The 69806-nt window shown below is 38.4% G+C and overlaps 7 protein-coding genes across 8 annotated transcripts; 3 read left to right on the top strand and 4 right to left on the bottom strand.

Annotated features, from left to right (window-relative positions):
• Positions 1-2163: 2163 nt before the first annotated feature.
• Positions 2164-4804, bottom strand: LOC138888608 (uncharacterized). The gene is made up of 4 exons (XM_070170501.1): positions 4467-4804; positions 3671-4166; positions 3110-3238; positions 2164-2886 (listed from the first exon to the last, which is right to left on the bottom strand). The coding sequence occupies exons 1-4, from the start codon at positions 4802-4804 to the stop codon at positions 2164-2166; spliced, it is 1686 nt and encodes a 561-aa protein (XP_070026602.1).
• Positions 4805-33418: 28614 nt separating this feature from the next.
• LOC104243667 (probable protein phosphatase 2C 8) lies at positions 33419-38691 on the top strand. 2 transcript variants are annotated; one of them, XM_009798891.2, is made up of 10 exons: positions 33419-33851; positions 34208-34316; positions 34480-34516; positions 34616-34660; positions 35886-35950; positions 36468-36629; positions 37241-37324; positions 37980-38069; positions 38173-38220; positions 38369-38691. In XM_009798891.2, exons 1-10 carry the CDS (start codon positions 33562-33564, stop codon positions 38480-38482), a joined length of 1044 nt encoding a protein of 347 aa, XP_009797193.1. In that variant the 5' UTR covers positions 33419-33561; the 3' UTR covers positions 38483-38691. The 2 variants fall into 2 exon arrangements, with proteins under 2 accessions (XP_009797193.1, XP_009797194.1); XM_009798892.2 differs by having other exon boundaries at positions 33420-33851; positions 35898-35950.
• Positions 38692-40682: 1991 nt separating this feature from the next.
• LOC104243666 (WAT1-related protein At3g18200) lies at positions 40683-43718 on the top strand. Its single transcript, XM_009798890.2, has 7 exons — positions 40683-40904; positions 41020-41082; positions 41460-41576; positions 41670-41904; positions 42369-42527; positions 42622-42773; positions 43144-43718. The coding sequence occupies exons 1-7, from the start codon at positions 40711-40713 to the stop codon at positions 43307-43309; spliced, it is 1086 nt and encodes a 361-aa protein (XP_009797192.1). The 5' UTR covers positions 40683-40710; the 3' UTR covers positions 43310-43718.
• A 1108-nt stretch (positions 43719-44826) lies between these two features.
• Positions 44827-46892, bottom strand: LOC104243665 (T-complex protein 1 subunit delta). Its single transcript, XM_009798889.2, has one exon. The coding sequence runs from the start codon at positions 46746-46748 to the stop codon at positions 45132-45134; it is 1617 nt and encodes a 538-aa protein (XP_009797191.1). The 5' UTR covers positions 46749-46892; the 3' UTR covers positions 44827-45131.
• A 1389-nt stretch (positions 46893-48281) lies between these two features.
• LOC104243664 (DExH-box ATP-dependent RNA helicase DExH3) lies at positions 48282-60573 on the top strand. The gene is made up of 19 exons (XM_009798888.2): positions 48282-48786; positions 48868-49022; positions 49117-49204; positions 49312-49527; positions 50596-50691; positions 51233-51421; positions 51511-51670; positions 51751-51881; positions 53026-53193; positions 53266-53538; positions 54363-54557; positions 55731-55934; positions 56449-56518; positions 56625-56773; positions 57827-58132; positions 58431-58490; positions 58599-58751; positions 58935-59045; positions 59260-60573. The coding sequence occupies exons 1-19, from the start codon at positions 48439-48441 to the stop codon at positions 59728-59730; spliced, it is 3543 nt and encodes a 1180-aa protein (XP_009797190.1). The 5' UTR covers positions 48282-48438; the 3' UTR covers positions 59731-60573.
• Positions 60574-61814: 1241 nt separating this feature from the next.
• Positions 61815-63937, bottom strand: LOC104243668 (alpha-1,3-arabinosyltransferase XAT2-like). Its single transcript, XM_009798895.2, has 3 exons — positions 63777-63937; positions 63099-63179; positions 61815-62998 (listed from the first exon to the last, which is right to left on the bottom strand). Exons 1-3 carry the CDS (start codon positions 63916-63918, stop codon positions 61815-61817), a joined length of 1407 nt encoding a protein of 468 aa, XP_009797197.1. The 5' UTR covers positions 63919-63937.
• Positions 63938-66207: 2270 nt separating this feature from the next.
• LOC104243663 (alpha-1,3-arabinosyltransferase XAT3-like) lies at positions 66208-68418 on the bottom strand. The gene is made up of 3 exons (XM_009798886.2): positions 68181-68418; positions 67991-68077; positions 66208-67416 (listed from the first exon to the last, which is right to left on the bottom strand). Exons 1-3 carry the CDS (start codon positions 68317-68319, stop codon positions 66239-66241), a joined length of 1404 nt encoding a protein of 467 aa, XP_009797188.1. The 5' UTR covers positions 68320-68418; the 3' UTR covers positions 66208-66238.
• Between the last annotated feature and the right edge of the window lie 1388 nt (positions 68419-69806).

Below are 69806 nucleotides of genomic sequence, written 5' to 3'. Positions count from 1 at the left end.
GTTCCACCCAAGCGCGCGAACATATGCGCGAAGTTTAGAGCTCGCGCGGTTCTGTTGAGTTCCAGGCAGAAAGGTTCGCGAACTTGTGCGCGAAGTTTTGGAGCTCGCACGTTTTTTCGTGTGGTTCCATTGAGTTCCAGGCAGAAAGGTTCGCCCAGGCGCGCGAACATACACGCGAAGTGGGTGCGAAGTCGCGCTCCTAGGCATTTATTTTTGCATTTATTGTCACCTGTTATGCTCCTGGTTGATGGTCCTTTCACCCGCCCTTCGTCGCCTGCATTTGTTAGTAAGTTAAAGCTCAAAATTAAACACTACTACTATCGTTGTGTTGCCTCCCAACCAGCTCCTTATTTAACGTTGTGGCACGACGGTTACAATATTTCAATGGGTTGCCTCCCATCCAGTGCCTGATTTAACGTCGCGGCACGACTCAACATGTTCTCAAGCATCCTTCAAGTCCAATGAGGCCTTGTGATGTGCAAAGTCACCACCCCAGTAATGTTTTATCCGTTGACCGTTCACCAAGAAAGTGCCAGTGGAACTCATATCTCTCAACTCCATGGCTCTATGAGGCTTCACGCTTACCACAACAAAAGGGCCTGACCAACGAGATTTAAGCTTTCCAGGAAAAAACTTCAACCTCGAATTGAACAACAGAACTCTTGCCCTGGCTCGAACTCTCGATGTTGAATGTGCTTGTCATTCCACCTCTTAGTCTTTTCTTTATACAATTTGGCATTTTCATATGCATGTAATCGAAACTCCTCGAGCTCATCGAGTTGCAGCAACCTCTTCTCTCCAGCTAAGTTCCCATCCATGTTCAGCTTCTTTATTGCCCAATAGGCCTTGTGCTCAAGTTCGACGGGCAAGTGACATGCCTTCCCATACACCAATCTATAAGGAGAAGCACCTATGGGAGTTTTGTATGCTGTTCGATACGCCCACAATGCGTCGTCTAACTTTTCGGCCTAATCTTTTCTATTCGCACTCACTGTTTTCTCAAGAATTTGCTTTACCTCTCTGTTTGAAACCTCCACTTGACCACTTGTCTATGGGTTATAGGCAGTGGAGACCTTATGCTTGACCCCGTACTTTGTAAGGACATTGTTTAACAGTTTGTTGTAGAAATGCGTACCTCCATCACTAATCAACACTCTAGGAGTTCCAAAACGTGTGAAGATATGCTTCTTGACAAAGCTTACCACCACCTTTGCATCATTAGATGGAAGAGCAATGGCCTCCACCCACTTGGACACATAATCAACTGCCACCAAGATGTATCTATGGTCGTTCGAGTATGGAAAAGGTCCCATGAAGTCAATTCCCCAAACATCGAAAAGCTCCACTACCAGGATGTTTTGCAGCGGCATCTCGTGCTTCTTAGTGATCATCCCGGTTCTTTGGCACTTGTCACACATTTTAACAAAGGCGTGTGCATCCCTAATTAATTTCGGCCAATAGAAACCTGATTGTAGCACTTTTGGGCGGTCCTGTCTCCACCGTGATGACCTTCGTATGACGAGGCATGACAACTATGGAGTATGGCACTCATATCCTCCTCAGGAACACATCTTCGCACCAACTTATCTGCACATAGCCTGTATAAGAATGGCTCATCCCACATGTAGAGCCTCACATCATGCAAGAACCTTCGTCTATTGTCTGGTGTCAATTCTGGTGGTGTCACTCCACTTGCAATAAAATTCACATAATATGAATACTACGGGGCTGTGCTTGAGGTGATTGCCAATAACTGCTCATCAGGGAATGTTTCTTTGATTACACCCCCTTGAGCCACATGGTTCCGATTTTCTAAACTGGACAAGTGATCAGCCACTTGGTTCTCTGTTCCTTTGCGGTCTCGGATCTCTAAATCAAACTCTTGCAGCAGTAGGACCCACCGAATCAGTCTCGGCTTGGAATCCTTTTTCTCAAACAAGTACCTGATGGCTAAATGATCTGTGTAAACGATGACTTTGGTCCCCACAATATATGACCTGAACTTGTCAAACACCCACACCACTGCAAGCAACTCTTTTTCAGTGATGGTGTAGTTCATCTGAGCTGGATTCAGAGTTTTGCTTGCATAGTAGATGGAGTGGAATATCTTATTTCTCCTTTGCCCCAAGACAGCACCAACAACCAAGTTGCTAGCATCGCACATCAACTCGAACGGTTCTCCCAGTTCGGAGCAATTATGATTGGTGCAGTAACCAACCTTACTTTTAGCTCCTCGAATGCCTTCAGACATGCATCATCAAATTTGAAGGCGACATCTTTCTCAAGCGACCTGTACAAGGGAGAGGAAATTTTCGAGAAATCTTTAATGAAACGACGATAAAAACCTGCATGGCCCAAGAAACTACGAATGCCTTTGACAGATATCGGTGGAGACAATTTTTCAATCGCTTCCACCTTTGCCTTGTCCACCTGCAAACCATCTTTGGACACCTTGTGCCCCAGGACTATACCTTCACGTACCATGAAATGGCACTTTTCCCAGTTTAGCACCAAGTTAGTCTCTTCACACCTAGCAAGTACTTTATCAAGGTTCATCAAGAAGTTATCAAAAGAACATCCAAACATAGAAACATTTTCCATGAACTCTTCCACAAACCTCTCAACCATGTCAGTAAAAATGGACACCATACACCTTTGAAAAGTCGCAGGTACATTACAAAGACCAAAAGGCATTCGCTTGAACGCATATGTGCCATAAGGACACATAAAAGTGGTCTTCTCTTGGTCCTCTAGGGCTATAGCAATCTGATTATACCCCGAGTAACCATCTAAGAAGCAGTAGTACTCCTGGCCAGCTAATCTATCAAGCATTTGGTCAATAAAGGGAGGGGAAAGTGGTCCTTCCAGGTGGCATTGTTCAATTTTCTATAATCAATGCAAATTCTCCACCTAGTGACAGTTCTTGTAGGTATTAAATCATTATTCTCATTAACTACTACAGTCATCCCCCCTTTCTTGGGTACACATTGGACGGGGCTTACCCATTTGCTGTCTGAGATAGGGAATACAATACCTGCGTCGAGCCACTTAAGCACTTCTTTTCTTACCACCTCTTTCATAATTGGATTGAGTCGCGTTGTTACTCTACACTAGGCTTGTGTCCATCCTCCATGAGAATTTTGTGCATGAAGAAGGCTGGACTAATGCCCTTAATGTCAGACATAGTCCACCCAAGCGCTCGCTTGTGCTCACGTAGCACTCTCAAAAGCTTTTCTTCCTGCAATTTAGACAAGTCAGACGAGACAATAATAGGTAAAGTGTCAGAGTCACCCAAATAAGCATATTGTAGGTGAGGTGGAAGGGGTTTAAGTTCCAATTTTGGGACTTCCTCAATTGACGGCTTTGGAGGAGGCCCCTATGGTCTATTCAAAGGCTCGAAGGGGTGCGTCCCTTGCAGGTACGCACAAGATGTATCAAGGATGTGCATCATCTCCTCAACCTCCTCATCAGCCCCTAGGCTATCAAGTAACATAAGTGCTTTCTCTAGAGAATCGTCTAGATATACACTCGGATAATGAATCTGCTCATCGGCCTCAACAACAGGTATCATTGAGAGCTCCTCATAGTGGCGGGGAAGTTGGATTGCTCTGTAGACATTAAAAATTGCTTCCTCGTCATCTACCCTCAAAATTATCTTTCCCTATCTCACTTTGATAATTGCATCACCAGTAGCTAAGAGAGGTCGCCCCAATATGATTGGAACCAGTTCATCAGCCTCATAACTGAGTATAATGAAATCAGCAGGGAAGATGAATTTCCTAATCTGCAGCAACACATCTTCAATCACCCCTTCAGGGTGTGCTATCGATCTGTCAGCCAGCTGTAACATCATAGTAGTGGGCCTTGGAGCTCCCAGGCCCAGTTGCTTAAACAAGGACAGAGGCATTAGATTTATGCTCTCCCCCAAATCGCAAAGAGCACGACCCACATCAATATTGCCAATGCGCACAGGAATCGTGAAGCTGCCGGGATCCTTAAGCTTTTGAGGGAGCTTATTTTGGAACCTTGAAATGCACTCCTCAGTAAGTGCCACTGTCTCAAATTCAGTTAATCTTCTCTTGTGAGCCACTATATCTTTTATGTATTTAGCATACTTTGGAATTTCATGAAGCACATCAACAAGTGGGATATTCAATTGAACCTGGCTTAACATAGAGAGGAATTTTGTGAACATGCGATCATCATTCTTTTTCTGCAATATCTGGGGAAAAGGGGGTGGTGGTCTTGGGGCCTCCACGGGCTCTGAAATTTCAGCAGCATTCTTTTGCTCTTGAGTCACTTTAGGGATCAACTCTCCATCAGGTATGGGCTTGTCTTTCTTTTTCTTTGGCACTTCCTATAGCTCCCTCCCGCTTCTAAGTGTAACTGCATTCACTTGAGGGTTCTTTTCTGTATCACTGGGGAGGGCGCCTGCAGGTCTAGTGTTTTGATTTGTTGCTAACTACCTCATTTGTCTTTCAAGATTTCTGAAGTCGGTCCTGAGTTGCTGATTGTCAATCAAAAACTTCTTTAGCAGATCATTGGTACTTTCTTCCATTTGTTGTGGTGGTCTTTGAGGCTGATTGAAATTCCCTTGGGGTCTATGCTGATACTGATTCTTCTTATTTCCACCCCATGAGAAGTTGGGATGATTCCTCCAATTTGGATTGTAAGAATTCCCGTATTGTGCATGCTGATTCGGCGGACCTTTGTTCTGTTGCCCCACATAATAGATAGATTCTGGATTCGTGGGGCACATATCACTCATATGACTGTCGCCACAGAGTTCGCAGCAAATGGTCATCTGTTGTACGTGTTGCATTGTCTATGGTTGCTGCATTGTCATCCTAGTCATCTGATTGGCCAGCTTTGCAATATCGGCTCTCATGGATGACACTTCGTCTAACTCAAGTAACCTAACTGATTTTTGCTTAACTACCTTTCATGAATCACCCTCACCTTGCCAGTTATTATCATTAGCAGTGAAGTTATTCAGCAAGATTTGGATTTCACTATACGGTCTGGCCATGCAACTACCCCCACAAGCGGAATCAAGATTCATCTTTGAAGCATCATCTAACCCATCTACAAAAGTGTGACCCAATACCTCGTCCGTCTGGCAATGATGAGGACAGTCTCTGAGCATCTTCTTGTACCTTTCCCATGCTTGACGCAGTGTCTCGCCTGCTCGTTGTTCAAACCCAAGAATTTGAATCCTCAATACCTTTGTTTTCTTAGTGGGGAAAAACTTGATTAAGAATTTCCTCTCCAGATCATCCCAGGTGCGGATTGAATTTGCTGGCTCTTTATTCAACCACTCCTTAGCTTCCCCAAGCAGTGAAAAAGGGAAAAATGTCAGCCTGACATAGTCCTTAGAAACTTTCGGATAGTTGTAGGTATTCGTAATTTCCAAGAAATTTTGAATGTGCCTCTGTGGGTCTTCATGTGGTAAACCCACAAACAGCCCTGTGGATTGGATCAGCTGCACCATGTATTGTTTCAGCTCAAAGTGTCCAGTGATGTCAGGCTTCACAATAGCCTGAGTCATATTAGCCAGACAGGGCCTTGCGGCTTCAATCACCGTGCGTACCTCATTACCTGCCATCTCAATTGGCTGTGGTTGAACTTCGATGTCCAACTCTCTTTCAATTCTGGTTATCGCGTCCACCTCCCTCCTAAATCTGTGAAGTGTTCGTTCAATTTCGGGATCGAGAGGAAGGAAATTGTTTGCGCTTCTACTTCTTCGCATTCAATAGAAACTCTTGTATTAGCACAAACAAAGTGAACTAAAAGTTAAAACTCGAATAAATAAGTAATAAAAGCTCAATTCAGTCAAGTAGCTAATTTCTAAGTCCCCGGCAACGGCGCCAAAAACTTGTTGCGACCAAAACACTCACACAAGTGCACGTGATTGTCAAGTAATAGAGTAGTGAGTAGAGTATCGTTCCCACGAAGACTTTTGATTAACTGTTGACTGATTCAAACCCAATTTCTATATCTACCCAAGAGATTGTTCACTAAAGAGAGATGTAATTGTTTTACTACTTAAACTATAAAGAATTAATCTAACTAACGCAAGTACCCAAATGAATAGCAATTACGAGTAACAAACAGTAGGAGAAGATATTCCAGGGTCACGGGCATAGTCAACAATCGTGTTGTGTTCTTGGCTCAAAATGACTAATTAATTTATCTGGGTTATTGATTGATAGGGTTTATATTACTCATAAGAATCTGTCGAGTTCTTACTCGCCTATTCAAGTCAACTCAACGCCTATATGTCTATGGTATTAAAATTAACAAGAACGCATTTACAATTCCAGTATTTCAACCAAGCAAGGCAATTGGGTATATGTCTATCCCAATTGCAAATCCGTTCCCCGAGGCCCGGGTTCAAGAACTTGCTCTATTTAATTCTATATGCAATCTAAAGTTCCCACTTTCAAGTTCAACTAAAGATTCGTAGATAGTATTTCAATGTTAGCTACTCAGCAAAATAATTAAATGCAGAATTAAATAAACAGCCCAATATGATAAACCAACTTTGTAGAATTAAACTTCAAACAACAATATTCATGTTTCACCCATGACCCCAGAACAATGGGTTTTATCCACTCATACTAGTGTTCATCATAAATAAGTTCAATTTCATCACAAAATAGCAAAAACAAGAGAAGAAAAGAAGAATTTGATGGTCAAAACTCCTCCTTGCCTCTTGCCTCTCTATTTCTTCCACTAAACTATGAAAGACTTGATACTTTAACCTTAGGCGAGCTTGACTTTATATAGGTTAAGTGGGTTTCCCTCCAGATTTCCAAATTTACCCCTAAATAACATTTTTCCGGACCGGACACGTACGAGCTCGCGCATAACTTCACGCGTTTCTTCGCGCATGATTCTGCCTCGGCCTTTCTTACGTGCAAACTACTACGCGACTTCGTGCGTTTCTTCGCGCACTTGGAGCTTGATTTCATCCATTTTTTCGTCTCGTCCTTGCGCGCACTTGACTCCGAGGGGTTGTTCTTGCTCATAAATCATTCCAATATCCTCTTGAAAGCATCATATAGGCTCTTCATCCTGCAATGTATAATATCACAATTAGAGCCTATTTTTCATCAATTAACCATAATATGTCATTGGAATATAATCAAGCGGAAGCATAAACAATAGCTAAATCATCTAGATTTCGCCTATTATCAGCGATCCAGTTGCTCACCCAAATTGTTGCTACTCAGGCTCAATGGCAGAGGACAAGTGTTGTTGATGAGATGGGTAGTTCCAGGTCTAGGGAATTTCTCAACATGAAACCTCCAGTCTTCACAGGGTCCAAAAAGGATGAGGATCCACAAAACTTCATTGATGAGGTTCAGAAGATATTTCAAGTGATGCATGCTACAGACACTGAGCAACAGAGCTTGTTGCGTACCAGTTGAAGGATGTTGCCACTTGGTATGAAACATGGTAAGAGTCCCAAGGGGATGATGTGGCTCTTGCAACTTGGAAGGAGTTTGCAGATGCGTTTCATGATCATTTTCTACCCACTGATGTCTTGGAAGCTAAGGCTTTGGAGTTTGAGAGACTCAGATAGAATGATATGAGTGTGAATGAGTACTACCTCAAGTTTCTCTCTCTGGTTAAGTATGCTCCGTAAATGGTACGTGATATGAGGGCCAAAGTTAGGCGGTTTGTTTTAGGGATTTCAGATGACTTGTTTGCTGATGCTAATATAGTTGCTCAGAACAATGACATGATCATTACTAAGATGGTTGCCTTTGTTCAAGGGAACGAAGACAGGTTGAAGGAAGATGAGTGGCTACAGTGAGAGAAGGGCAGGGAATCAGCAAGAGAGCTAAATCTGCAGGAAATTTCAGCCATGGGGGATCTCAAGCAGGAGGCAATCGCCAGTTCTTCAAGAAATCAAAATCAGGACCTGCTCCATCTTCAGCTAGTGCACCAGTTTAGAGGTCCAAGTTTAACAAGAAAAACCAAAATTTCAGAGCAACAGGCTTACACTCATAGACTAGTGTGGTTACAGAGGCCTTGAGTACCCTACTTGCAACACGTATGGTAAGAAACATCCAGGGGTGTGTCGTTTGGGCACAAATTGTTGCTTTGGGTGCGGTCAGCAGGGCCACTTCTTGAGGGATTGTCCATCAGCAAAGTAGAACAATGGAGGCAATGTAGCTCAGTCCACTAATTTAGCAGCCCCTCATAACTCTCAGGCCTAACAAGGGCATGGTGCAACAAAGTCTATTAATGCAGGCGGTGGTCGAAACCGCTTGTATGCACTGGTAGGCCGTCAGGATTCGGAGGCTCATGGAGATGTTGTCACATGTATGCTAACAATATTCACTTTTGATGTCTATGCTCTTATAGATCCGAGATCCACCCTATATTATGTAACCTCATATATTACTAAGAAATTTGGGATAAAACCAAAAAAGTTGTGTGAACCTTTTGAAATGTCCACTCCAGTTGGAGAATCAGTTATAGCAAGATGTATCTATAGGGGGTGTCCATTCGAAGTGTATCATCGTCTTACTGTAGCAGACTTAGTAGAATTGGAGATGGTAGACTTCGATATGATCATGGGCATTTATTGATTAGAGTCATATTATGCCACAGTGGGTTGTAGAACCAAGATAGTAAGTTTTGAATTTCCCGGTGAACCAGTCTTAGAATGGAAGGGTGATGCAGTAACACCTAGGGGTAGGTTTATTTCCTATCTTAAAGCCAGAAAGAAGATCTCCAAAGGGTATAATTATCACTTGGTTCTAGTTAAGTATACAGATGCTCAAATTCCCACTCTCCAGTCGGTACCAATTGTAAATGAGTTCCCAAAAGTGTTTCCCGAATATCTTCCTAGAATCCCTCCCGATAGAGAGATTGAATTTGGAATTGATCTACTTTCAAGCACTAAGCCGATATCTGTCATGCCTTATAGAATGGCTCTAGCAGAGTTGAAAGAGCTAAAAGTCCATTTGAAAGATCTTCTATATAAGAGATTTATAAGGCCAAGTGTCTCACCTTGGGGCGCACAGGTCTTGTTTGTCCGAAAGAAGGATGGGTCTTTGCGCATGTGCATTGACTATCGTCAGTTGAATAAAGTCACCATCAAGAACAAGTACCCTCTTCCCAGAATAGATGATTTATTTTATCAATTTCAAGCTGTCTAGTGTTATTCCAAGATTGACCTCAGATTGGGATACCATCAATTGAAGGTTAAGGAAGTTTATATTCCAAAAATAGCTTTTAGGACTCAATATGGGCATTTTGAGTTTTTGGTAATGTCATTTGGTTTAACGAATGCACCAGCAACTTTCATGGACCTTATGAATAGGGTCTTCAAACCTTATCTTGATTTGTTCGTTATTGTGTTTATTGATGATATCTTGATTTATTCCCGTAGCGAAATTGACCATGTATAACATCTCAGAATTGTGTTGCAGACACTGCAAGATCACAAGCAATATGCAAAATTTTCTATGTGTGAATTCTGGTTGAAATCAGTAGCGTTTTTGGGACATGTCATCTCAGGGGAAGGCGTGAAGGTAGACTTTCAGAAAATAGAGGCAGTGAAGAATTGGCCTAGACCCACCTCAGTGTCCAGTATAAGAAGTTTATTGGGTTTAGTAGGCTATTCTAGGCATTTCGTAAAGGGATTTTCTTCTATCTCGTCTCCTTTAACTAGACTAACCCAAAAGAAAGTCAAGTTTCAATGGTCGGACGCTTGCGAGAAAAGTTTTGAGGAGTTAAAGAAGAGGTTGAATTCAGCTCCAGTCTTGACACTACCGGAAGGAACCGAAGGGTTCGTTGTTTATTGTGATGCTTTAGGGGTTGGTCTTGGGTGTGTATTAATTCAGCATGGTAAAGTAATAGCCTACGTATCAAGACAACTCAAGGTTCACGAGAAGAATTATTCGACTCATGATCTTGAATTAGCATCTGTGGTATTTGCGCTTAAGATCTGGCGCCATTATTTATATGGGGTGCATGTTGACATTTTTACAGATCACAAGAGTCTCCAGTAAATCTTCAAGCAAAGAGAATTGAATCTACATCAGAGAAAGTGTCTGGAATTGCTTAATGATTATGATGTTGATATCCTCTATCATCTAGAGAAATCAAATATTGTAGTCGATGCTTTCAGTCAGCATTCTATGGGAAGCTTAGCTCATGTTCAGGCTGACAAACGAACTATGATGAAGGAAGTCCACCACTTAGCAAGTCTAGGAGTTTGACTTTTGGACTCCGAAGATGGTGGCGTTGTTCTTCAGAACAGGGCTGAATCCTCCTTAGTAGCCGAAGTAAAGGAAAAGTAGTTCAGTGATCCCTACTTATTGCAGCTGAAGGAAGGACTTCACAAACACAAGACTACGGCTTTTGAACAAGGGGGAGATGATGGTACTTTTAGGTACAGAGACAGACAATGCGTTCCAGACGTAGATGGGCTCAGAGAGCGAATTATGTCAGAAGCCCACAATTTTAGGTATTCTATTCACCCAGGTTCCACAAAGATGTATCATGATCCTAAGAAGATTTATTGGTGGAACAATATGAAAAAGAACATAGCAGATTTTGTGGCTAAGTGTCCAAATTGTCAGCATGTGAAAGTCGAACACCAGAGGCCTGGTGGTTTAACTCAGGGTATAGAAATTCCCATTTGAAAATGGGAGATGATAAACATGGACTTCATAACAGGTCTATCTCGCTCATTTCGGAAGCATGATTCGATTTGGGTGATTGTAGACCGACTTACCAAGTCAGCTCACTTCTTGCAAGTGAAGACTACAGATTTGGCCGAGGATTATGCCAAGTTGTATATCCAAGAAATTGTCTGATTGCATGGGACTCCTTCGTCCATCATCTTAGATCGTGGTGCTCAGTTCACAGCGAACTTTTAGAAATCCTTTTAGAAGGGATTGGGCACAAGGGTGAACCTCAGCACCGCTTTTCATTTTCAGACAGATGGCAAGGCGAAACACACCATTCAAATTCTTGAGGATATGTTGAGGGTGTCTGTTATCGATTTTAAAGGTAATTGGGATGATCATCTACCTCTGATTGAGTTTGCTTATAATAACAGCTACCACTCTAGTATAAATATGGGACCGTATGAAGCTCTGTATGGGTGAAGGTATAGATTACCAATTGGTTGGTTCGAAGTTGGAGAAGCGGAGTTGTTAGGACCCGATTTGGTCTATCAGGCGATGGAGAAAGTTAAGCTGATTCAAGAGCATTTGAACACGGCTCAGAGTCGCCAAAAGTCCTATTTGGATGTGCAACGTAGAGACTTAGAGTTTCAAGTGGATGATTGGGTGTTTCTGAAAGTTTCGCCTATGAAAGGCGTTATGAGATTTGGGAAGAAGGGGAAGCTTAGTACCCTCTATATTGGGCCATATAGAATCCTGCGAAGGATTGAGCAGGTGGCTTATGAGTTAGAATTGCTCCAAGAATTAGTTGTTTTACACCCAGTGTTTCACGTGTCTATGTTGAAGAAATTCATGAGAGACCCTTCTCGTGTGGCTCATATAGAGATTATATGGGTTAAAGATAGCCTAAATTACAAAGAAATTCTAGTGGCTATCCTTGATCGTCAAATCCAAAAGCTCAGAACTAAGGAAATTACTTCAGTGAAAGTGCTTTGGAGGAATCAAAAGGTTGAAGAGGCTACGTGAGAAGCCGAAGAAGACATGAAGTCCAGATATCCCCATATCTTTGAAGAGCAAGCAGAGAATCTAGACGGTAACTAACCTTCTCATTCATACCTTATATTACAATCTCCATGTCTTTCAGTGTTTAGTCAGTTTAGTAGCCATTCAATCTAGTACCTATTCAGTTCAGTATCTCATCAGTTCAGTAATCGTATATTCATTCAGTTTAGTATGCAAGTGTTAATGAAAGTTCATGCTCCCACCCGACCTATTTAAGATCCGGAGTTAGCCGAAGATACAGTCAGGACAATCATTCGAGGACGAATGATCCCAAGGGGGAGATAATGTAATACCTCATAAATTTGAATCAGTTGTGGATGCATTAAATGAGTATTAATTTGATGGTTATCAATTGTATATGAAAATAAGTGTACGAGGCATGTCATAAGTGATTTAGGTTCCAAGAAGAGACCTAAGTCTAAGCCAAGTTGGAAAATTACATGATAGACTAATTCCAAATGAGTGCGTGTGAGCATGTGATTTTTGCCCTATATCAATTACTCCCATAGATTCAAGAAAAATAAATTTCTCCTATTATTTGCAATTTTGTGGATTTTTGTGGCATTTATTGTCGAATGTCTGCATTTATCTGGGCACGTTTATTTTATTTAATTCATAAAAATACAAAAAAAAAATATGTTGCATTTGTATTTAGGATTTAATTTTATAATTTTATTAATTAGTGTTTCATAAAATTGGAAAATCACCAAAAATAACCAATTTTGCACTTTATTGTTTAAATTCGAATTTTGGTAGTTTTCTTTAAATTTGATTTTTAATTAGTTATGTTAGTTATTATTTAGAATTAAGTAGTATTTTTGATAGGATAGTAGTAGAACTTATATTCTCTAGATGGCATAGTTTCATAATCATTCAATATTCTATGAGTTTCAGTTATGGCAAATCAACTTATTATGAATACATATCTCAGTTTAGTCCTATTCATTATTCTAGTATCATGTGACTCAGTATGGTCGATTGTTTCAGTATCATGTATTGCAGTATGATTCTCAGTTCCTGATTCTTAATTTTTGAATATTGAACACCTATATTTGGGCCTGAGGCCGTAGTTTATACTTTATGCATCATTGGGCTTGAGGCCGTCGTTACGTATACATATACTTGGGCCCGAGACCGTAGCTTGTGCGTACACACACATACACACACACACACACACACACACACATATATATATATATATATATATATATATAGTACTTGAGGTCGTAGTTATCAGATAAACAGGTTGTTCATCATTTGGAAGATGGAGTATTCATATCCTTACTTTCTTATTCAGTTAGCAGTTTAGTTTCAGTTTCAATATTTACAATTCTTTCCTTTAGTTATTTTACATACCAATGCAATTAAAATTTATTGACGTCCTTTTTTGCCCGGGGCCTACATCTATTGATACATGTGACGATTTATAGGTTGACGATTCTGCTTACTAGGACATCTCGTATTAGCTATTAGTAAGCCCCTATCTTTCGGGGCATTATCTCTCTCTCTTTCAGTTCCTATAGTATTTCAGTTAATAAGGTATACCGAGGACCTTGTCCCAATAGACAGTTAGAATTTTCAGTGTTTTTAGAGGCTTCGTAGGCTATAGTTCAGTCAGTCAGATGTTAGCAGGCTTTTATGTGTTAGCCTTGTCGGCTACATGTTTATATTCAGTTTTTTTCGCATCTATGATATTTCAGTCCGAATCTTTAGTAGATCATCATGTTATATATTTACATCTAGCTTACAGTTATACCACATGTTGATCTAGCCATACAGTTGGTTCGCTCAGTCACATGCAGTCAGGCACCGAGTGTCGTGTTATTCCCAGGCCATGGTTCGGGGCGTGACAAGACTCAAGGGGGGAAGGGGAGGTACGACTGGACTCGCAGGTCATCCCTAGGAGAGGAAGTTTTAAGTAACTTGAATCTATTATTCAGGAGGATGGGAGATTGATGAAGATGTCACACATCACTTTTGAGCGGGATGGATGAAATGGAGACTCGTTTCCGATGTTTTGTATGACAAGAAGGTGCCACCAAAACTTAAAGATATGTTCTACAGAGTGATAGTCAAATCAACGATATTGTATGGGGCTGAGTGTTGGCTAGTCAAGATCGTTCATGTCCAGAAGATGAAGGTAGCAGAGATGAGGATGTTAAGATGGATGTGCGATCACACCAGGTTAGATAGGATTAGAAATGAGGTTATTCACGATAAGGTGGGTGTGGCCCCTATTGAGGACATGATGCAGGAAGCACGGGTTAGGTGGTTTGTCATGTGAGGAGGAGGAGCACAGATGCCCCGGTGAGGAGGTGTGAGAGGTTGACATTGGAGGGCCTACAGAGAAGTAGAGGTAAGCCAAAGAAGAGGTGGTGAGAGGTGATTAGGCAAGACATGGCGCAACTTCAGCTGTTTCAGCTGACCGAGGACATGACCCTTAATATGAAGGTATAGGGTCGAGGATTAGGGTAGCAAAGTAAGTAGTCTAGAGTATTCATAACAGTAGTATTGACATGCAGTCTCACTTTTTGTTGGTAGTAGTTTTTTCGACTAACCATTGTTTTCTTTCATTGTTGATCACCTTACTATCTTGTTGTTTTTATTCTGCTTTTATATGGCTTTTTGGTGCTGTCCCTTCTTGTCTATATTTTCATTACAGTGGTGCTTATGATTTTCTGAGTCGAGGGTCTATTGGAAACAACCTCTCTATCCTCACAAGGTAGGAGTAAGATTTGCATACACAGTACCTTCCCTAGACCCCACGGTATGGGATAATATTGGGTATATTGTTGTTTTTATTGTATAGCTAAGAATATATCTAAACAAAATATGCATATTAGACTTACCATTTTAGCGAAGTTAATTGGGCATTAGAGAATGATCAATATCAAACTAGTGACATGTCACGACCCAACTTTCCTTCCGTTTGGGTATCGTGATGGCACCTAGTCTTAGGGACTAGGTAAGCCTAACTCATACTGAAATACAACAATGATAAATGAAATTTAATAGTCTCGAAGCAGAAATCTCTACAAAATTTATAATTCCCAAAACCCGGTAGTACAAGTCATAAGCTCTACAGAGTTCGCTACAACTTTTAAATACAACTGTTTAGAAACAAATACAATAGTGTGAGGAAGGTGACTCCGAAACTTACGAACGTAGCAACACGTTTATCTTGAGTATCCTTGGCAAGAATCCGCTCAGATACTAACGGTCAATACCTCGTTTTGTACAAAAAAATGTACAGAAGTATAGTATGAGCACACTATGGCGGTGCCTAGTAAGTATCAAGACTAACCTCGGTAGAGTAATGACGAGGAACTGTGATGAACCAAAAGGTCATCACTTGTTTTAAAGTGAAGTTCTACGTTTTGAGGCCTTAAAAACCTCTCTTAGCATCACCTCGATTTGTGTGCGCAGTCCGGACGAGTAGCCGAAAAGTTTAAATGTGAAAATCTGTGAAAAATAATAAGTTTTGACTATAAAATGAATTAATTTGACTTCGGCCAATGTTTTGGGTAAACAGACCCGGACCCGTGATTTGATGGTCCCGGAGGGTCTGTAGGAAAATATGTGACTTGGGCGTATGCCCCCAATCTAATTCCGAGGTCACAAGCTTGAGAAATGAATTTTTGAAAGAAATTATTTTCTGAAATTGTTTATAAGGTTTGGAAATGAATTTTGATTAGAACATGTTGGTATCGGGCCCGTATTTTGGCTCCGGCGTCCGGTACAAATTTTATATATGATTTAATATAATTCTGTGAAGTTTGGTAAGAAACGGAATCCATTTGACGTGATTCGGACCTTAAATACAAATTTGATATTTAAAGAAGTTTTGAGAAATTTCATTGATCTTGAGGTTTAATTCGATGTTCATGATGTTATTTTGGTGATTTGAGTACACGAATAAGTCTGTAGGATGTTTTTGAGGTTGTGTGTATATTTGGTTTGGAGCCCCGAGGACTCGGGTGAGTTTTGGATAGGCCACGGGGTAAAATTTTGGACTTAAGGAATTGCAAGCCTACAGGCTTCGCAATTCCCAAACCCATGTTCGCAATTCCCATGCTTCGCAATTCCCAAACCCATGTTCGCAATTCCTATGCTTCGCAATTCCCAATCCCATGTTCGTAATTCCCAATCCCATGTTCGCAATTCCCAAGCTTCGCATTTCCCAGCCCATGTTCGCAATTCCCAATCCAGCAAAGGTCGGGGTTCGCAATTGAACCCCTATTCGCAATTCCCATATTAGAGACCTGCAACTTTTATACTTAGACGATTTTAAACCCATTTTTCATATTCTCTCAAAACACAAACACACTTAGGCGATTTTTCAAGGATTCCTTCTTCTCCAAATCAGTTGTAAGTCATTTTTAACTAACTTCCTTCAATTCCTAGCATCTTTTAAAATGATGTCAACTTCAAATCAATGATTTTAATGGGGGAAAATTGGGTGTTTCGGGTAGAACCTAGGTTTTTCAAAAATTGGGGATTTGGACCTCGATTTGAGACCCGATTTCAAAACAAATCATATATTTAGGTTCGTGGGGGATTGATTAATCGGGTTTTGGTTTGAACCTCGAGTTTTGACCATGTGGGCCCGAGGGTGATTTTTTACTTCTTGGGTAAAACTTTAGAAAACTCATTTTCATGCATTCTAATTGATTCATTTAGTGTTTATTGATGTAATTAAGTAACTTGTGACTAGATACAAGCGAATTAGTGGTGGAATCGAGGGGTAAATCTATAATTAAATCGTGAATTGGGTTCGTGGCATCGAGGTAAGTGTTTGGTCTAACCTTAGCTTGAGGGATTAGGAGTTGTGTCCTATTTGCTTCTTGTTGAGTACGACGTATAGACATGGTGACGAGTATCTATACGTTGGTGTCAACCATGACCGTGAGTCTTAAATTGTGATTTTTATGATTTTGTTGTATTATTCATGCCTTGGTGAAGATTTCTAATTGTTGTATAAAGTTTGTGAAATGGGTTGTGAAAGTATAAGTGATAATTGAAACTCTAGAGTATTGGCTCGAATTGTGAAGTGAATTATGAAGTAAGAGTGAGAAAAAGAAGAGATTATGTTGCCCCCTTGCCGGGCTATTGTTGAATTGTGGTTCCCTTGCATTGTGTTCTTAATTGATATTACGGATGCTTAGGTTGAGGATTCTTTGTGTTGGGTAGGGATTATGGGTATTGCTGAGGTAGTTATGTGTAAGAATGAGGTTGGTTATAGTTGAGGTAGTTAGGTGTGGTGACGAGTTTGGTTATAGATGAGGTGGTTAGATGTTGTAACGAGTTTGGTTATAGCTGGGGTAGTTAGGTGTGGTATCAAGTTTGGTTATAGTTGTTTCTCCCTTGTCGGGATGTGATTGCTTATGCTGTCGAATCCCTTGTCGGGACAGTGTAGACCTTATTGATCTCTTGTCGGGACTTTCATTATAATTGTAAATATTATATGTGGATCGGGTTGCACGCCACAAAAATATTTCATATGGATCGGGTTGCACGTCACAACAATATTATATGTGGATCGGGTTGCACGCCGCAACAATATTATATGTGGACCGGGTTGCACGCCGCAACAAAGATAAAATGAAATGGGAATGGGTGGTACGCCTACCACAAGATATAATAAAATGGGAGCGGGTGGCACGCCTACCACAAGACAAGTGAAATGGGAGCGGGTGGCACGCCTGCCACGAGATGTGAAAAGAAAGTGAAATCTGCCTTTGTTCCCTTTTTCGTGTTAGTGGATAGTTTCGAATCCTTAATAATTCTCTCGATATTCTGTTTTACCTGCTATTCCCTGAAGCATGTTTCCCCCTCCCAACTTTATTTATTTATTTCTGTATTTCTTTCCCGCTGTATATAATTGAACTGCACAGGTTTATTTTGTAGTCTGGTCCTAGTCTCGTCACTACTTCACCGAGGTTAGGCTAGGCACTTACCAGCACATGGGGTCGGTTGTGCTGATACTACACTCTGCACTCTTTTGTGCAGACCCCAATGTTGTGGACTTCGGACCGCAGTGAGATTGCTGATTCTTGATCATCAAGTGACCCGAGGTAGTCCTGTAGGCGTCCGCAGGCCTTGGCGTCTCCTTCTATCTACTTTCCTGTTTCTTACATGTATTTCCAGAAATAGTGTTGTAATTAATTCTTTCAGACCTTTATTTGTAGTATTCTTAGACCGTCTGTGAAACTGTGACACCAGTTCTGGGTAGTCGATACTCAAACAGTTGTATTAGATATTCATGTTCAGATAGCTTATTGTTTCTTTCTTCCGCTTGTGTTAAATTCCGCTGTTTAAATGTTATTATTTCGAAATTGGTCATGAATATAAAATGGGTAAAAAGTCAAATTGTGCAATTAATTAGCTTGTCTAGCTCGTACTAGTAGGCGCCATCACGACTCCCGAGGGTGAGAATCCGGATCGTGACAAGAACAATCAAGACACCCACTGGTCTAATAAGCAGAACAAGTATAAGTATAGAAATAACAAAACACGATATCTATATAAAGACTACGTGATATGGCTAACAATACAGTAATTGCAACAAGGAAAGAAAACAGCAAGTAACAGCAGAACATCATAATGACACAGAAAAGTGAACGGAAACACAATTCAAATCCGAAATCACAATACAGTAAAGACAAGTCGCAATCCACCAATTACGGAAGCTTTCACATTAGGTCTTAGCCAACAAAATTCAATCATTTAGTCAAATCCTTCAAGTGGTAACAATATTTCGAAATATACTTTCTTCAAATAAATATTTTTCAAAAATAGTTCTTTCAAAATAAATACCTTTCGAATATAATCTTTCTAAGTAAATATCCTTCTAATATAAGTCACCCTGTGACATCTCATCTTATGTTCATACAATACGGGTCTCAATACCTGGACCCTAATACTTGACATCCTGTGCCCTCATCACAACTCGTAATCATACTGATAACTCACGTGCCAAATAGATCCATTCTCATATAGAAGGCAAATAAACAAGGGTGTGCATCTATACTCAGCAATATCAAGAAGCCTCTCATCTGATAAAGATGCTTAGCTACGTGTATGCGTATGCAAGTGTCCTAGTATAGTTCGTACCAGCCAGTAGGTATAAGAAAAAGAACGGACAACATGTAGAATATTTAAAAGAATGTAAGCATAAAAGATCAGCAGCTCAAAACATAGATATAACAACAGGGAATCTCCCATGATACCGTCCCGTAGTCCCAAATGTAAATGTGCAGGGGGATCTCCCGGAATACCATTTCATAGTCCCAAAGTAAATATGTGGTGCTGGGAGATCTCCCGGAATACCGTTCCATAGTCCTAAAGTAATATGCAGTGCTGGGGGATCTCCCGAAATACCGTTCCGTAGTCCCAAAGTAAATATGCAATACATGGTGATCTCTAGGAATACCGTTCCATAGTCTCAAGGTAAATATGCATTACAGGGGGAATCTCCCAGAATACAGTTCTGTAGTCCTAAAATAAATATACAGCGCAACCAACAGAGACAACAATCATATCACAGCAGAAATCTCATGCATCACTACAACGAATACAACAACAACAATGATAATAATAAAAGTACAACGAGTGAATCAACTCAAGAACTCTAAATTACAAGGAAACGGTAGAACTCATTCATAAGGAATAACCACAGTAAAGAATGCTAGGCGTAAAGAGAGCAGCTCAACAAGGCAGGAACTAATATGCCATAACGATTCCACAATATACAGTTTAGCAATAAGGAAAATCTAACACGAGTCAAATTATTTCAAATAAGGGCAAGTCAACTAAAACTGGGCTATCTAGACTTCCTTTAAGGTTGGGCAATTGTGAAAAATATTCAACAATTCAGTTAAGAATAGACAGCCAAAAGGTAATCGAAAACTCAATTAAGACAAAACAATTATAGGAAGAGATGATGATAATTTCAAATAAGATAAGCAGTTATGAAGGAATAGCATGGCAATAGAAAAGGTAAAATCTTCAGTTAAGTCAAATAAGAGTCAAATAGGCAATAAGAGTGAATCCTAAGCAATTAATTCTAATTTAACCATGTAGATGTGAAACTAGTAGATGAGAACTTAGTCATATCAAGAACAACTTCCTACACCGTGAGTATAAGGACCTAAGAACCCAAAAAGGATGATATAGTTGATCTTCATTTTATTTCTCTCTCTAGCTGCGATGAACAGTAGCGACACAACAGTTCACCGACCATAACTCCATATTCCGGCAGTGGAAATTCACCAAATTGGTATCAAAAGAAGCGTCTTCTCATTGTGCACAATCCCCAATCGCTTTTATCCTCAAATCTATAGCCATCTACTACAGATCTGAAGATAAATGTAGTAGGTACGGTAGCGCAAAAGTTTACTATTTTTATGCTTCAGTTCTCGTTTTCTCTTTACCGACAACAATGGGCAGTTAAGCAGCTATGAACGTGCATCTATCTCCCACACATTTAGTTGTGGGCGAACCACCTCCAGTAGCTGTAAAGAGTGACCAAACCAATAATATACAACATACGTATGCTGCTCAATTGTCCCAACAAAAGGCAGCTGCTACTTTGAATCAATTATTGTTGAAACCAATTGAAATTATTCATGGCGTCCCAACAATCAAGTTTTCAATGGAGGAAAGGATGGAATTCGCAAAAGAAAAAGGTTTACATCAAGCTATTGTAGTGAAGCTCTCTCCAAATGCACCAAATCTAATAGCATTAAGAAATGTACTACCAAAACTGTTCGGAATCAAAGGACCATCTTTGATTGGTCAACTCGCACCTCGATAATTGCTTATCAGGATGGATCAACATGAAGACTTTGTTAATTCACTTGCGAGGTCAGTTAACTACTTCAAATACAATGGTAAGGAGCATCAAATCCGAATATTTCCATGGTCCCTTGATTTTAAGGTAAATGAAGAAACGACGAAAGTAGTGGTCTGGATTTCATTGCCTAATCTGCCAACAAAGCTTTTTGCAATGAAGGCTTTCTTGTCAATAGCTTCAGTTGTTGGAAAGCCTATAGCCATAGACAAAGCTACCCAGACTAAGTCGTGTCCTAGTGCTGCAAGAGTTAAAGTGATTCTTGATTTAATGGACAAATTACCTGAGAAGTTGCGTTTGCAATTTGTGGATAAACAAACGGGCAAGATTGTTGAATTCTTTCAAGATTTTGTTTATGATAACTTACCATTGTATTGTAACTGTTGCAAACATCAAGGACATGATGAAAAAACATGTCGCATATTAAATAAAAATACAACAAGGAACGTGCAAGGTCATGAAGAAACTGTTGATATTGATCGTGTAATGCCTGCTGAAGTTTTGGCTTTGGCTGAGGAGATGAGTAAGGTGGAAAAATTACAAGGGGATGCCAGGGATTATTTAATTTCTAAGTCGCAGCAAAAAACTAATGCATCAATTCATGCCGATATTCCAGTTGTTCGATCTCTAGCTAGAGTTTCCAATGCAGTGAATTTGGTTAGGGAAACAGTGCTGATGAAGGAGGCTGGTCAGGTTGTTAGTGCTGGAAATGTTGATAAAGGAGCAGTATTTAATGGTGGTGTAATAGTTCCAGTTGAAGCAGCCTTATACAGGATTTCTGAGGAGTTGCAAGTAGATGCGCATGCTGTTAAAGATCCCAAGGATAATCGTGTTGCACCTAGGCAATTTCTACAGGAATTAACAAAACCTGCTGCTGCAATTTCTACAAGGGTCCCTAATACTAAAGTTGCTGCTCTTGAAGCAGCTATCCAAACACCTAGTATAGATGTTGCTGGTGTTAGAGGATCTGGTGTTAAAGAGGTTGGGAAATCTTGTAATGTCCAACGACAAGAAAAGGATCAACAAGTAACACAAGCAGAAATTAAAAAAAATGAAGCTAATAAAGGAGGAGAGACAACTGATCGTGGAGCTTTGAAACCTACTGCTGTTCTGAAACATACTGTTGATCCAACAGTAATTGATCCCAAGTTTAAAAGTGCTGGGCAGTTGGAGGTAGTTGCTGCACAAAAATCTGATGCTCAGGGTGTGCAAAATGCAAAAGCTGGAGATTGGTCTGTGGTGCATCGATCACATCCATCTCCAAACAAAGCTACAACTAATCTTGTTCAGAATAATGCGGCAGTAGCAGGGGTTGAGGTTCCTGTCATAGCTGGGGATTCTATAAGGTCTGGCTCAGAGCAACTTCATGGTAAAACTGGGCACCAAACACTGAATGCAAATGCAGGGCAGATATTTCTTTCATCAAGCACGACTGATGCACCTAATACTCAACAACAATTTTCATCAAATCAAAACAATTGGACAGTGGTGAGTAAATCACCTAGCAAGAAGCAAACTCGAGCTCTTCAAAATCAGATTATACCATCAACAGTCATTGGAGTCACGAAATCTTTTGATGCATTGGTCAATGAGGGTGATGAGACAAAATCAGTTAGTGGAAAAACAAGAGTTACATGCAATGTAATTCAGCAAAAAAATGCAAAGGACTTAGCTGCTAGACTTGGGACTGCAACAGATAAATATCACTTTGATGAGCAAAGTCAAGAACCTGATGATCCTACAACAACAATGCACATTTCCAATACAGAGCTAGATAAAATGGTAGAGAATGCCCATGCAGCTATGATGATCAACACAACTCCAAAATATGGGCAGCCACAAGCTCGAGGCAGTAACACACAACAGCAAAAGTCCAAGAACACAGGTGAACGACTCATTACTTCGAAGGACATTGTTCCTGTTGATGCGCAAAATGCAGAGGCACACAGCTCCAATGCACTTACATTGCACTTCTCCAATCCACAGGTTGAACAAATCATTAAAGATATTAAAAAATAAATGATGATGAACAATCCCATGGTCAAACAACCTTTGGTCACCTTAAACAAATCTATTTTTGAGGTTCCTTTGCAGTCAATGGAATCTTGTGGAGGGGTTAAAGGTGAAACTGGGCTACTTATTTTATCAACGGGGAATAACAATGAAGTTACACAAGGAAATTTGAGGTTGATGGCTATCAACTCCAAACTTTGGCTAGATCAACGGGGGGATGATGATGAAGAGGATTGGGGAGATGGTTTTGCTGGTTATTCAGATAAGAAGCTGATCGTGAGGCTAATCATGATAGTGCATGTGAGGATATTGATTCATTAGCGATGGTAAAATCCGAAAGAATGCCAGCAGCAAGTCCAATGAGCAATTTGAACTCCAATGCTCCTGCTTTCATTCCCAAAAATCCTTCATCTCCAGCTATTCAAAATGCAGTAGCTGGAACACCTACAACTACTGTGCAGCAGCAACAAGTTATTCCCAACACTTCAAATGTTACTAATACTGATGCTACTCATCTACGTGATCGAGAAGTCACAACAACAAATTCTGGATAGAACCAAATTGTTACAACCATCCCAGATATTTCAGAGGAGGAAAGAAGACTCTTGGATGCAATGGTGAGTTCTATTCCCTTAAATCCTGTATATCCTACTGCTTCTAGCACTGGAATGTTGAGTAAGAGCAGGAACAAATTGCAAAAAATAGAACAACATCAAAGCAAGACAATGGTGACAAATACACAAGGTCAATCTGCATTGGAGACAATTGTTATTGACCAAAATGATCCACAACCTGTGCACCTAGGGAGAGACTTGTATGAAGACGGAGAGGAAGAAGCAATGTTACAACAGTGTAGAGCAGAGGCAGCAAGAAAAGGGGATCTATCAACAATGCATAGCGGCAAAGGTAAGAGGACTCATACACGGAAAATTAGTTGGGACGACAAGGTTAGTGATTTTTTAAATGTTAGGCGACCTTCAATGTGAGTTGCCAAACAAAAGAAGGCCGCCCCAACTACATCTACAAAGTCCAATCGTTCAAAAAAGAAATCATGAATTTTGAATACATCTTGAAGAATTGGGATTGTGATGAAAAAGAGTTACAAATTGAAGAAATTACAAGTTCGAACAAGAAGGGACAACATTTTAATTCCTTCATCATTTTATTCTACCATTATATTGGTATTCTCATTTATAATATCATCACAGAGTATGTTATAAACTCGGTGATGATCATTGAATATTTGGTACTTTCCAGTTCTTATTTTTTACATGCATGTTAGTAGGTGAGGCTATTTAAAGCCTTAATAGGATTAGTAAGGTAAGGTTTAGCCCGGTTTGAGTTGCCTTGGTCCTATGCCTTTGGAAAAATATCCACACGGCTATGAGATTATATGCCCTCGTGACACTTTGCCGGCAGCTACACCATGAATCCTCTACATGAGGCTGCCATCATAGGGCAATGTGAGGCGCATAGCAGTGATTATATAGCCAAGGCATATGGTAATAATACCGGTGCTATTGTCCCCCTTATTTGTACTTTTCCTAATTGTTGTATTTTTTCTTTTTCTTTTATTAATAAAAAACTAGCCCTAGGCGCTTGCCTAGTGGATTGTCAAAAAAAAAAAGAACCCTAAAAGGCCAACTATCCACAAATAAGTCTGAGCACGCACTCGTCACCTCCCGTACATGGATTACAATCAACATAAAAGACTCAAATCCTAAGAAGAAGTCTCACACACAATGTTAGGCAAGATACTTACCTCGAAGACGACAACCGATACTCTAAAACGAACTTCTCGGGTGAAAAGACCTCAGGACGGCTCAAATCTAACCAAAGTAACTTCAAAGCACAAATAAAACTCATAAGAAACCATTCCGGATCATAAAGTATCAATCTTTAACAAAATCTAAAAATGGGTCCAAAAGTCGCCCCCCGGGTCCGCACCTCGGAACCCGACAAATTTTAAAAATCCAAATACCCATTCCAATATGAGTTCAACTATACAAATATTATCAAATTTCGATACTATTTCGTCCTTCAAATCATGATTTTTCTTTTTGAAAATTTTCTTCAAAAACCAACATTTTCCTCAACTTAAAACACAAATTAAATGATGCAAATAAAGATAAAATCACGGAATATGTTAGATTCTAGGTGAAGAACACTTACCAAATTGATTTGCTTGAAAAACTCCAAAAGAAGCTCCCAAATCCGAAGTCCAAAACTCAGAATATGAAGGAAATAGCCAAACCCTCGATATAAAGGATTCTGCCCAGCACTTCCGCATCTACAGACACTTAAGCGCATCTACGCTATCGCATTTGCGGGCAGACGTTCGCATTTGCAAACTTGACTTACCGGCCAAGGACCGCATCTTCGGACAATTAGCCACATCAGCGGTACCGCAGAAGCGATAACAGGAGCGCAGAAGCGGACTCCTTCGCAGATGCGATAGACCAACTGCAGAAGCGGTTTCGCACATGCGTTCTAGCATTCGCAGAATAGAGCTAGCTTCCAGGCCTCAAAGATCGCAAATGCGATCAAGCTCACGCAGAAGCGGAGCCTCACCTGCGACCTTAGGTCGCAGGTGCGAAAACACCAGAAATCAGACATGTTCCAAAACTATGCAAAACATCTGAAACTCGTCCGAAACACTCCCGAGGCCCCTAGGACCCCGTCTAAACATACAAACATACGGACTCGCTCGAGGTGTCAATTCACATCGAATAATGCCGGAAATGCAAGTCGTGCCATGAATCGAACTATGAACTTCCAAATCTTCCAACTTCGAAAACTCGTGCCGAAACCAATCGAACCAACCCGGAATGATGCCAAATTTTACAGACATGTCCAAAATGGCATAACAGAGCTGCTCCAACTCTCGGAATCGCATTCTGACCCTGATATCGCAAAAGTCAACTATGGGTCAAACTTCTCCAATTTCCAACTTTCGCCGAAATACCTCAAATCACTCAACGGACCTCCAAATACGAATCCGAAAGTGCGTCTAAGTCCAAAATCATCATACAAAGCTGTCGAGATCATCCAAAACCCGTTCCGGGGCCATTTACACAAAAGGCAAATTTCGGTCAAATTTTCACCGCTTAAACTTACAAAACTAGATTTCTTCTTCCAATTCGACTCTGAATCATCCGGTAACTGAATTCAACCATGCACACAAGTCGATACATATAATATGAAGATGTTCAAGACCTTACACCGTCGAACGAAACTTAAATTCTCAAAACGACCGGCCGGGTCGTTACATGACACCATATGAATAAAATTGCGATTTGCGATCTTAGCTACTAGACGGTAAAAATCCATACACTTGTAAAATAGCAGAAACCATATTATGCTTAACCCATTATGCACTTCGTTTATTCTTCCATGCTGAAGTAGTTTCATTCGTTAGCTGTTATTAATCAAGCCATAAACAAGCTACAATAAGATAAATCTTTTATATTACTCTTTATATTCTTGTATATGTTGATCTTTGTTAAGGTATTCTGTTTGGGTCTGACACTCTGGCTCTAGAATTATTTGGACCCATACTATTTACATGGAGGGGAAAGTGCACAGTCGCACTCGCACAGATAACCGATTTGGACTCCAATTTAAGGTATATAGTAGTTGTTAATAAATTATCAATTTATGACATACAAATTAGTCCTATTATTTTGCTATTGTTGTCTTCTCCTTTTGTGGCTCCGACATTATGATATTTCCTTTTTGTTAATGTCATGTATATATTTGAGTCTGCTCTATTGGAAACAATCTCTTTACCTCCGTAAGATAGGTGTAAAGTTTGTATACACACTATTCTCTTCAGACCACACTATATAAAATTATACTAGCTATATTGTTATTGTTATAACATATAAATTTAAAGTTAAAAATTTCACGTCTGAAATAATAAATTTTGTTTGAAGCTTGATTTATTACCCGTGCAAACAAACCATTTTGCATGTTTAAATGAAAATGTATAAGGTCAAAATCGGGCTTGCCTAATTTGTATGACTAACCAAAATCGGGGTGGCAGATCAAGGCTCGACCTCAGTTATATCGGACCATGGTACAGAGATGGATTGGCAAGCTCATGGATCAATGGCCGATCAAGATCGAGACCAACCGTGGTCCAGACCGAAGCGAGAAAGAGATCGAGCGAGATCGAAGGAAGCCTGCTAGGTCGAATAACAAAAAGCCGAGATATTGTGATCGGGTAAGGACCGTGGCGGAAATCTCGGCATGTATCGAGTCAGGACCGGTTATTTAGCCTATCATGGGATTTGCTTCTGTAATTAGAATTATACCTTAAATAGGATCCCTCTACTATATAAAGAGGGTCCTAATCATTTTGTAGTCGTCATATATTCATGCATAATCAATCAATATACTATATTTTTCTCTCTTAAGCTCTCTTAAGCTCTAATGTTCAGTCCATACTTTTTTAGCATACTCTGGTGTTCGAGGGCGATCTAGCTCGAATGCCATAATCGCTCATCATATTGGTTTGCTTTATTTTCGATTAATTTCTAGCATTAATTCTCATAGTTCACAGTTTGTGCCAAGTGAAATTACATATCTTTAAAACCACTTATAAGTTTAATTGTTATCCAATTTTAAGGGTAAATAGTTTGGCGCCCACCATGGGGCTAAGGATAATAGTGAAGTGTTTTTGATTACAGATTGAAAGATATCAAAGTCTCAGTCATCACCTCAACACATTGACAATGATCTCAACCAACACGTCGAGAATGAGAACATTGCACCCCCTGCTGGCCTCGATGGAGTTCCGATTGCAGACCCAATCGACTTCAGTTCGCATGTAGCCATCAATGTAAACATGGACGTCGATCCCGAAAGCAGTGTTTGTGGGGGTACCCGATCAGCTTCTTAGAATGTGCATGGTGGTGAAGATGGTGGGATTAGACTACGAGTAATCTTCGAAATGCTGCAGGCCCAGCAAGCAGCAATAGCTCAAATTGCTCGAAGGCCTCAAGATCAGAAGGATCCTATCAACACCTTATCACCCTAGAGGAAATGGGCAAGCCGAATCGACCGACAAAACCATAATACAAAACCTTAAGAAAAGGTTGACTGACGCAAAAAAAAATGGAGAGAAATCCTGCCCGATGTCCTTTGGGTATATCTCATAACTTCGAAGTCTAGTACTGGGCCTATCCCGTTCTTTTTGTTTTATGGAACAGAAACTTTAATACGTGTCGAACTTAGGGAGCCAAGCATCATATTCCGATACGTGACAAAGGAATCGAATGACGAGGCCATGAATACGAGCCTGGAACTATTGGATAAATGACGTGAAGCTGCCTTTGTTCGATTGGCCGCCCAGAAACAACGAATAGAGAGGTATTATAATCGAAGGACCAAACTTCGATACTTTACTCGGAGACTTGGCACTAAAGAAGGTAATGCAAAACACCCAAAATCTTAATGAGGGAAAATTGAGTCCGAACTGGGAAGGGTCACACCAGATTCTCGAAATCACATGAAAAGGATCCTACAAGCTTGGTACAATGAACACCAAATAATTACCAAACAATTGGAATGTATCACACATAAAACGATATTATTGCTAAGGTACAACCCCTTCCATTTTCATTTATATTTTAAACTAACTCTTGCAGGTGTTCGATTAGAAACAACAATGGACTCCTCAACATGAAGTCTTTAGGACTGAAAGCACGCATTGCACTCTTTTTTTCTTAGATCGGTTTTGTCCCAAATATGTTTTCCGGCGAGGTTTTTATTGAGGCAACCATTGATCGTGCTAACTTAGAACAATTCAATAATGTCCAAGGCTTCTTTACAATCAACCTCGAATATTGGGGGTGGGGGGGGGCATTACCCTCGACTGTTAACTTTGTTGCGAGGAAATTACTTCATGGCATCAAGGTCTCGATAGGAAAATTTGTAAGGGACAAATGGTTAAACGAACCGTGCCCGCGTAGTTTGCTCGAGCCCTGGCATTGAACATATACGCATATATAATCAGTTATAAAGAGAAGTATTTTTCCTTGCTATTATCTCATGCCTTAGAAAAGTTCTTCTACTTTACAATTTCATACTCTTGATCTATTATGTAAACAGGCCTAAGGGCCGATCATAACCAGAGTTCGGATAATTACCCCCACGATCGGGGACTACTGTCCGAAGAATAAACGAGATCAAATTGTTAAAACTTCGAGATCATAAGGCCTTGTAGGTAATTCTCGATTTTTATAGGCCACGACCACCCAACTCGGGGACTGATACTTTGGGCAAGCTCGAAGTAAAATAGGAAAATAAGCCCAAGGGCAAGTTTCAAACTAAAGAGGCTACGACCATATTAACATGGCTCGAAGACGTCCGAATTCCGTAACAAAATAGGCCTTCAAATTCTTTCATAAAGCGGTTAAAAGGGCTACTCCCGACGAAAACATAAAAGGCTTCGATAATATCAAGCCTCGAAAGCTCTAAAGAGTACAAAATTGTTCGAACTCTCGAATAGTTCCTTATTTCATTCTAAGGCATTACAACCTTTTGTGAACATGGATGATAAACGAAGGGAAAAACTTTAAAAGCCGAAAAGAGGAGAAAAGCCTTATGTATATAAACGATCATTTTACAAAGGCCAGATCGGCCAAATACAAAAATTACAAAGGCCTAAGGGCTACTTTCACTTCGAGTTCGAGAGATCTCACTCGACTAGAAATCCTAAGGGCTACCTAATTCTGAGTTCGAACAAGTCCTCACTCGATCATTAAGCTTAAGGGCTACGTAGACCCAAGTTCGAGTTATCATTCAGGGTCCATCGATTAGAAAAGATTAAAGGCGACGCTTATTATCGGGCCTTACCTTCCCCAAACCTTAGACTTACGAACACAACTTCATGATCTTATGCTAAGGCATTTTGACCCTTACATGGAATAAAAAAAAAAGATAACAGATTCATAAGCTATGAAAAGGAAGAAGTTTTATATTCATCAAAAACTTTTTACAAAGGCAATACAGCCTGATGGAAATTCTTTACAGAGGCCGGAACGACCTCAACAAAACTTCAAAAAACTATCGAAAAGCTTAAGTAGTACGATCCTTGTCGAAGGAAGCATCTTCGCCCTCAGAGTCTTCTTCACCAGATCCACTCAAACTTTCGGAGTCCTCCTCGGTAAAGGCTAGCTTCCGAGCCTTTGTTTCCTCTGCCATGTCAACCTCAATTTCAGCAGATATATCGAAGCTTTGATCACGGGCCCCCTCAAGGGCCTCTCTTCGAGCTTGCCACTTTTCATGATTCACCATGCTCTTGGCCTGCGCTAGGGTGTCTTCAGCATCGACCTTGTATTGGGTCGCACCAGCCTAGGCCTTAATATTGGTTGTGGCAGCCTCAGATTTGGCTACCTCGAGCTCTTTGGCCAAACTAGCTAAACTAGACTCGAGCTCCTCGACTTTCTTTGCCTGAACCGAGGCACTCTCTATTGCAGACCGAAGTTGAGACTCGGCCGAATCCAGCTCTCCTTGAACGGCCTCCTTTTGTGCAGCCAAAATGTCCACACACCCCTTGAACTCTTTAGCCTCAGCTCATATTTTATCTATTTGCCCTTGGAGGCCCTTGATCTATTCGAGCCTCTGTCGAACCTGCAGAATTGGATCGTTAGTTGTTACTTTGATTCGTCCTTACTATCATGAAGAACTCATACTTGCCCAGCCATCTCAGCATGCTCATCTCGAGCCGCTACCAAGTCTACATGAAGCTTCTCACTAAGAAGCTTGTAAGTATCACATTTCTCAGTGAGGCCTTGGACCTCGGCCTTGTGTTCCTCTCGGATTTGAAGAAAGGCCTCATGATGCAACACCGAAGCCTACAAGAAAGGAAGAAAATGTTAGAGATATCTACAATTCAAATTCATAAAGAGATAATGCAATGGGCCTTGAACTTACCCGATTCAGAGCATGCTGGGCCTCGTTGAACAAGAAAGCAACTTCCACTTCATCCATCTTGGCTTGGTCCTCTTCGGTAGCCAAGCATCGGAGATATCTAGCCACCCCTACAGGGGCAGAGAAAACTTGAGCATCCTCCGGGACTAAGATAATAAGAGGCCACTTATGCCTGGGATCAACACTAGGGGCCGAGAGTTGGTTGGTCAGTTTAAAGCTCGAGGAAGCCTCATTCGAGCTCTTCCTCAGTACGTCCAAGTCACCCAGTCCGGTGTCATCTTCCACTTCAGCAAAATAGCCACCGAAAAGGTCTTCTGCTTCACGGACCTCTTCTCCATGGCGAGTCTCCATCGCCTGAGCGTCCTTGATCGTCGTATCAAAGAACGAAGGCAACGATGAGACATCTCCAATCTCCATTGCCCCAAGTAAATTTTTTGGGGATCCGCCTTCGTCACGAGAAGCATCGAGCATGGTTTCTACACCGGCCTTGAGCGCCTCCTCGGAAGCCTTCTCACCTCGAGGTGAAGTGCCTTCTGCTTTTTCTGACTCGGGGGCTTCGTCAAGATGAGGCAAAGCGGTTTCAGCTCCCGCCGGCCCAACAGTCCTTTGAGTTTCCGTGCCAGTTCGCGCACGGGTCACTAGCTCGGAGTCTTCTTCTTTGTCATCCTCTTCAAACTCGTCCCTTAGCTGTTTGACTGACTCCATGGTTAAGCGGCTGACGTTACCCTTGGGGTTACGAGGCCTCCTCGCCGGTTTTTTCTTTTCCTGGCCTGGATAACTCGGACAGCTCGGAGCCCCTTTTCTCTTCTTCTCTTTGGTCTGCTTCGGAACAGGTGGATGGAAAAGCGTCTCTTCTTCGGCAGAGGGGAGTCTCATTAGTACATCATTCCCTAGGCCTACAAAAGGGAAAAAGATGAATAAATACAATACAAAGTCCGAATGGAAACCATTCTAAGAAGAAAAAATTACCATGGTTACGGGCCTCCCATTGGCCCTTCGATATTTCGATCTAAGCACACTCTGAGTACGACCTCTGTGACACCAGGTCCCTGACCCATTGCTCGAGATCGGGGATCACCTCCAGAACGACGGCCACAACTACAACACAAAGGCTCGGATGAGGAAGGAAGATAAGAAACAAAACGTCAAAGTTAGATATTCAGGGCGAAGCAATACTTACGATTCATGTTCCATTTTTCAGGGAAAGACATGTCTTCGACAGGGATTAGGTCCAAAGTCTTTATTCGGATAAATCTTCCCATCCAACCTCGATCTCGTGCCCCGTCTATGCTCGATAACGGGGGCTTGGTGGCTCGGCGGTAAAGTTTGATCACGCCTCTACGATTAAGCCGGGGGCTGTAGAGACACATAAGGTGATCGCGGGTAAAATGATGCCCTCGATCTTGCTTGCAAAAATCGGAGGAGGATCACGATCCTCCAGAACGATGGATTGATTTGGCCAAGTGTGACATCGTACCTCTTGCAAAAGGCGACGATGATTGGGTCTAAGGGACCTATCGCGAAGAGGTAAGTGCAGACACTCAGATACCCCTCCACATGAGTTGTGATGGATTCCTCGGGGGTAGGAACTACTACATCTTTTTCTACCCAGTTGCACTCTTCTTTCACCTTTTCGAGGAGATCTTCTGTAATCGTACATATGTACCTCGACATCGGTTCGCATCGACCCGCTGTCGAGGGTGTATTCTCCACCTTGAAATTAGCTGCAGTAGCGCATTTTGTCGGAACTAAGTCCTCAAAAGGATGCTCCACCACGGCTACGTCGCTGGCAGACTTTGACAAGGAAGCGTTTTCCTTATGTGGGACAGTTTTTGAGGTCTTAGCCATTTTGTAGATGGGGAAGAAATAAAAGGAGGAAGAACGCTTGGTGTTTTGTGATGGAACAAGTAAGGAAATTCATAGATCTGGAAATATAGAGCTCTGAAGAAGGAAAAGATTTTGGAAATTAGAGGGAAGAAGATTTGTGAGTAAAGTTTGAAAGATGAAGAAAGATGAATTTATTGGTTGAAGACGACGATTAAGTGCCAGTGATGGCCGACCATCGACTGACAAGCGTTAAATGCCTAGAGAACTGTACTGACGAGATGTTTCAGTCACCTCTTCCGCTTACGCCACGATGCTACGTCATGATAAACCGAGGGGAAAGACTCAATTCGTTTCTTGTTATTGCACTTCAAAAAATGAGGGGACTATCTATATACAGTCAAAATCGGGTTTGCCTAATTTTGTATGACTAACCGAAATCAGTGTGGCAGATCAAGGCTCGGCCTCGGTTATATCGGACCATGGTACGGAGATGGATCATTAAGCTCGTGGATCAATGGCCGATCAAGATCAAGATCGAGACCAGCCGTGGTCGAGACCGAAGCAAGGAAGAGATCGAGCGAGATCGAAGGAAGCCAGCTAGTTCGAATAATAGAAAGCCGAGATATCCGTGATCGGTCAAGGATCGCGGCGAAAATCTCGGCACGTATCTAGTCAGGACCGGTTATTTAACCTATCATGGGATTTGCTTATGTAATTAGAATTATACCACAAATAGGATCACTCTACTTTATAAAGAGGGTCCTAATCATTTTGTAATCATCATATATTCACGCATAATCAAGCAATATACTATATTTTTCTCTCTTAAGCTTTGTTGTTCAGTAAACTTTTTAGCATACTCTGTTGTTTGAGGGCGATCTAGCTTGAAGGCCATAGTCGCTCATCATATTGGTTTGCTTTATTTTTCAGTTAATTTCTAGTATTCATTCTCATATTTTTCAGTTTTTAGTAAAATTACGTATGCTTAAAATCACTTATAAGTTTAATCGTAAACAGAAAATAAATTAAAATAATTAAAAAAGGAAAGAAAACTTTCAACCTAGCAAAGTCCATGTATTTGCCTGTTTGTGGATTCGTCCTCGTTTTCAGTCGCACAGTCGTTTTTGCCTTCAATTTATCCTAGACCACAAGGTTCATTCTCAGTCTCGTGATTTACTGTTCTACTCGATTCGGGTTCATCTGGTTAGCTGCTAAAAAATGGCGGAACGTTCCAATTCAGCATCAATTGATAAACAGAGCGTCAGTACCGCAAATAACAAACGCGAAGGCCATTTTGATAACTCCGATTCCGTGATCAAGAAATTGAGAAACGACACGCAAGAGGAGCCAAAGGCTGAAATCTCCGTCCAAAATGACTCGAAAAATGGAAGTGAATTATATTTTGAAATAGAAGCTGATGTTGCTGAGGATAAGGGTTCAAGGCATACCATGGAGGACGCTTCCGTTGTTCTTCCTGATGCTAGCCTCGAATTTCCCGGGAAATTGAGGTTTTTCACTAACGCTCGTTTATTCCCCTTCCCCCGAGGAATTTGTGTATTTTACATATCTATTAGCTTAATGTAGCTAGGGTTGATTACTCTGAATTAGTGGTTAGCTGATTAATGTGGAAGATGAAGAAGTTGTATTACGTTATTACAGAGTAATTAGTTTTTTGCCTTCTATTCTGCTGTTCTTATATGGAGAAGATTGATTTAATAGAATTCATTGCTTGAAGAAAAGTGAAAAAAGGAAAGAAAGAGACAAATTTAGGATATTCTGCAAATTAATTTATATTTTTGAAATCTCCTGTCGTTTCCTTCTAAAATGTTTGGAATTTTTCTGACTATGTTATAATCCTTTATAGATGTGCTCATTTTGCAATATATGATGGACACGGAGGTCGATTAGCTGCTGAGTATGCCCAGAAGCATTTACATGCCAATGTTCTATCTGCAGGCTTACCACGTGAGTTGGTGTGTTTGCTTAGTCTTATTAGTGATAGTTTAAATTTTTTGTGGTGACTATTGTTCGCATCTCATTTGTTGCATATTTCTGTCGCTAGTAGTGGACTATTTAATATTTGTTTTTTCTTCTCTGTGCTTTAATATCATTGTCATTCTTTGAATGAATTTGCAGTTGGATGTTAAAGCAGCCAAAAAGGCGATACTTGAGGGTATGATAAAACTATCGCCACCAAAACTTGATAATCTTTCTCCTTAGCCCGTTTTCAAGTGAACCAACTATTGATATTACTCATTTTCGTATCTATCAGGATTTAGGAGAACCGACGAGTCTCTTCTTGAGGAGAGCACCAAAGGTATCTTTATTCTCAGTTCCAACATTTTTTCACATTCTTGTTTTCCTCGAAGTTTCATCATGAACTCCTTTTTATCTGATTTGAAGATTTGTGTTTGGTATTCCTAATTTCTATATTCTGAAGCCATCCTACTTGATCCCTATATCATTTATTGTCATGGAGGATGAAAAAAGGCAATATATTTTTATGTCGGTGTTATCTTGTGGCAATTCTGGCCTGTAATTGTTTGTTCTATTCCTCATTATAAAATCTTGTTATTTTCATACTCCTCTTTCTTGAAGGTTCAATTGAATGATGCGGTTTTCTTTAATTTTTTTATGTTTTTGTTCTGTTCCATCTAGCCTGTCTAGCTAGTTGCACTAGGAGACTCAAGGTGTACACAAGCATCGATTTCACTAGCAGCAAAACTTTTAAACTAATGAGGAAACTCTTCACTTCTCCATTCCATTGCATTTGCTGTGTCTTTTACATCTTAATCTATTACTGTGAAATGAATATTTAGTATCTTTTACAATATCTGCAAGTTAAATGTATACATGTTTACCATGTTTGTCTCCTGTTTAGGAGGCAAAGAATTGTCGGCTGGATAGCTAATCAGGTACTCACAGAAAATGATATTGGTTCATGTTTCCTTCAGAAATTCTAGTGAAAGTTGATCGTTTGCTTGAATTGCCACAATCCAGGCTCTGTACCTGATACTGAAATTATAAGCCAAAGGTTCAAGATGCTTCATTGGCAAACCTGGTTGTATAGTGGATTGACAAAGTTTTACCGGTTCCTACTTTTGGTTTATATAAGACATGATATTAGGTAATAGAAGGAACAGTAAAAGCTTCTTTTTCTTTTTGGAATCATGAACTGGATAGTGTTGAATTTTTTTCAGGGTTTTGTTCATCCGAAAGACATTTTTTATCTCCTTGCTTAACCTCTTTTTATGTATTTTGCATTTCTGCTTAGTCTGTACTCTTTTTCATTTCATGAAAATATTCACCTATTTGTATCTTTCACGTTCAAATACTTTAAAGGCTGTTTCTGATATCACATCTCTGGTATTTTACCTGAGGTATTAAGAATCACTTCTCTGGTTTTCTACTCTGAATTGTTAAGTGCTATCACTTCTTTGATTCATATTTCAATGTTTAAGCTGTGTTTGTTATCTCAAACTATCAACTGCTTTCCATTTTCTTAGAGTCTTCTTAGGTTGATGGTTTACTTACTGTGTTAGAAGCATCGACAGGTGGTTGGCAAGATGGTGCTGCTGCAGTATGTGTTTGGGTATTAGGCTCCAAAGTAAGTCTGGTTTTATATTCTTTATGTACTCTAGTGATTGAGTTCTTGTTTTTGAGCTCTACCTTGATTCTCTTTCCACACTGTTGAACTTGTTGGAATAATGATGGTGTTGATGTTAGAAGCACATAATGCCCGAGGAACATTCAATAGTTTAAGTGTGAGTCCATCAATATTAGATTGGTATGATTACTTTCTCTCGCACAGAGACATATGAAAGTGTATAGCTAACCCTTTCTGGGGAAAACCTATCAAGATCTTTAAATATTGGTACTGAAGCTTTTATGACATACTGTGTGGTCCCGAAAGGGTCATATCTGGATGTTGAGTGTTAAACCAACTACCATTCTAGTAGCTTTCTGAAGAATTTTTTTGATCTATCTTTTTTTTTTTGCATAAAACTTACTCTTTGAATAAGCTGCAGCACCTCTCAGACACGTACTTCTTTCTTATCAGTTTCACATTGACTCTCAGGAATTTGCATTGAATATCTAATGAAGTTTGTACCATGTACAATTAGGTGTTTGTTGCTAATATTGGAGATGCCAAGGCAATTTTAGCTCGGTCATCCCTGGCTGACGGTTCAAACAACAGTTCTGATGGATCAACTCCAATAAAGGCCATAGTCTTGACCAGGGAACACAAGGCTATATATCCACAAGAACGTGCACGCATCCAAAAAGTAAGCATTAGGCAATGAATACCTTTTGAAAACTGATACGCAACTTTTGTCTCCATTTCTCATTTTTGTAAGGCAATGAATATCTTATCTTATTACTCTTAAGACTTTCTATAAAACTTGTTTAGCTTATGATAATTTCTGAACCACTTTGATAAAATAATTAGATAGTGATTCTGATTCTCCTCCTCCTCCTCCTCCTCCCCTTTTCTTCCTTTCCACCTTTTCTTGAGTCGAGGATCTATCGGAAACAGCCTCTCTACCTCTCCAGGTAGGGGTAAGGTCTGCGTCCACACTACCCTCTCCAGACCCCACCTGTGGGATTATAATATTTGCACTTGTAAATACCTGTCAAGTGAAGGTAGATAAAAAGGGGCATGTTGTCTTCAAAACCCACTCGTTAGCGAACAGTGGCCAGATCACTCTGTTATTTCTTTCCTAATTCAACGCTACTACCTAGATGGACCAAGTAGTTTCCAACTGATCTTTTTTTTATATTAATAGTTTCCAACTGAATTTTTCTTGTCATAAGTTGAACTTAAGTGCCGCATTCTTCTATTGCTTCTCTGCTATGGGTATGGAGCTTCTGCTTATGAACATCCATGTTCTTGTAGGCTGGGGGATCTGTCAGTTCTAATGGACGACTACAAGCACGCCTTGAAGTTTCCAGAGCTTTCGGAGATCGGCAGTTCAAGAAGGTTGTATGCTGAGAGAAGATCTTTTCTTTTTCCTTTTTAAAATTTCTTACTGGTGATTATGATGTCTATAATTGTTTCTTTCTGTTTATCCATTTGCAAGCAATAATGCGTTTTGCTAGGTTGTATAGAGATTTAATTCATTATCCTAAGGAAATGCAATTTAATTGTAGCTGCTCCTTTGCTGTTATTTCCTTTCCCCCTAAATGTCTTCATGTAAAGAGGAAAAGGAGGGATAATTTTGATGGTGCATTTGCAGTATATACTGTTTATATATCATCAGCCAAATCGTGTTGCTGTAGTGTTTTGGCCTCGTAAATTCTAAACAGTTCATGCCTTTGCATCTGACTTCTTATACCTGATATTTGTGTTGTATTCATTGTATATAGCCGTCCATGAATTAAGCAGTTTAAAAGAAGTGATATTTTCCGACAGGTGATAGATTCATTTGTGTTACTCTTATCTGTCCAACTTATCTGATAAACTTTGACAGTTTGACTTTTGGATAGATGAAAGTGACCCACATCTACTGATCTTCACGTATTATATGTAAATGCCTGTGTGTGTATCTAATGTACCATTCACAAGTTTCAGGAATTTCAAATTCATTTAATTATCAAAATTCCATCGTTTTCATGTAAAGGAATTCAATATGCAGGTTGGTGTTATCGCAACTCCAGATGTTCATTCATTTGACCTTACTGAGAGAGACCACTTCATCATTCTTGGCTGTGATGGCTTGTGGGGGGTATCTTTGTTTTTCTTTTTCTGTCATATTCTTATTTCTATGCATACAACCACGATGCTTGGGTGCCCTTCCTGGGGATATTATTTTTCCCCTCTGATTGTAGGTTTTTGGGCCAAGTGATGCTGTTGATTTTGTTCAGAAGCTACTAAAGGTATGTCATGTTCCCCTCCCCCCCAAATTCCCCCTCTCACTCAGTCACTCTCCTTTTCTCCCTGGAAAGTTCAAGCAGTCTTCAAAAGATTTTAACTTGAGACTGATTTCTGGTAGCAGCTTGCTTAACCTTTGCATCTCTTTGATAGGAGGGGCTACCTGTGTCAGTTGTGAGTCGTCGCCTTGTGCGGGAGGCAGTCCGTGAGCGTCAATGCAAAGATAACTGCTCCGCTGTTGTAATTGCTTTTAGGAAAAAACAGTAGAACTATTGTTAAAAAACAATCTTTAGAAGAATCTAGGCAACCAAATTTGGTCTTGCTCTCTTTCGTTCATGTTCATTATAATTGTGTGTTGTATCTTCATGTCTTCTAGTTTAGTTGCAGATTGTACGGTTAAGATTTCTTGGCTTTTGACCAAAGCTGTACAATTTGTTGGTAGAATCGGGCAGTCTTAAAAAGCCTTTTCTGCTCAAGACTGTTGTGCGTGCTGTATAAAGCTGCTTGTGTTTTAAAAAGTAAACTTGTGCTTCTGTAGTTTAAGTAATTGATCAGCTGGTGTGATCAGTTTTTGGTTCATACAGTTATACCTCTGGGTTGAAGGATTTCTTGGAGAGGTTGCCATTCTTTCATTGTCGTTAATATTCTCCCGACTTTTCCAAATTGCTGATTGAGAAATAAAAGTGGGTAATGTTGCCTCAGAGAAACTAGAAATACAAAATTGTGAAAACTGTGAAGGAAAATATCTCTTTTAATTAATTTATTTATTTATTTTCCCTCCTCTCTTTTACCCCACCTCCCCCAAAGAACTTTTTATCAAGGTTATACTCAAAAATATTGAGTGATATGCAGCCGCGACAAATATTTGCATAGAGGAATAATGGAACATGGTCTAATATAATTTAGAGCAACTTTGTGCATGACAACAAAATCGTCATATATATTGTGAGAGTTGTATATATGTTTTGGTAATATCCTCATTCATGTACCGTGAACCATCTTGGTTAATAATCCAATGGGCAGTTTCCTTTTATTATAATATTATTATTTTTTTGACGTAGTGAAAAGAGATGAGAATATTCTTCTTCTAAGCTTGGAATCTCTATATTAAGACTTACCTAATCTAAAAATTCAATAATATGAATAACATGGGTTATGTCTCCTGACTCAAGATTCGGTAGGACAAAGTATGATTTTCGTTGATTGCCCGTGAAAAGATTCTATCAAAAGGTCTAACGATCCAACGTCTTTGGGGTTGCAAACAAATTATTCATACCTTTTGTTTGCTCTCATTTGGATTTCTTAATTGATTAGTGTATGATTCTGATTGCTCCCCTCTTGGCCTTTGCCAACTGACACAGCCCTCCTACGGTGGACGTTAATTTTCAGTTTCAAAACAAAATTCTGATAATAGTCTGATATTGTAAAGTTGGGTTATTTTATTATTATTGTAAAACAATAGGAAGGACCACATGGGATCTATGATTCTTCGCTGTTTTCTTTTCCTAACACGATTAGGGGTATCCGGCTGCAGATGAGGGATTTGTTCCAACGAAATAGTTTTCATATTTCCTTCCCCACTTTGTAAAATACACCAATTCTAACTTCTATAAACAGATAGCATAAAATTTACATTATTAAGTCATTTAGTAAAAGATAACTACGTGAAATTGTCCATAAAATATGAAATTACTAATGAAAAAATAAGACGGATTACCTGCTATAACATTTTAAAATACTATGGTGGTGTAAAAAAAATCATAATATGTAGGTTTGCTAGCAAAAAATCTTAATGGTAGTAACTATTTTTCCGCACTTTAAAATAAATAAAGGTATTTATGCAGATTAATTCAACTGGATGGTTGATAGCTTTTGTTCGATGGGTAAGTAAAATAATAATATCGTCTTAATCCCAAATAAGTCGGAGTCGATTCTCCCAAGGCAAGTGAAAATAAAAGAAAAGAAAAACTTTCTCATTTCATACTTAAAACTAACTAATAAAAAGATAACTTACAAATTAATAAAAAGGTCCTACAGAATAGCTGCCAAAATTCAAGAAAAGTCATAAAATAGGTGTCGGTTTCTCTTATGTTATAGCTACCAAAACCAACATGCATAACCCCCAGTTTGTCTCCCTAACAAAGTCCAAAGTCTCAAGTCAACGAATTATACGAGATTTAGATAAAGCAATCTCACAATATACAGATTTGCATGCAAAGTATAGAGCAACTAAATCAATAAATGCACAGTATACATTGAGGGACTTAAATTATTCACAATCTCATAATAATATGTCTAAATGATCAATTTGCATATGCCAGTGATGTTGTTCTGTTTTCTCCCTCAATTATTTATCATTTAATTCACTTATTTTTATTAAATGGTATCTTTCACTGCTCTATAGACTTTATATATATATATGGGGCCAATTTTTAGTACTTGTAGTACTTTGAGAATCTAAGTAAAAAGGAAATTAGAAAAAAAAATCAAAAGAAATGGAACCAAAAAGTGGCATTCCAGGAAAAGTGAAACTTCTTATAGCATTGCTTGTTTTGCAGCTTTGTTATGCAGGATTTCATATAGTTTCAAGACTTGCACTCAATATTGGTGTTAGCAAAATTGTGTATCCAGTTTATAGAAACATTATTGCATTGCTTTTATTAGGACCCTTTGCTTATTTCTTGGAAAAGTAAGTCTTTGATTTCAAAAATAACTCAGCTCTTTTGTCTCTTTTTTTTTTTTTCTTTTTCTTGTTTCTTGATTTATATAACTTTTTCTGCACTTGTGTTGTATGGTTTATACAGGAAAGAAAGACCACCCCTCACATTCTCTCTATTGGTTCAGTTTTTCCTCCTTGCTTTAATAGGGTAAGCAAGCGGTTATCGAAGCTATCCAGCTCTATGTTGCTCGGACTCTTCGAAAATATTATCAGGTACGTGCTGGATCCTCCAAAAATTGTGTATCTTTGGAGGATCCGACACGGATGCAGCAGCATTTTGGAGAGTCCGCACAACATAGATCCAGCTTCTACTTTTTTCTTTTGAATTTAACTTTTATATAACGACAGTGTTAAAGAGTTTTTAAATTATTAGGTCAATCACAAATATAATTATAGGTAATCGTCCATAACAAGTGGATTAGTAACTTAGAAAATAATTTAGCGTAAAAATTCTTTACAGTAAATATAGGTTAATCCTTTTCTAAGATGTATTTTTGATAATTTATGCAAGTTTTCGCTTTCCAGGATCACAGCAAACCAAGGATTTTATATCTTAGGTTTGTATTATGCATCCCCAACCTTTGCTTCAGCAATGCAAAACTCAGTTCCTGCTATTACTTTTATTATGGCTTCTATTCTAAGGTATGAAAGAGCCATTAGAATGACACATTTCTATTCATTCATTTAAGATTTTATAGCTATCACATTTAGACTAAAATACATGCTTGTTTTCAGGCTAGAAAGAGTACATTTTATGAGGAGAGATGGCATGGCAAAAATTCTGGGAACCATTGCAAGTGTTGGAGGTGCCACTATTATTACTCTTTACAAAGGCCCTCCATTATTAAGAGGAAGCAATTCTTCTGAAGAAGATATGGCTGCTTCTCATGAGAAAATGTTGAATTGGACATGGGGTTGTGTTTATTTGCTTGGTCATTGTTTGTCATGGGCTGGTTGGATGGTGCTTCAGGTATACAACCAGCAATGGAAGAGTTTAACTTTTATATACTGTTGTAGTTCTTTTTTGAGTGATCTGACATGTTATACTCCGTATTACATTGGTAGCATAAAAATTCTTTACATAGTCAGTGTATATAAGTTAAATCCGTGATGAAATAAATGGGAGCATGATGGTATAATCAAGTTGAATGGAGGGCAGCCCGAAGCACTAAGCTCCCGCTATGCGCGGGGTCCAGGGAAGGGCCGGGCCACAGGATCTATCGTACGCAACCTTACCTTGCATTTCTGCAAGAGGCCGTTTCCACGGGTCGAACCCGTGACCTACTGGTATAATCAAGTTGAATGAAACCAAAAAAAAAATACAATAGTTGTTAGTAAGATCAAGCAGTCTCCACATGTCTGCTGGAACCATAACTTTGTTTATATCAATTCTGACAACTTATAGTGACTAATGAAACTTGGTAAATAATGCAGGCTCCTATTGTGAAGCAATACCCAGCCAAGCTATCACTTACCTCATTTACTTGCTTCTTTGGATTAATTCAATTCTCAGTTATAGCAGCTTTTACAGAACGGGATCCAACACGTTGGAAGATCCATTCTGGAGAGGAGGTTTATCTGATTTTATATGCTGTAAGACCCTATGAAAATCCAAGCTTTAATTCCCTGTTTTCACATAATCTTAGTAAACATGAACGGCTAATTATATTGGCTGTAATTGCATTAGGGTATTGTCTCTTCTGGAATAGTATTATCTCTTCAGACTTGGTGCATTCAGAAAGGAGGACCAGTGTATGTTGCCACCTTCCAGCCTGTGCAAACAGTATTAGTTGCTGTCATGGCTTTTGTTGTTCTTGGTGATCAGCTGTACTCAGGAGGGTAAGTCAAGAAATAATGGGAAAAAAATCAACTCTTGCTCATAATTGTCGATAAATTGCCAACTTGCTTAAGGTTAATGAGAATTACCCACTATAACAGTAAAGTCGCAACACAATACTATGGGAATAGTATGTAAAGCTCAATTACTTTAATGTGGCAAAAACTAGTTGTGAAACTAGTTGTGATTTTATTGATACAACAACAACGACGACGACGACCCAGTATAGTCCCACAAGTGGGGTCTGGGGAGGGTAGTCCCACAAGTGATTTTATTGATAGGATGGATAAAATCAGTGACTACCTGAAATAACCTGTTTGCTTAGAATCTGTAGTCCATGAATCTCAAACTTGTCAAACTATATAAATGCAGGATACTTGGCGGACTTCTGATTGTGGTTGGACTTTACCTAGTGTTATGGGGTAAAAATGAAGAGAAAAGAATTGTCAGCCAACAAACTGAAGAGGCAACATTGACAAAACATCTTCTTGCTTCCAGCAGCAAGGAGGAATCCTCGGTTGGAGCTGACGTTTGCTAACAAAATATGTCAAATACAGTTCACATATACTTTTTCATTGAAATATTATTTCTTCTTTTATGGTTTCTTTCTAAAATTAAAGCTGCAAGGTCAATCTAACCTGGCATGGACGCAGCAGCAAGAACATTGAACAGAAACCAAATTAGTTGAAGTTTAGATTACGAGCCATGAGTACAGAATTGGTCGTCTGGCAGCTTAAAAGCTTTTGACAAATTGGAGTACTTGTTGGAACTATTGCTTTTTCAAATTATTTGTACAATTATACTTTCATGTACACCTTGGAGAAAGAAACAGTTAATTGGTGTACTACTGACTTGGGAAGCATACCCCTCTGTTTCTTTGGGCTTGTGAAATTAAACACTGATTGACATGGCACAAGCATCTGTGTTTGTGTTCAGATGATACTAAACTGTTGCCTTCAAATTTGAAAGCAGTACTTTGAAGTCCTCGCCGTTATTGCAGTTACATCACAATATCAGATAATCTCAAGAGTTTGACTCCATAAGAACTCAGAGTAAAACAGAACTGTAGTCAAAAAACAAATTGTAAAATAGATTACTCCCTTCCTTTTATGGGGCAACAGTTGATTGGACAGGTTTGACTATAACCTAATGTACTGAATACTGGCGGGGCGGGAGATGGTCACTAGGGGCACTAATGGTTTCTAAGAGACTCGAAGTAGTAGATGAAATTTGAAAGTCCTGTTCCTCTAGAGGTATTCTTCCTAAAAAGATCTGCTGCCCCCTTAACAATAGACCTTGGCTCTTGAACACAATAAAATGATCAAACAGTTTGGTGAGATAAGCCAACAATCTAGTCGTCGGGCAGATAGCACTTCGATTGAGCCTAGAGTGGTAGAAAAAAAGAAGAAAGAAACCAAAATAGAGTAGCACATACACAGACAAATCAGCAACTCTCATATTCCTATTTTACAAGGAAACCAGGTAGCCCAAACTGACCAATCTTTCTCAACCTCCTTTACTTGCATTTCTTCTATTTGCTCTCTTTGTATATAAGCTTCTGTCACCCTGCCAGAACTCATGGCATGCCCACTCCTCTCACCCACCCCACCCCAACCAACAGAATACCCCGACTCGGGGGGATGAACAGAAAAAGGCTTTCATCGTCACTCTTTTTGAGCCCTTACCCTTATAACAAAGTTATGTGATTTTTTGTTATTTCATTCATGCAAGAAAAAAGATCATATTTAACATTTACTCTACTTTAGGCATTAGAATGAATTAATACTATTTTCCTAGAGGAAAGGAGGAAAAGAAAGGTACGCCTCTAACCAATAAACATCTGATATCGAACCAGATCCACAATTTGCCCAAGGGAAAATAAGTAGAGAGTGCCTGAGAACATTCATCAGCACACACAAATGTAAACGAGATAGCAAACTCGCTTGGTGGGTCATAAGACAACAAAGTGCAAGAAGCACGTGGTAAAGAAAAAATTTGAACAGGCAGTGCTATTTGATAACTAATTGGCACACATATTGCTGGAGGAAAACCAAATACATCAACTAAGGAGCATCTGATTACTAATATTGATAAATGATAGTGATCCACATGTTACATACTGCATCATGTTCCCAACAAAGACATACAAAGAGCAGTCATGCACTCAAAACTAAGATTAAATGGAATGAAGAACCCCAGCAAGTAAAAACTAGCTAAGCAAAACTGAAATTCAAAGTTCAGAATATAATCTGAAATAAAGAAGAACCAGAGAACCACTAATTCTTGAAGCACACAAATCAAAAACGAAAGATATGAGAAAACAATCCTCTAATTTTCCAGCAACTTCACATAACATCACTCTACCTCACCGTAACAATGTCATCAATCTTCAAAATCATCCGCACACATTCAGTGGCCAAGCTTATTGCACTTGTGCTCACCAGCAATGGCTGCACCACATTCTCCTCCAAGATGTTAGTGATCTGTCCCTTCCTCACATTGATCCCCGTGTTGATCTCTCCCTGTGCATGCCTGTTCCTCAACTCAGTCACAATCGCAATTGGGTTCAACCCAGCATTCTCAGCCAAAGTATACGGAACGACTTCGAGAGCTTCAGCAAATGACCTCACACAATACCCTTCCATTCCCTGTAGAACCTTTGCCCATGCACCCAACTGCCTAGAAAGCTCAATCTCAGGTGCCCCTCCACCTGCAATCAAAAACCTCTTGCTCACCAAACATCTTACAACACACAACGCATCATGCAAACTCCTTTCTGCCTCATCAAGGACCAATTGGTTTGACCCACGAACCAGCACCGAAGTGGTCCTGCCCATGTCCTGAATCCCTGTGATCTTCACGATCTTGCCACCATCCCCAAGAGATATCTCCTCAACCAAATCAGCAAATCCGAGTTTCTCCGCCCTGAAATGATCAATATTGGCAATAGGCAGACAATTTAAGGTCTTGGTAATGAACTCAATCTCATCCCTCTCAACATCTTTAATCACCATAATCTTAGCCTTTGCCAAATAATGCAGAGACAATTCAGTCACCGCGTCCCTCAGAATACTCTTCTGAATCAACAAAACGTTACACCCAGTCGCCTTAATCTTCTTAATCATGCCCAAAATGTAATTCCTCTCTTCTTTCAAAATCCTATCCATCTGAGTATAATCAGAAACTACTATGCTCTGCTCAATATCAGTTTTTGGAGGTGAAATTTGAAACTGAATCACAGCAATTTTAGCTTTCTCAACACGCGTGAGACCGCCCGAGGCATGACTGACCTTCTTGTCAAAAACTAAACCTTTTACCAACTCTGTATCATCAACAGTACCACCCAATTTCTTAACAATTTTAACATCTCTTAGATCAACTATGTCAGGTTTTGCGGGGTCCACAACCGAAAGCACAGAATCAACAGCTAAAGGAGCTAAAAGAGTAGAGTACTGCGATACTACCTTACTGTTAAGGGCCGTGCTCGCTGATTTCACGAGGGAATCACGGTCAGTGAGCTCAAGTGGAATGGCCATGGCTGTGAGAACCTCAACAGCCTTCGTAGACACCTTGTGCAAGGAATCGGAGATGACAGTTGGGTGAATACCGGCGGAGAGAAGAGAAAGGCACTGTTTGAGCAATGCACCGGCAATAACAACAACGGTGGTGGTTCCGTCTCCGGCGACAACGTCTTGTGACTTGGAAAGCTCAACGAGGAACTTAGCGGCAGGTTGAAGGACCTCCATTTTGTTCAAAATAGTGGCTCCGTCGTTGGTGATAATAACTTCTCCGTTTGCTGTAGAGATCATCTTGTCCATTCCTTTAGGGCCGAGACTTGTACGGACGGCGTTGGCTACGGCCTGTGCGGCGGCAATGTTGGCCATGCGGATGTCGTCCTTCCGCTTATTGTCGACGAACGTCTCGGTTTTAGATGAAGGAGCGGCGCGGGGCGCCGACACTGCCGCTGAAGATGCCATTTTGAGATCGAGATTGACGAAACCCTAGATGGAATACTGCTGGATCGAGATGATTCAGATTGAGTGGGAAAATGGGAACTGTGTACCGAAACCCTAGCGAAGAAGAGAGAAAAGAGCGTAGGTTCTGGACAAATTGAAATTTGGGAAGGGGGTTTTGGGCTTTTTACCTTCCAGAGGGTTCCCGATATTTTTCCATTTTGCTGTTTATACCCCCCACTTCATTTCTTCTTCTGTTTCTACCCCGATTTAATCTATTGATATATTTTCACCCAAAAATGGATCCTAAAGTTTTTAATGATATTAGGTCTTTTGAAGAAGAAGGTAGTCGTGTGGAAAATAATACAAATAGATTGCTCTGTATTTAAAAATCTTATTCACATTCAATGTAAATTTATGTATCTTAATAGTATTACTTTGTTGTAGTAAACTAACAAATTGTGATACGAAGTTATATCATTAATATAGGTAAATGATAAAGCTTATATAAGCGTACTTATTTGAATTAGTGCATTGCGTACATGCATGTAAGTACTTTCCTTCTACATAATCTTGTGCAACTTTTTCTCGTTTCCCATCACCAGTATTATAGTGAAGATTTTTGTTAAGATGGTTGAATTTATGAATTTATGGTAAACAAAATAGTGTACTAATCAATCTCTAAAAATAAAAATACATAGCAAGAAGGCAAAAAAAATTATTTATTAGTACACTATACACTTCATGCAACTCGAAAACAAAAAAGTATTATCCAAATGAGGTAAAACATCTATGCCTTTGCTTTTTGCTCAACTTGAAAAAAAAATTAGAATAACATGAGGTGGAGGTGTACACGAGTGCTACGACACTCTTACTCTGTCGTATTTTGACATGTATATTCTTATTTTTGCATTATAACGAACTATATTTATATATTAATACAAAAATCAAATTATAATTCTAGATATTAACCTATAACATTTTTCTCCATGATCAGGGAACTAGTTATCTGAGATTATAATGATTGGATTATAATATAAGAATTAAATAGTGACATAATTATTTAGTGGATATATATTAGGAGATGTTTGGTTCATTGGATTAAAAATGAGATACATAGGGCATAATATAAAATATGTGGTTGACGTATACTAAATAAGTTGGAGGGAAAGTAATATAGGTATTATCATTCCACCCTCAACGTGGGATAAAATAATACTATAATTATAATATAAATTAGTTATAAGATTGCTAATTCAAATGTTCAAAAAAGCATGAAATAAAATAATCCTGCCAATCAAACGATTCCTTAACTCATAAATCAAACGTGCTATGCAAGTAAGTTTTTACCTTTTATCATTTACCAATCCTCCAAGGGTCAAGCCATATCTTTAAAGATGTAAATTAAACGAAACTTCAAACCCTAAACCCCTCGAGGAATACAGAGAGGTCAAGCGACATATTTTCTTTCTACAGGGGCCAAACCGACAATTAACCCGAAAGAAGAAAAACATAGTAAAGTAGTAAATGGTAGTTGTACAAATAATATTTGGTCGATGCTGCTCAGCTGCGGCACGCCATTGGTTCTGTGACTACTATGCAACCACCTCTTACCCATTCCTCATTTTCATCTCCCTCCTTAAACCCTAACCACAAAATTACAAAAATGGTTTCCCTGAAAAAATCTTCAACTTAATTTTTAGGCATAATCACCATGCCCATGCCTTACTCTAACCTTATTCAAAACTGCCTCAAGGTGAGGCTCAAAGCCACCCAATTCCTCACCACTATGTCTTCCACTACCACCACTTCTCTACAATTTTGTTTCCACTTTAACACAGCCCCTCTTCTTCACTGCCCGTCACAAATTAGATTCATTTGCTCCGCCAAGGGCTCTTCTAATTCGTCTGTTGTATTAAGGCGGAAAAGAAATGGTTCATCATCTTCTTCTTTTTCTTTTCCGTATCTTTATCAGCAGAATTTAGGGTATGGTCGTTTTGCTTATGATGAGTATGAGTCTGAGTCCGAGTCTGATCGTGAAACTGAGTCGTCTAAGCAACTGGTAAGTGTCTAATAAAATTAGGGACTTTTTATTTTTCAGCTTATACGATTCTTCTCACTTTTCGTTTGTTATCAACTCTAGTGTGATGGAACCCTTCATAATATTGAAGAATGGAGGTGGAAGCTAAACATGTTAATGCGCAAAAAAGATGACCAAGAAGTGATCTCAAGGGAGAAAAAGGACCGTCGGGATTTTGAGCATATATCAGCTCTGGCAACTAGAATGGGTTTGCATTGGTATATCAAATTTCTTTAACATTTACATATGTGATGTGATGTTCTTTTTATGTTCACTTTGTTGTGAGTTTATTCGGTATATATTTTGATGCAGCCGCCAGTATGAAAAAGCAGTTGTGTTTAGCAAAGTCCCATTGCCGAATTATAGGCCGGATTTGGATGCTAAGCGTCCACAGAGAGAGGTAAATAAGTGTTAACATGAAGTTTTTTATCTGGCTATATGTGCTTTATGCTTCATTCTTTTTTCCAGTATGTTCTTCAATTAATGCATCTCGCATTGATATTTTAGGTAGTATTGCCTTATGGATTACAAAACAGGGTAGACGATCTTCTTAAAGCACATCTTTCTAAAAAGTCCGGAAACAAGGAAAACTTTGCACATAATGCTTCTCCCAATGATAAAGAGTTTTATGAGAATGAGAAGCCATTTGCACGAAATGTTGTTGCAGAGCAAATTCTCAGGCGAAGGAGCTTGGAGATGCGTAACAGACAAGAAGATTGGAAGGTTATATTCTATCTTTTGCCAGATTGTTGCAAATAACACATGTTTCATTTTCTAGACTTTTTATTTGTTTCATGTTGTTATCCGTATGTTGTTCAGACCTTATTTCTCCTCTATCATCTGGGCCACGTTAGGCTGCTGTCTTCTTCTCTCTCTTCAAAATGTTTTGTATCTTGTAACCTGAGAAATATGGATGCTGTTCACAAAGAATGTGTAATGGCTTGGCACTTTAGCAGAGCCCAACAAGGTGAAGCATCACATAATAGAGTACAAGTTTTCAAGTACTAAATATTTTAGGGATAGTTGTGATCATCTTGTCAAATTAACTTACTGCTTGTTGGAGGTTGAATTACTCAACACAATCGTGAGCCATTTAGAGTGGCTTAGGGGCCGGGACCTGTTCTTCCAGTGCTGCGTTCATGTTATAATATTTGCATTCCTTGGTTTTGCACTTGCACTCATTACATACGTTTATGATATTCATTCTTAATTCTGTATTTGGGAGTGGGAAGTTCAAGATATCTAATGACTATTTTTGTATTCTGCATGTGGACTTTGTAAATATGTCCCATTTTGGTCGAGCTCTACATGCTCAATGTGATTCCCTGGATTTTTCCTTTTCTTTTCATTCCTACAAGTAAAAAAGAAATGCAAATTAACTTGTTACTTATCACACAAACAAATAAAAAAGTTGAAATGCATAATAACCAAACTGTGAACAGCTATTGCAGTAACTTTTGTACTATAAATTTAGTGCACAAGATGATGGATAGCCAATATGTTTTCTTCTTAAACAGAACAAATTAACTAATTAAGTTCATGTGTAATTTAAAAATCAATTTTACATTTGTCTTTGTCAAAAGTTTTAGAAATTATATTCTAAGTTTTTAGATGGTATAGTGGGTAGTGGTGGATTGATGGAACTTGCTCTGTAGTTCTCAGTAATGTACACACAGAATTTTTGCAAAAGGTAACTATCAAGTTGCCTCTTGATTGCGTACTGCAATACAACAACTCATCTCTATGCAGTACCCTAAACATCAGTTTTGACTGACAGCCATCTTTCTGTAGGGATCTCCAGAAGGCCAGAAGATGCAAGAAATTCGAAGAAATCTCCCAGCATATAAAGAGAGAGAGACATTGCTTAGAGCTATTTCTGAGAATCAGGTTTATATGCAGTTCTGTCAAATAATTCACTTGTATGGCTTTGCTGTTGCTATGTATGTAGGTTGAATAACAGTAGGTATTCCTTCCAAGGCTTCTTATTTGACTTGATTTAGATTTTCACTTTCAATTTTGATTGACCAATGAATCCATCGCAAGTAAGCGCATTTGTGGGTTGCTTTATGCGGACGGTGTAGCATGGTGAAAATAGCACATCACGAAGTCCTCTTGATATATGGGCCCTAACCTGCATTTCTGATAGTCCAGTTTTATCTTCTTCTTTTATTTGTTTTGTTGATAAAATAAGCTAATTTTATTAAGGCAAGTACCAAGGAGATACTGCCAACTAGTGCAGTGTTTATCTTTTATATATTAGTAAGAGTGAAAGAGTGATACTTTTATGTTAATGAATACTTTAATCCAATTGAGGCTTGCTTTCCTAGAATTAGGCTGGCAAAATGATTCATGTGAAGATACATTCTCAAAAAGAAGAAAAGAAAGTTCATTTGAAGAAGGGTCCTGACAGCAATTGGTTGTGGTGCAGGTGGTGGTCGTGTCTGGGGAAACTGGATGTGGTAAGACTACCCAATTGCCTCAGTACATTTTAGAAGCTGAGATTGAAGCTGCTCGTGGAGCTACTTGTAATATTATTTGTACTCAACCAAGGCGAATATCTGCTATGGCTGTGTCTGAAAGAGTTGCTGCAGAGCGTGGGGAGAGTCTGGGAGAATCTGTGAGTTTTTGGCTCTTGCTATTTCTTCTGTATGTGTTTATTGGGTATATAAAATGTTTTTTCTTCTGGTTGTGTTCTCCAATTTGTAGGTGGGCTACAAGGTTCGGCTTGAGGGCATGAAAGGGAGGGATACACGCCTCTTATTTTGCACCACTGGCATTCTTCTAAGGAGATTACTGGTTGATAGAAATTTGGGAGGTGTCACTCACGTTATTGTAGATGAGATTCATGAACGGGGAATGAATGAAGGTATCTGCCCACCTGGCAATGTTGCAGTTTTTTAAACTCTTGTACTTCAAGTTGCTTACTAGAGTTGTCTTTCCTTTCAGATTTCCTATTGATTGTCCTTAAAGATCTCCTTCCCCGTCGACCGGAATTGAGGCTGATCTTGATGAGTGCTACTCTTAACGCTGAGCTCTTCTCTTCCTATTTTGGCGGCGCTCCAATGATCCATATTCCTGTAAGTCGAAGGTTTATTACATTTTCTACCATGATGTAGGCTTTAAATCATGTGATACCCGTCCAAATACTGACATCCGGATACCTCCTTCATGACCAAAAAGTAAAGGGAGGGAGGGAGAGGGAGGATTGGTTTGACATACTATGCTACAGGAAATTAACTGCCATAGTTAAAAAAGATTCTATGGAACAGTTGGGCTTGGGCATTGGGCATTGGGCTTTAGATGCTCAATATATAACATGAGAGTTGTACAAATGCGGATATTAAGATAAATGTCGGCCATGCACAATTGGACAAGAATAGAAATTATCGTTTCCAACAGAGCGCGCATGTGCACACCTGGAGTTTCAAATGACAAAAGGTTGCTTAAGATTGGTTATGTCCTGCGTAGAGCTCCAGATGCTCTAATCAGTTGATGTGACAATATGATGTAATGTGATAAAAAGAGATAGATAGACGTAAAATTATATAAAAGGAAGTTGTATCCTAAAACCTAGGATCCTTCGGGGTCAATGTGGACTTAACTAAAATAAAACGTGATGGAAATAAATGATTTATATAAGTGATACAGTCTAGTTGGAACTGAGATCTTACTGTTATTGATGGTATTAGGAAATTTTTATTCTAATTAGAGACTTTTATGCTTGTCGAGTGGTAAATATAAAATTTAGAGAAGCTCTATTTTGTGGAACCACTAATTTGCCTAAAATACAAAGTGCTTACTATTGGAATAAATTGGACTTGAATATAGTATAAGTACCTTTGACACTTGCTTGGTGTTTGGTAATACAAATTTTGGTTTATCAAAAAAAAAGAAAAAGAAATGAAAGAAGAGTTATATAACTGACTTCAACTAATCTCAGGTAGAAGCTTAGTTGATAGCTTGATTGATTCTTAAAACAAAAATGGAATGGAGTAGTGGCACTCAGTTTTAACATATATCTCTTTGTTTATGGTCATTCAGGTCACTATATCCATGGTTTATTTTAGACTTTTACATTTCAGCAATACCATAGAAATCATTTGGATTTTCCATGGCCAAAGGCTTATAACATAAGCATCATATTTGAGCTGCTCTAGAGTTCTTGATCTTCCTAGAATGCTTTTTCTTGGGGGGGCTAAAATCTCTCTTTGCTCTCATCAGGGTTTTACTTATCCAGTCCGAAGTCATTTTCTGGAAAATATTTTGGAAATAACTAGATATCGGTTAACTCCATATAATCAAATTGATAATTATGGTCAAGACAAGATGTGGAAAATGCAGAAGCAGACTGATAGGAAGAGGAAGACTCAAATTGCTTCAGCTGTTGAGGTATAGAATCTCTATGATGTTATCATGGGCTCTGTATGATAGTTTTTGTTTGACACTTAAGCTTTGAAACAGGAATCACTAGAAGCAGCTGATTTTGGGCAGTTTAATCCTCGTACTCGGGATTCACTATCCTGTTGGAATCCTGATTCAATAGGTTTCAACCTAATTGAGCATGTGCTTTGCCACATATGTAAAAACGAAAGGCCAGGTGCTGTGTTGGTTTTCATGACAGGTTGGGATGACATTAATGCTTTGAAGGATCAGCTGCAGGCTCATCCTCTATTGGGAGATCCAAGCAGAGTATTGCTGCTTGCATGCCATGGTTCCATGGCCAGTGCGGAGCAGGTATAGCCAAGTTGGAAGTGTTACCTTTTATCTTCCTTTCCCATAGTTGTCGTTTCGTTTCTATATTCTTTTAACTTTTTTAGAGAATCAGTATTGTAGAAATTTGTGTATGCCTTTATGGAGGAATTTTGGTTATTCAAAGGCAGAATGTAATCTGCTGGGTCCTTCCAGTATCTTTTAAAAGCTATAACGTTTTTCAATTTAAAGGTGAAGTCACTGTATAAGATCTTTGTCCTATTGAGTAGTAAAATTAACCAGTCAAAAAAAAAAAAATGAAAATATATTAAGGTTTCAAGGAGCTTGTTTCTTTTATACTGTTTTAAGGAATTCTGTTTTGAATAGGTGATGATGCTTTTCTTTCTTATCTTTTCTTAAGAATTATTTAGTGAATTCTCTTTCTTTGATTTTAGGCCTGCAGAATGAATAGGTTGGTATTCTCATGATATCGCTGTTACTTCTTCATCAAAAAAGATATCACTGTTGCTTGAGTTGAGTTTCATCCTAGCACGGAAGACATGTTTTATGACAAAAAGCATTAATTAACAATTATAAGGGTATTGATCAGGTGCCGATAGGTTCTTTCTTACCTTCCATTTTAAGACTCATCTAAAATAATCATGGAAGAAGGATAGGTTGGTAGCCTTGAGAGCTAGAGGAGTAGATTGAGTTTCATCCCTGCACAGTTGGGAGCTTTAAAATCTAGTCAAGATCATGAATTTATGATTAAGTAAATTTTTTGATAACTTAAATCTGTTTGCTATTCTCATTTCATTTATATATTGTTGTACCCTTTTAACTTTTGATCTCTACTCGCTTGCAAACAGAAATTGATTTTTGATAAGCCAGAAGATGGAATAAGGAAAATTGTATTAGCTACCAATATGGCTGAAACAAGTATCACCATCAATGATGTGGTTTTTGTGGTCGACTGTGGAAAGGCAAAAGAGACATCTTATGATGCACTCAACAACACTCCATGTTTGCTTCCTTCTTGGATTTCAAAAGCTTCTGCTCGTCAAGTAAGATATATATAATCTACCTGCTTCAGCCTTTGCAACACTTAAAAATAATAATGCATTTTGACGCATGGATCCACATACTCCCCCTAGCTTTTTAGTGTTCTTGAATTATTTAATTACGTGGAGTGCAAGGTTAGCGCTGAGTCGAGGGAAGTAGGTAGGGACGTGAGGCTTGGAGCACAAGTCATCCCCAAGAGAGATAGCTTCAAGTACCTTGGGTCGACGGAGAGATTGACGAGGACGTCACTCACCGTATAGGGGCGGGCTGGATGAAATGGAGGCTTGCATCTGGAATCTTGTGTGACAAGAAAGTGCCACCGATACTCAAAGGTAAGTTTTATAGAGTTGTGGTTAGACCGGCCATGTTGCATGGGGTAGAGTATTGGCCGGTTAAAAACTCCCATATCCAGAGGATGAAAGTAGCAGAGATGAGGATGCAGAGGTGGATGTGCGGGCACATTAGGATAGACAAGATTAGGAATGAAGATATTCGGAAGAAGGTGGGCGTGGCCCCCTGTGGATGACAAGATGCGGGAAGCGAGACTCAGATGGTTCGGGCACGTGCGGAGGAGAAGCCTTGATGCTCCAGTGAGGAGGTGTAAGCGGTTGGCCGTGGTGGGTACAAGAAGAGGTAGAAGGAGGCCAAAGAAGTATTGGGGAGAGGTGATCAGGCAGGACATGGTACGACTGCAGATTTCCGAGGACATGGCCCTTGATAGGAAGGTCTGGAGGTCAAGCATTAGGGTTGTAGGTTAGGGAGTAGTAGAACTTTCCTTACTTCATACCGGGGGTGAGGCGGGGTTGGATATTGAGCTTAAATGGCTTGCAGTTTATGTTGAATCCACATTATCCTTGCTATTTATCTTAGCCCTGGGCCTTAGATACTGGTTACAGTTATTGCATGTCATTTATCTTTTGGTTGTTATGCTTCTGTTACTATTACGGTTTCTTCTGGAGTTACTAATGAATTGTCTTTTCCTGTTTTTATTTCCGTCTTTCTGAGCCGAGGGTCTATCGGAAACAGCCTCTCTGCCCTATCAGGGTAGGGGTAAGGTCTGCGTACACATTACCCTCCCCAGACCTCACTTTGTGGGATTTCACTGGGTAGTTGTTGTTGTTGTTGTTGTTGCGGTGGAATCTACATAATAAGTGAATGTCCATTTGACTTTCCAGAGAAGAGGAAGAGCTGGCCGTGTTCAACCTGGGGAGTGTTATCATCTCTATCCTAGATGTGTATTTGAAGCTTTTGCAGATTATCAACTGCCGGAGCTTCTGAGAACACCATTACAATCCCTATGTTTGCAGATTAAAAGCTTACAACTTGGAAGTATTTCAGAATTTCTATCTAAGGCATTGCAGCCACCAGAACCACTATCTGTAAGTTGAGGTGGACTCTTTCACCCAGTTTGTTGAATATGTGTGGTTGTTTGTGACAGTGGAAGTTGAAAATGAGGGCAAGTAAAATGGGGGGAAATTGTTTAGATTGTCTTTGAGGGGTGGAGATAATCAGGAGGGATGTTATGTTATATTTGATGAACTTGCTACATTCCAGTTCAAATTTTCCAATGCCTTAAATGGATGGTGACACTGAACAACTTAATATGTGCATATGGCATCATTTCTGAGCGTTAGACTGGTTAACCACTGAACTTTCTTTATTTTTACATTCTGCTCATGAAAACACGTCGAGGTAGAGGCATGTACATCCTATTAGGTGAAGAATATGTTATGTCTGACTTTCTTTCAACCAAACCTGGATTTAAGTTGTCTGGTAGATATACTTCTTTGTTTGACAATTCTGGCTCCTTGACTTTATTGTTGATGGACATATATCTTTATTGCTTTGTGGTTAATTTGATTTTTTTATGTATTTGCAAATATTGTTTTGCAGGTTCAAAATGCTGTTGAGTTTCTGAAGACAATAGGGGCTCTAGATGAGAATGAAAATCTGACAGTACTTGGTAAAAGCATAGCTGATTTTTCTTAATCTCTCAGCAATTTCTCCATAGTCTTCTTCATCTTTTTTTTGGGGGGAAAAGAAAACTTGACTTCTGGATTTTCTTGTAGGACAACACTTATCAATGCTTCCAGTTGAACCAAAACTGGGAAAAATGATAATATTAGGTGCAGTATTCAACTGCCTGGATCCAATTATGACAGTTGTTGCTGGTTTAAGTGTTAGAGACCCATTTTTAATGCCATTTGACAAAAAAGATGTAAGTTAATATTCTCTGATTTATTGATGAGAACTTACCATCTTCTTCTTGTTTCTTAGAGCGACTCAACTAATGTCTTAAACATGTGAACATATTCTGTCCTTTTCTCACAGTAGTACATTTATCTCTTTCTTTACTTAAGGAATATCTGTGCGTTGTTTCTATGAGCAACAGATTTAATACGTTTTATGTGCATGCTTCTCAAAAGTTGCTTCTGTTTCCCTTTATGCCAGATATTCAGTTGCATATGTTCCAAGTTTGGGGACTGTAAAATGTAAAGTCGCTCCCTTTCTTTTACAGCATCAGTGCAAGGGAATAATGGTCTATCACCTAACTACTTGCCAACATTTCCCAGTTGGTTATGGGGACTGTAAAATGTAAATGAACTTATTTTCTTTAACACCATTAGTGCTTAGGAATAGGGGTCTTTGCTACTGCAATGTGCAAAATACAAAACACTAAGTTCTTCATTCCAAAAAAAAAAAAACAACACTTGGTTGACAATATAGTTTTACCTTGTAAATTTGACAACAAGGGTGTGTGCCGAATCTAGCTGCGAAATTTAAACAATATTCTAAAAGGAAAAGTTGGTCTTGTGAAGATGTGATAGGGGGAAGGGCCTATCATGAACTGACTGCACTCTTACTAATGCGAGTTTTGGTAGTTTAAGGACATCGGCATATCGAGTTATAAGCAGTAGCTTGGGAAGTTTCCACAAGTCCAATGGATTTTGGAAAGAAACTATTCAGTTGCATGATTCTTTATATTATCCCAAACTTGCTAAAGTGTACTTTTCTCCTTTGCACTTCCTTTATCCTAGTGCTTGGAAACGATGTTGGAACTGAGATCTTTTTCCTCATTTGTGGAACCTCTTTAATTAGCCGTTGGTCACCTAGTGTTCCCTATAGCGCTTTGTCTCTTTCCCTTGAGGAACATGCATACTGTTTTTGAAATATATTTTCTGCAGCTGGCTGAGTATGTATAATATTTTTGAAATATACTTTTTGCAGCTGGCTGAGTATGTATAATTTTTGTGAAATATATTTTCTGCAGCTGGCTGAGTCTGCCAAAGCCCAGTTTTCTGCTCGTGACTTCAGTGATCATCTTGCTCTTGTTCGGGCTTATGATGGCTGGAGAAACGCTGAAAGGCAGCAATCTGGTTATGAGTACTGTTGGAAAAATTTCCTTTCTGCGCAAACTCTCAAAGCGATGGACTCCCTTCGAAAGCAATTTTTGCATCTGCTTAAGGAAATTGGTCTAGTTGATAGCTTTCAGAGTTGTAATGCCTGGAGTAATGATGAACATCTTGTTCGAGCAATTATATGTGGCGGGTTATTCCCTGGCATATGCTCTGTTGTGGTGAGTTATGCTCTTTGATTTAACAACCCTTCTTACTCTTGATGATTGAGGTTAGCGCTTCATCTGGTATTTACTCGAAGTAGAAGTTGGCTTGTACATGATACTGATTCCTAAAATTTTTCGCTCTCTCTCACTGCACGCATGGTTGCACTTCCATCTTTGTAAAGTTTTTTCAATAAAAAGTTGGGTGAGTGTTGAGTTAGGATTGAGTGGTTTTCCTATGTATTTATCAGAATCTCATGGCGACCCGTCATTCCTGTATCTTTGAGTGCTAATTGAACATATATTTTACTGACAGAACAAGGAGAGGTCAATCTCATTGAAAACAATGGAGGATGGTGGAGTCCTTTTGTACTCTGTAAGCTTCATAGTATAATTAGTGTCATTTAAATTGTGACACATTTCATGTAATTTCCAAAGGAAAAGTTCCCATTTTTTAAATAATGCTTTTCCTTTTTCCACTTAGAATTCTGTTAATGCCCAAGAGCTGCAAATCCCATATCCATGGCTTGTCTTCAATGAAAAAGTTAAAGTGAATGCAGTATTCCTGCGTGATTCTACTGCTGTATCTGATTCTGTCCTACTCTTGTTTGGTGGAAGCATTTTTGGACGAGCTCTAGTAAGTTTCTTTCTTCTGACTTTACCTGCTCCCACCTCCACCCCCACCCCCCTTCCTGCAGGGAGGAGGCTGATTTCTTTTTTGTTTTACAGGGTTCATGTTGTCATGTTCTTGAATCCTCTCTATGAGTATCTCTACTAATTAGTGTTTTGTTTTCCCTTAATTACTCCTTTCTCTTGGTAGGATGGATACTTGATGATGCTTGGAGGGTACTTGGAGTTTTTCATGAGCCCCTCACTGGCAAATACTTATTTAAGCTTGAAGAGGGAGCTTAATGAACTTGTCCACAAGAAAGTATGTATATGTCGCCATCTTTGTTTGTGCCATCTTCTTTTTGAGTTTTCCATTGTTGCCGTTTCTGTAGTGTTGCTCCTGTCAACTGTGTGACTGATGGTATCGACTATTTGCTCGCATAGCTCGTATCACATGCATTCTTCAGAAAGCATATTATAAGTGGGTGCATATGACAAATCCTTCTTTCTCGCCTGATGTTTGTTTTATCTGGCAGCTTTTGGACCGTAATTTTGATGTAGGCAGTCATGGTGAGCTATTAGAAGCTGTTAGATTGCTGGTGTCGGAGGATCAATGTGAAGGTAAGTTTGTCTTTGGTCGTAAACCGTCCCCAAAGAAGTCCACAAAGGAGTTGCAAAAAAGCATCAGTTCAACAGAGGGCACTGGTGGTGAAAATCCAAAGTCTCATCTCCAGACATTGCTTGCTCGGGCTGGTCACCAATCACCCAATTACAAGACTACTCAACTAAAAAATAATAAGTTCCGCTCCACTGTAATATTCAATGGGTTGAACTTTGTTGGTCAGCCTTGCGGTAGTAAGAAGGACGCTGAAAAAGATGCAGCTGCTGAAGCTCTGCAGTGGTTGACTGGTGAGACACAGTCGTCTTCTAAGGCTGTTGAACACATGTCAGCACTTTTGAAGAAAAGCAAGAGTAAAAAGCAACTTCATAGTACGAAATGGAGGTAATTGTCTTGGGTCACTAACCTGACAGTCCCGCGAATGAAGAGGTCCTTGCTGGCATTATATTTCTTGGTCGAATAGAGACCGAGTATCTTTTGGCCAAGAAGATGCAGCTTGAAGGGTGTATATAATCATGTCTTATTGGACCTTCATTTTTGAAGAGGGTTGCTGAAAATCTTCGAGGAAGCTAGTGGATTTATGCATTGATAATGTGAGAGGAATGTGTCAATACGGCAACTTCCTATTTGGTGACTTACGTTTAAAAATATTCACTGCACTATGTGGTCAACATGATGTCTGTATTCTCTATCCAACACACCTGCCCTAAAGGCTAGTCATTATCAAGTAAGAGTTTGGCCCAATTGATCTCTTCTTTCCCCGAGAAGAGGAACGCCACCTAGTTTAGATGGCAGATGTGCAATGACCTGAACGATCAGCCCAGCCTCGGAGTACAGAGGGTACACACTAATATTTATTCCTTGTATGTCTCTGCTTCTCATTCATTATAACTCATGAGGAAGGTTCTGTTGGAGGAAATGGAGAGTTATACACCAAATACAGAGTTGTATTACAGAGACTTGTGAATGATCATATATAGAATCCCATGTCTAAGAAAGTATTTGCTTTCTTATTCTCAATAATGATTACAGTTCGATGGTGCATCTCCAGTTTCACGGAGATGCACCATCGCTGGGGGTCCTTTTGGAGTTTTGGGTGCAGATTTGTCAAAAGTGTTCCCTGTGACTCTGTACAACAATCTGTAGATGCGGATACTATTATCTTTTTGCTGTAGGAGAAAGGGATTTGATTAATTATTTGGAATATATATTCAATGAATTATCTTAGCTACATGAGTTTTTATTGCTTTACTTTTCCGTTTGATGATATTTCTAAAAATATACACTTGCCAACTATTCTTTCGAGGGCGGCTATACTATGTGAAAATCCCTTATTTTCATTGCTGATCGAATGTAAGGCCATTTGATAAGGTTGTGGCAACCTGATAAATAAATTAATTAAATAGGAGATCATGATATATATATCTACAAAAAGCGAAATTAGATGAAAAATGCTCAACTGAAAACACTATATGAGTCTATTTTCCTATTTTTTTACTTCTTCAATTTTTTTACTTCATTTTTGGGGGAGGCAAACTTCCTTCTTTTAGCAGTAATAACTTTTTGGCATTTTGAAATTGCAAAATTTTTAAGAAATATTAATAGGCGTTTGGACATGAATTCCAAAAAAAAAAAAATTCAAATTTGGAATTTCACTAAAATTTGAATTGAAGATGAAGTTGTGTTTGGTTAAAATTTTTGCAAAATATTTGGATGTCTTTTTTCAAAATCATGAAACATGATTTATACCTCACAACTTGTAAAAAAAATATCAAAACCACCCCAATTTGATTATCCTACTTGAAATAAACATTCAAACATGCTATTGTTTAACTGTTATCATATTCTGCTTTACTGCAATACACAGAAGATGCAAAATCAATATCACATTTTCTAACTTAGTCCGCTTCCCACTGCTATTACCACTGTTATCAAACATGTAGGTTAATAATTGATGGGGTCATTTTATAAATTTTAAAAGTATAGGGTAAATTTGTAAAATTAAAAACTAGCAAATTCTCATTTTCCATTGAAGAACCGGTAAGAATCAATTTTTCAAATTTGAAAATGCATTTTCAAATGAAATTGAAAAAATTAACAAGATTTTGATAACCAAACATTATTTTCAAAAAAAAAAATTTGGAAAAAAGGAAAAATTTTGTATGTCCAAACGGGCATATGATTGGAATTGACATACTACTCCACCAAATTAAAGTTGGCCAATTTCTTGCAAGGAGAATATACTTCATATTAACAAGTCAATGACTATTTTCCCTTCTCGTTAGCTTACATAATTGACTTCAACTACATGTCATCTAGATTTAGCCTCGTTGAAAAGCAGAATGAAACCGAAAATTTTGCTAGACTATCTAAGCTGAACCAAAGAAAAAAAAAGAAAACTGAAATAAGAGTAAATCGAATGAAGGTTGTCCTGTACTTGTGCCTTTGTTTATTAAAGAATTCCCAAAAAAATCAACTCTGCAAAAGCTCAAATGCTTTCCAAAGAGTTCCTCTAAACCTATTTACATCAATTTTTACATCTTGTTGATCTAAATAAATCTTCCTATATTTAACCCATCCTTTAGGAGAAATCAGATTACCAGGAGGATCCTTTAACACATGATGTTCAACTGGATATTGTTGAATTAAAGAACTCTCATTTACACTAATCTTGTAATCCAAATACTTCAAATTCATGTCCAAAGCTGGAATTCCAAAGTCCACTTTAGACACCCATTCCATTCCTAACCCCACAATTTGTATAACAACTGCTTTTTCTGGCAAAAATACCATATTAGTCAATCCAGCACCATGCACTCCCATTAATACATCAAATGAGTTCACTTTTTTTGCAACTTTAGCCAGATTTTCTCCTGTTTCTTCAACAACTACGTCGAATCCAATATTTCTAGCCATTGTAGCAATCTCATCCACATTAGTAAAACGCCTCGTTTTACTTCTTGAAATGATAAGAAGTCGCGGTTTAACCTTTCTTCCTTGATCAGCATTCTTTTTCAACTTCACCGCGGATTTTCTTTTTAAGGAATATGTATTTTTGAGGAATTTTGTGAAGTCACTCATAGAATAAGGAGATTCTGAAGTGTTAATGCTGAATTCTTTGTTGGCTTTTAAGCCAATAATCATACTTGGAAAACAAAGTACTTCTTTTTCCTTGTCAATATCAATAATCTCATACTTTGATAATCTTTGTAACACTGGTTTGTACTTGTTAATCCACCACGACCTCATGTTAGTAATCAGAAACTGAACTTCATTGTTGAAATATCGCGAAGTTTGGAATAATGGAATTAACACATCAGTAAAATCATGGAAGTGATTTCCTGCATATCCTTTAGTTGAAAAAACAATAGCAGGAACTGTATAATTTCTACTGCAATTTGGAATTTCTTGAGAAATATTACTATAAACCTTTTTCACTGTTAAATTTGTGACACTGTCCATTGCTCTATTGTCACCTTTTCTAGCATATGGTCTTATACTCCAGGAGTTGTTCATTTCAGCTGATAATTTATCAGTTGAAACAAAATAAATAGTTGATGAATTTCCATGAATTCTTATATCACCATTCATCTCACAGATATCAGCTCTTGGATGTGTGACATTGCAAATTGTTTTTTCTTCTTTTATTTCAACATCTGAAATCAAATAGTTATGTGTATGGTAAGATATTAAACAAATGTAAACTTGGTTATTTGCAAAAAAAGAATTAAATGCTAGTATTAACTTGGTACTTACATGTTTTTTTGGGCTTATTACTGACTTCCTCTTTTATTGCTAGAATTTGAGGGCCACCACGAAGAGTTACCTTAACATTCACTGTCATACAAGGACATAACACTGTTAATAAGGGCAACTTTTAGTCCGCGGCTAAAATTATTTACATCCAATAGCCGCAAAAGTGTATAAAATTTGTATAGTTTTTTTGTATATAACATACAAAAATTTATACAACAAAAACAACAGACTCTGTCTAATCCCACAAGTGGGATCTGGAGAAGGTAGTTCGTACACATGCCTTACCTCTACCTAGTAAGGTGAGAGACCGTTTTCGGTAAACCCTAAGCTTGAAAATATATCACATTATAATACTTTTTACATTAAGAATTTAACTTATATCTACTGACAATATAATGTAATCTTTACAAGGTGAATGAAATTTAATCTTACATTAAACTTAATGTTTCAAGAGCTCATTATAAACGTTAAAAAAGTAATAAAACAACTAGTAAACAAGAGCCATGCATAAATAGAAAGTCATAATTGTTAACGAACACTTAGATTTTGACTACAAAGGAAATGGAGAGAAAAAAATTGCAATTCACTCTGAAAAGGAAAAGAGAAAATACAATCTCCTCTATATCAGCGTAAAGATTTCAAAATAAAATTACTAAAAAAGTAAATTAAATGACTTACCAACTTTAAAATGACGAAATTCAGGCTTGAAGAGAATGCAAAAGGTGGCTGCTATGATAAAACAACTAACAAATGCTCCAAATCCTAATTTCTTCTGCTCATGTTTACTGAAACTCCTCGCAAAGAAACTATCGTACTTCATTTTGCTAAAAATTGTAATATAAAAAGAAAAAGCTTTGAAATGAAGAAGTGAGAAAATGCTAGTATTTGCAATTCTCAGAATATATAGAAGTCCAATATCTAAGTGACTAGCATGAAGTGCAGGAGGATTTAGAGTAATTGCTCTCCACGATTTGCATAATTTTAGGAGATTTTTGTGAATTAAAAATTATGTTGTTGTTCTCTTTGAAAGAGATATAAAGGTTGACTACTACTTAGATTAGATAAAGAATTTGTCAAAAAATTGTGTCCCTTTTAATAGCCATGTTTAGAGGAGTATTTAGAAAGGACGGCAACTTACCACTTTACCAAATCTACTTGTTAAGTAAATATCATTAAGACTTTGTCCATTTTTACCTTTTGGGTAATTATTAACAAAGTTTAACATGTATTTAATTTATTCAATTTAGGTAATTAGATTTGCATTCATATTCTTATTTGGATAGAAATTACTTGTTCACTATATTAAGAATAGCAAGAACTTATTAAATTTGCTTAACTGCTTCAGCATGAACAAGTGGGTTTTAATGCACGATACGAGTTTGGGTCATTATTTTCTCTTACTGGAGTTAAATTTCCATCTTTTTATTGCTCAAGTGTGAACAAGTGGGTTTTAATGGTTGCTTAAGTGCTATTTATTAATTAACCTAGAATGAGGTCTAACAATAAGTGCGTAAATTATGGAATGGATCAAATAAACTTATTCTCATAATTATGTTTGCAACTTTTTATTTTTTTTCCAAATTTTTTATTCCTTTTTACTATTTTCTCTACGTACACTAACGAACACTTAGAGAGTTAGAGTGATTAGTGAAAATTAAGAAGTCCAGATCTCCACATAAACTTCCTGAAGTAGTAGTTACATTGCTCTGTATTCAGTTCCTTTTAACTGGAATTTCGTTTTCCCATTCGTTTACAATTAGATGTATTTGTTTTGCAGAAATACAGGATAAGACTGCGTACGGTAGACCCGTATGGTTCGGCCTTTTCCCGGATCCCGCGCATAGCGAGAACTTAGTGCACCGGACTGTCCTTAATATATTTGTCTAATCTTTAGAAATAAAGGCAAATCCCAACTATTTAAATCATGCAGATTGTAACTTGGGATATAATTGTATTTTCTCAAATCTTATAAAATAATGATGTATGCAAACCCATTTAAAAGATTGTTTTCAGCGAACCACTACTAGAAGCGTGTTTGTAATGCAAATGTCGGTTGTTAGCTGGATTGAGTTTGTCTTAGTTGAGTAAATTATGGATATATTTACATTACTAATAAATGCATAATTCTAACCAGCAAACAAATGATCTTAGCAATAGATAAAATTTTTAACTGTTGATATCAAGTTGATTTTTTTACTTTCTTTAGCTGTGTAGAATAAAAAGAAAAGAAAAAATTACTAAAGGAAAACAGTGGAATAATGTTGAATGATCCAAGTAAGTTGTTTGGTTTAAGAGTGTGACATTTTACCAATATTTTTCCTCTAAATATGGTGGAATGCACGTTTGGGAGGAAAAGTTGGGTACTTCTGGACTATAGACAAGTGTGGTGAAGAATCCAATTATAGTTTCTGAAATAATTCAACTTCTTTGGAGCAAAATAAATAAACATAATATTCGAGTGTGTGACGTCATTTTTTACCAGAATATTCCTTTGTGTTTTTTCTGAACATTTATTAAATCGTTCACATAAAAACAATCGTGCTAATTGATCAGGGCACAAGTCAATGTTAGGTCGCAGTAGCATATATAAGCTCCAGAAGATTTTAACAACTAATTTGGTTAATTATTCTTTTTTTTTTGTCCCTTATACTTTCATCCTCTGCTATAATATACTATTTTTTATTATACTCTTTTATAATCTTTGTAATTATTTTTTCCTCTAATCCTCTTCACCGCTAAGGTTTCTATGTAACATCGCACATGATATTCATCAATTATAACAAAATAAGGAATTAGCTAAATTATCATATATCTAAATTGATTCTTTTTAGCTGAATTTTTTTCAATATCACACTTGTCACGATTAATGTACCAGCTTCAGTTAATGTTACTAAACAATTAGGAGCAGTAAAATCAAATCTCTTTGTAATAACCTCATTTGCTCCGATATTTTCGGCTACTATAACGAAGTGTTTTCATTGATAACATATATTATAACATAACATTGAAATTTGGTTCCAACGACAACTTGATCTTTATAGTGAAGTATTGTTACAGACGATGACTGTTATAGAGAAGTCTTTACGCAAATGCCAATACGCAATGGGCAAAAATTGAAACATGTACACTATAATGCAAAATCAAGAAGTGGCTAGAAGCTGTTGAGCTTCTACCAAAGTGGACTTAAACCTTTTGATATCAACTTTTACATTCTGTTTATCCAAGTAAATTGATCTAAATGCATCCCATCCTTTCCTATAAAATGAAGATGGATTCTTGAAAATAATATGATCAAGTGGATATTGTTCAACCAAAGAACTCTCATTTACACCAATCTTATAATCCAAATACCTTATGTTCATTTCTCCTGCTGGATCTCCAAAATCACGTTTAGCCAAATTATCCATTGCTCCTAAAGGAACTAACTGAATTAAAACTGCATTATCTGGGAGAAAAACCATGTTTGTTAATCCAGCTCCATGCACTCCCAAAATAACATCACAAGAATTAACAGTTTGCGTGAATCTTGACAAATTTGTACTAAGGTTAGCCTCTGCTAGGACAACCTCGTATCCTAAATCTTCAGCCATTTTTCTAACTTCACCCTCATTTAATAAAATTCGCGATTTTTTCCTTGACATAATCATCAACCGTGGCCTTTTACCAACATCTTTGCTCAATTTAATGGCCTCGGCTCTCTTCAGAGAAAATGAACTCCTCAAGAAATGTCTGAAATCGCGCATTGACACCCCATTTGGGAATTTTGAGGAATCAATGCTGAATTCTTTGTGAGATTTAAGGCCAGTTACCATACTAGGAAAACAATGTACCTCGTTTTCATTGTCAATGTCAAGAATTTTGTGCTTAGACAACATATTGAGCAATGTCCTGTACTTACCTATCCACCAAGATTTGTAATCCGTGGCAAGAAAATGCACTTCTGAATTAAAATGTCGCGAATTTGAAAAGATTGGAATGAGTAAATCTGAGAAATCATGAAAATGGTTCCCTGAATATCCTCCAAGTGAAAATAAAACTGCTGGATAGCCATGATATATACTGCATTTTGGGATATTTTCGCCGTCGTCTACTAATTTTATTGACCAAGATTTAACTTTTGTCATTGCTCCTGCATTTCCTTTTCTTGGATAAGGTTGTATTGTCCATGAATTGTTCCCAATAGAGATGTTGAAATCATGTGACACAACGAAAACTGTTGAGGATTTTCCTTGGACTCTTATGTCTCCTTTAGTCTCACAGTAATCAGACAATGGTTCTAAGACATTACACATTGGCTTAGCATCCTTTTTCTCAGTTTCTGCAAAATGGTTTCATCGATCTAAATGTCAATATAAGAATTTGGGATTTCAAATTTCATGAGTTTCGTGTGATGAAAAATGAACCTTGATTCTAACTCAACATAAATAAGGAGATAACAGATAATCCCCGAATCCAATGTGGGATATTCTAACAAGCAGGGGCGTATCTAGGTTAAGGGGCGTGGGTTTACGTGAACCCATGCTCCTTTCCCTAAACCATGTATAACAATATTATATTTATTTAAAAATACTTATATATATATATATATGTGCACCCATGGTCAACGACTCTTATGGTGCAATAATTATTGAGTGCATCTCTAGAAGTAAAATTGGCGGTTCAAATCTCACCCGGACGGTCTTGTATTTGATACGAAGTACAAATATATATGAGAAAATCACTCAAATTTCAAAAATAATACTCCTATAATTTTGAACTTATAATTTAAAAATGTGGTGGGTTCAAGGTAAGAAATTAAAGTTAAACCCGTCAAATGTAAATTCTAAATCTACCTCTTCACAATAGTGCACCCATCCTCAAAAATTCTATAGGGTATTAGTATGTCGACTAACCTAATTTCTTGAGAAGGGTCATGTCCTTGGTCACCAGCATATCTTCAGCAGCATTTATAGATAATTGTAAATTCATGGCATCACCATCTAGAAAAAAGAAGAAGTGTAAAATCAGCTAAATGAAGCTATTAACAGAGGTAAAATTAGAATATTACTACTGGAAATGATGGCTAAAGTGCAGAGGACTTACTAACAGATAGAGGAGGCAAATGAGGCTTGAAAACCATGCAACTGCTAAACACAATAATCAAGATTACAATAAAAGCACCACACCCAAATGTTTTACGTTCATAGTTGCTAAAGCTCTTTGCCAGTATAGGATTATACATTTTTTTCTTCTCTTAGTGAGAAAATGCAGCTACTGTCTCTACTTAATTTGGCTCAAAGAGTCAACAAATACACTAAAGAAAAGCTGATATAGTGCTATTATTTATACATCAATTCTCATGTCTACTTGAACTAGCTTGCTTAGTGAAGAATGATTATATTTTTTTGCATGAATTGGAAAAAGACACTGTTGGTTACAGGTAAGGCAATCATTTGTTTTTAAAAAAAATTAATATTTTGGTGACGTTTGTGTTTCATTGGGTATCAATTTCGTGCCATGATTTTCAGCTTCGAAAGGAACTTTTCAACTAAAGTTGTTATAAAATCACTTGGAAAATTTAAAGAGTCAACAGCCACTACAATTATAATAAGTAAATTAACTATAAATGCCTTACCATTAGTGTAAAACTGACAAATAATTTGGCTGATATTTGTCACCTTCCTTCCCCTAATAATAGTCAAAATTATTAGCTAGAACATGCACTTAGTAATAAGTAGTAGTAACACATACTAATATTTATTCTGTTGCATTACCTACAACCCTATAATAAGTTGAATGTGTTACTAGAAAACGAAGCAAAAATCAATTTTCGGATGAAAAAGGAAATAAACAGAAACAAAACGTAATCTATAGTCTAAATCGATCATCACCGTCAAAGAACTAATCGATGCTATAAACGTGTGTCATCTGCACTTGTTCAATAGGATTTAGGACCAAAAAGATATGGTCAATTAAGCATATGATTACAAAAGAGGTACCTTTCTAATTACATGCATCCTAATTAATCAGATGTGGGAGGAAAAGAAAATAAAAAATAAAAAGTCTTACCTGCCTGTTTTATTTTCAATTATCCTTTTGAGTTAGGTGGTAACAGAATCTGCCGACTATGTTTCTTGATTTGAATTGGAATTATTACCTGCTTTCTTCTTATAGAATTGAAGTGGAGAGCACTAACTTAAGGGTCTTCAACTAGCTAGTGCACAAATACAACCCAAACAATTCATTTGCCGCCCCTACAAAAAAATGAACGTTAATTTTATTTCGTGAATTAAAAAAATATGCGCACGACAACAGGGTTGGTAAAAAGTTCGGTGAACAATAGGGCCAAATTTCCTAGCAATAAAAATCCTAATTTCTTAAGTTTTTCTCCTTTTACGTTAACTCCTGTATTATAAACAAGCAAAATCTACTTCTCAATACGAGTATTTTACCTTTTCACAGTTAAGTATTACTGATTAACATTTTGTTAAACTTGATACTAGACAACGACGACAACAACAACAACAATTCAGTGAAATCCCATAAATGGGGTCTGGGAAAAACTTGATACTAGAATTTAGGAAAAAAGTTCTACACTTAAAGGCAGACATACATGAAACGGAATAGGATACGAATTCATGTACTATAATTTAATAGCCGGTAGAGCTATAATATATGTATTATTTATGTACTATAGGTATAATATCTATGTATATGATTAGAAAAAGT

The sequence above is a fragment of the Nicotiana sylvestris genome, chromosome 3, assembly GCF_000393655.2.
Source record: "Nicotiana sylvestris chromosome 3, ASM39365v2, whole genome shotgun sequence".
NCBI classification, from domain to species: domain Eukaryota; kingdom Viridiplantae; phylum Streptophyta; class Magnoliopsida; order Solanales; family Solanaceae; genus Nicotiana; species Nicotiana sylvestris.
This window is presented reverse-complemented; position numbering and strand designations above follow the sequence as displayed.

Excerpts from the sequence above, each read along its gene's own strand:
- LOC138888608 (XM_070170501.1), bottom strand. The coding sequence starts at position 4,804 with ATGACCATTTGCTGCGAACTCTGTGGCGACAGTCATATGAGTGATATG. Across the intron at positions 3,239-3,670 it reads CTGGTGATGCAATTATCAAA|GAAGAAAAGCTTTTGAGAGT; the intron begins GTGAGATAGGGA and ends TCTAAATTGCAG. Across the intron at positions 2,887-3,109 it reads AGGATGGACACAAGCCTAGT|AAAATTGAACAATGCCACCT; the intron begins GTAGAGTAACAA and ends CATTGATTATAG.
- LOC104243667 (XM_009798891.2), top strand. The coding sequence starts at position 33,562 with ATGGCGGAACGTTCCAATTCAGCATCAATTGATAAACAGAGCGTCAGT. Across the intron at positions 37,325-37,979 it reads GAGATCGGCAGTTCAAGAAG|GTTGGTGTTATCGCAACTCC; the intron begins GTTGTATGCTGA and ends TTCAATATGCAG. Across the intron at positions 38,070-38,172 it reads GCTGTGATGGCTTGTGGGGG|GTTTTTGGGCCAAGTGATGC; the intron begins GTATCTTTGTTT and ends CTCTGATTGTAG.
- LOC104243666 (XM_009798890.2), top strand. The coding sequence starts at position 40,711 with ATGGAACCAAAAAGTGGCATTCCAGGAAAAGTGAAACTTCTTATAGCA. Across the intron at positions 40,905-41,019 it reads TTTGCTTATTTCTTGGAAAA|GAAAGAAAGACCACCCCTCA; the intron begins GTAAGTCTTTGA and ends TGGTTTATACAG. Across the intron at positions 41,905-42,368 it reads CTGGTTGGATGGTGCTTCAG|GCTCCTATTGTGAAGCAATA; the intron begins GTATACAACCAG and ends TAAATAATGCAG.
- LOC104243665 (XM_009798889.2), bottom strand. The coding sequence starts at position 46,748 with ATGGCATCTTCAGCGGCAGTGTCGGCGCCCCGCGCCGCTCCTTCATCT.
- LOC104243664 (XM_009798888.2), top strand. The coding sequence starts at position 48,439 with ATGCCCATGCCTTACTCTAACCTTATTCAAAACTGCCTCAAGGTGAGG. Across the intron at positions 53,194-53,265 it reads AAATTGCTTCAGCTGTTGAG|GAATCACTAGAAGCAGCTGA; the intron begins GTATAGAATCTC and ends GCTTTGAAACAG. Across the intron at positions 56,519-56,624 it reads TGAAAATCTGACAGTACTTG|GACAACACTTATCAATGCTT; the intron begins GTAAAAGCATAG and ends ATTTTCTTGTAG.
- LOC104243668 (XM_009798895.2), bottom strand. The coding sequence starts at position 63,918 with ATGAAGTACGATAGTTTCTTTGCGAGGAGTTTCAGTAAACATGAGCAG. Across the intron at positions 63,180-63,776 it reads ATTTCGTCATTTTAAAGTTG|TGAATGTTAAGGTAACTCTT; the intron begins GTAAGTCATTTA and ends CTTGTATGACAG. Across the intron at positions 62,999-63,098 it reads TAATAAGCCCAAAAAAACAT|ATGTTGAAATAAAAGAAGAA; the intron begins GTAAGTACCAAG and ends ATTTGATTTCAG.
- LOC104243663 (XM_009798886.2), bottom strand. The coding sequence starts at position 68,319 with ATGTATAATCCTATACTGGCAAAGAGCTTTAGCAACTATGAACGTAAA. Across the intron at positions 68,078-68,180 it reads TTTGCCTCCTCTATCTGTTA|ATGGTGATGCCATGAATTTA; the intron begins GTAAGTCCTCTG and ends TCTTTTTTCTAG. Across the intron at positions 67,417-67,990 it reads GACCCTTCTCAAGAAATTAG|AAACTGAGAAAAAGGATGCT; the intron begins GTTAGTCGACAT and ends ACCATTTTGCAG.